At 47.0% G+C, this 52,458-nt stretch overlaps 10 protein-coding genes across 10 annotated transcripts; 5 read left to right on the top strand and 5 right to left on the bottom strand.

Moving 5' to 3' along the window:
• Window positions 1–901: 901 nt before the first annotated feature.
• On the top strand, window positions 902–3,187 carry F5J12DRAFT_154886 (uncharacterized protein). The gene is made up of 14 exons (XM_051738173.1): window positions 902–975; window positions 1,036–1,143; window positions 1,202–1,261; window positions 1,313–1,369; window positions 1,426–1,668; window positions 1,720–1,901; window positions 1,960–1,992; window positions 2,043–2,215; window positions 2,268–2,350; window positions 2,410–2,610; window positions 2,666–2,804; window positions 2,850–2,931; window positions 2,981–3,060; window positions 3,138–3,187. Exons 2-14 carry the CDS (start codon window positions 1,107–1,109, stop codon window positions 3,142–3,144), a joined length of 1,377 nt encoding a protein of 458 aa, XP_051599005.1. The 5' UTR covers window positions 902–975; window positions 1,036–1,106; the 3' UTR covers window positions 3,145–3,187.
• A 7,848-nt stretch (window positions 3,188–11,035) lies between these two features.
• On the top strand, window positions 11,036–14,943 carry F5J12DRAFT_838049 (uncharacterized protein). Its single transcript, XM_051746021.1, has 8 exons — window positions 11,036–11,962; window positions 12,023–12,544; window positions 12,603–13,299; window positions 13,365–13,678; window positions 13,737–13,832; window positions 13,886–14,221; window positions 14,283–14,355; window positions 14,425–14,943. Exons 1-8 carry the CDS (start codon window positions 11,130–11,132, stop codon window positions 14,833–14,835), a joined length of 3,282 nt encoding a protein of 1,093 aa, XP_051599004.1. The 5' UTR covers window positions 11,036–11,129; the 3' UTR covers window positions 14,836–14,943.
• Window positions 14,944–15,063: 120 nt separating this feature from the next.
• On the bottom strand, window positions 15,064–21,781 carry F5J12DRAFT_838043 (P-loop containing nucleoside triphosphate hydrolase protein). The gene is made up of 30 exons (XM_051746020.1): window positions 20,704–21,781; window positions 20,479–20,651; window positions 20,379–20,429; window positions 20,268–20,330; window positions 20,121–20,214; window positions 19,792–20,062; window positions 19,695–19,734; window positions 19,389–19,633; window positions 19,213–19,334; window positions 19,139–19,164; window positions 19,042–19,087; window positions 18,809–18,992; window positions 18,628–18,746; window positions 18,318–18,580; window positions 18,229–18,261; window positions 18,110–18,179; window positions 17,985–18,053; window positions 17,663–17,934; window positions 17,532–17,613; window positions 17,175–17,481; window positions 17,010–17,124; window positions 16,718–16,952; window positions 16,458–16,666; window positions 16,146–16,407; window positions 16,013–16,093; window positions 15,948–15,962; window positions 15,848–15,896; window positions 15,466–15,795; window positions 15,344–15,405; window positions 15,064–15,295 (listed from the first exon to the last, which is right to left on the bottom strand). Exons 1-30 carry the CDS (start codon window positions 21,349–21,351, stop codon window positions 15,164–15,166), a joined length of 4,668 nt encoding a protein of 1,555 aa, XP_051599003.1. The 5' UTR covers window positions 21,352–21,781; the 3' UTR covers window positions 15,064–15,163.
• A 611-nt stretch (window positions 21,782–22,392) lies between these two features.
• Window positions 22,393–27,267, top strand: F5J12DRAFT_893650 (heterokaryon incompatibility protein-domain-containing protein; the record flags this gene model as incomplete). The annotated part of the gene is made up of 18 exons (XM_051747677.1): window positions 22,393–22,551; window positions 22,864–22,974; window positions 23,030–23,037; window positions 23,095–24,829; window positions 24,884–25,009; window positions 25,061–25,472; window positions 25,523–25,637; window positions 25,700–25,727; window positions 25,870–25,950; window positions 26,007–26,088; window positions 26,143–26,333; window positions 26,386–26,438; window positions 26,491–26,547; window positions 26,605–26,710; window positions 26,762–26,797; window positions 26,866–26,928; window positions 26,990–27,066; window positions 27,132–27,267. The coding sequence occupies 18 exons, from the start codon at window positions 22,393–22,395 to the stop codon at window positions 27,265–27,267; spliced, it is 3,576 nt and encodes a 1,191-aa protein (XP_051599002.1).
• Window positions 27,268–27,756: 489 nt separating this feature from the next.
• Window positions 27,757–33,806, bottom strand: F5J12DRAFT_722506 (P-loop containing nucleoside triphosphate hydrolase protein; the record flags this gene model as incomplete). Its single annotated transcript, XM_051741380.1, is given in 30 exon segments — window positions 27,757–27,903; window positions 27,954–28,015; window positions 28,078–28,407; window positions 28,457–28,505; window positions 28,554–28,568; window positions 28,619–28,699; window positions 28,749–28,992; window positions 29,043–29,251; window positions 29,307–29,541; window positions 29,601–29,718; window positions 29,769–30,078; window positions 30,127–30,208; window positions 30,258–30,523; window positions 30,573–30,641; window positions 30,699–30,768; window positions 30,822–30,854; window positions 30,911–31,107; window positions 31,127–31,210; window positions 31,262–31,606; window positions 31,660–31,705; window positions 31,760–31,785; window positions 31,834–31,955; window positions 32,011–32,255; window positions 32,307–32,346; window positions 32,399–32,666; window positions 32,712–32,814; window positions 32,867–32,929; window positions 32,977–33,027; window positions 33,078–33,250; window positions 33,300–33,806. 30 exon segments carry the CDS (start codon window positions 33,804–33,806, stop codon window positions 27,757–27,759), a joined length of 4,590 nt encoding a protein of 1,529 aa, XP_051599001.1.
• Window positions 33,807–34,993: 1,187 nt separating this feature from the next.
• F5J12DRAFT_943246 (uncharacterized protein) lies at window positions 34,994–35,923 on the top strand (the record flags this gene model as incomplete). The annotated part of the gene is made up of 3 exons (XM_051749711.1): window positions 34,994–35,387; window positions 35,580–35,714; window positions 35,751–35,923. The coding sequence occupies exons 1-3, from the start codon at window positions 35,207–35,209 to the stop codon at window positions 35,921–35,923; spliced, it is 489 nt and encodes a 162-aa protein (XP_051599000.1). The 5' UTR covers window positions 34,994–35,206.
• An 8,466-nt stretch (window positions 35,924–44,389) lies between these two features.
• F5J12DRAFT_687871 (uncharacterized protein) lies at window positions 44,390–44,970 on the bottom strand (the record flags this gene model as incomplete). The annotated part of the gene is made up of 3 exons (XM_051740337.1): window positions 44,390–44,508; window positions 44,560–44,663; window positions 44,723–44,970. Coding segments are annotated over 3 exons (471 nt in total), but the record flags the coding sequence as incomplete, so codon positions are not given.
• Window positions 44,971–46,248: 1,278 nt separating this feature from the next.
• On the bottom strand, window positions 46,249–47,045 carry F5J12DRAFT_722550 (uncharacterized protein; the record flags this gene model as incomplete). The annotated part of the gene is made up of 4 exons (XM_051741382.1): window positions 46,249–46,407; window positions 46,464–46,694; window positions 46,723–46,861; window positions 46,933–47,045. Coding segments are annotated over 4 exons (642 nt in total), but the record flags the coding sequence as incomplete, so codon positions are not given.
• A 1,298-nt stretch (window positions 47,046–48,343) lies between these two features.
• F5J12DRAFT_943244 (uncharacterized protein) lies at window positions 48,344–49,306 on the bottom strand (the record flags this gene model as incomplete). Its single annotated transcript, XM_051749710.1, has 4 exons — window positions 48,344–48,413; window positions 48,468–48,746; window positions 48,801–48,914; window positions 48,973–49,306. Coding segments are annotated over 4 exons (797 nt in total), but the record flags the coding sequence as incomplete, so codon positions are not given.
• A 1,747-nt stretch (window positions 49,307–51,053) lies between these two features.
• F5J12DRAFT_783531 (uncharacterized protein) lies at window positions 51,054–52,226 on the top strand (the record flags this gene model as incomplete). Its single annotated transcript, XM_051742860.1, has 5 exons — window positions 51,054–51,255; window positions 51,386–51,425; window positions 51,479–51,599; window positions 51,776–51,836; window positions 51,913–52,226. 5 exons carry the CDS (start codon window positions 51,054–51,056, stop codon window positions 52,224–52,226), a joined length of 738 nt encoding a protein of 245 aa, XP_051598996.1.
• Window positions 52,227–52,458: the final 232 nt, after the last annotated feature.

The following is a 52,458-nucleotide window of genomic DNA, read 5'->3' as shown; positions in this document are numbered from 1 at the left end:
ATAGAAGCAGTCGTATGGAAAAGAAGACTCGCTGTAATATGTATGTGACGTAGGAGAGTCCAGTTGCGATAATGCGAGTACCCAGACACCGTAAGGTCTCATGGATACCAACGAATGAAGCGGGACAGCCGATGACGCGAACGGTCGCCACTTAGTTTCTTTCGATAAAATGCTGAGGCTCCTCTGCACATCCACCCTTTTTGTCGGTCTCTGTCTGGGAGTGTGGAGGACAGTCCTGTGAGTCGTAAAACAACACTGGGCAGGAATCAACAACTCATCAGTGCAAGCCGTTCTGCTACACGGAGTCTTGGACCACGGTTAATTGATCTGTGGTAGTCTCTTCTCTTGAAAAGCTAAGTTCCTCCGATTGGTTGTTGAGACGATGAGTAGTAGGAAAGACGCCACAGAATACCTTAGTGATTTGACGGTAGTCCTGATTCCCATGAAGTGGACTTCAAAGAGTTGCCTTTGGTAAGTACATACTACGTTTTGAAAGTTGGATATATTGCAGGTCATGAGTTATGGTGATAAAAGTTTGGGAGAACATCTCAGCGTGCAGCCCAGCTTATCGATGGGCGCTTGCAAGTCGCCGCGCAGTGTGGTCCACGCCCTTTCCACTCGTCCACTCCCATCCCCCGAAACCATACGTTTACTGCTCTCCAGAGAATCTAAGATCCTCACCTTTTCATTATTTATGGCTCCTGGGTGTTTCAGTGGATTATGGTGTCTACGGCGGTCGCGTTCTTGGGTTCTGAGCGACGACACAGTTCTACAGGTCTCCTTTCCCGTTGAAGCTACTCAACCCGGCACGCTTCAGCAACAAAGACGTTCGCGTTCTTGCGTTAGTTCGGAGTTGCCGTCTAGGTTCTCCATCCGGGGGTCTCAGCGGATTATGGTGTTCACGGGCACCTCGAGCTAGGAGTGGTTACAAAGCCACGTCACAACCTCGCACACCCACTGAAGCTACCCAGCCACGTATGTCCCCAAGAAATACAATGCATTGTGCTAACCAAAGTTACCGTCGACCTCCTCCAGGTAATGCAGATGTTCGCGTTACCGCCACGCAGATCGAAACCACTCCTCCACCTTCTCACTCTAACACTAGCATGGTTACAGATGTTCTCGCTCCTGTGCCTGCTCAGGGTGATTGCAGTCTACTTCTATATGTCTTTTCACGTATTTGCTGACGCTACTTAACCAGGTTTTTTGCCAAATAGTACTGGTGGCCTTGTCCCTGCGTGCACTAGAGACATACCCACAGGCATGTTATACAAGTTGTGACGAACAAAAGAACTCTAACTTTAATAACCAGAGACAACTTTGTTCCGGTCTGGTTATCAACTAGATCCTACTGTAGCTAGTCAGCCGGGTGTGCTGGGAAATGTATACATTCATATTCGTGCACTGACTGAAGTTATTGTCTAGATACTCCTCCAGGCAACAAACATATCTCTATTGGAGCATCGATTGAAAACACTCGCACATGTTCTCTCCCTAGTCGTAGTGAGATGTCCATCTCTGCCCCACCTGCGGAAACTGCTTGCCCAGGTTCTCCACCAAGTAGTACAGGCATTCCTGTCGTGACTGAGGCTCAAGATACGGAACTACGTTCCCCCGGAGGTGATGTGGACACTCCTGATCTCGTGTGCGTGGGCGACGTTTCTTCAGGTGCCAGGTTTTACTTGTGATGAGCGAGACAAGTCTAACAATAATAACAAGAGCTATCCTCTTCGTCGCCCACCTATTATCTGGATAATGCAAAAGCTAAGGAGCATGTTGATCGTATTCACCGTTTTCGTGTCCTAGTCATTGGTAGAGCAAATGCTGGGAAAACAACAATCTTGCAGAGAGTTTGCAACACTACGGATCAACCAGAAATTTTTGATGGAGAAGGACACAAGGTATGCGTGATCCACTCTGTACTTCCTTCAGATTAATGATACGTTGGGCTATATTCAGGTGGATCCCACTCTTGTACAGGGTTCACTAAAGGTGAGGTTGTCTTCTGGAGTATGATGTAACATACCATTGAGTGGGTCCAGCGTGGCTACCACAACATTGAGGATGAGCTGGTCTTTCGGAGTAATCCACGCTTTGTATTCCATGACTCACGTGGGTTTGAAGCTGGAAGTGAAGAGCAGTTTGATAAGATGAAGGAATTTGTGACGGATCGTGCCAAGACTGCCAAACTAGACAAGAGAATACATGCCATCTGGTAAGTGTGACATGAGTGGCTTGTGTTGGCATATCTAGTGATTGGAATTTAGGTTTTGCATCCCATTGACTGACAGTCACAGGATGGTTACAGCTGCTGAAACAAAGTTTTTTGAAGAATGTGATACAGGGCATGGTGTGTGTATATACATATTCTCTGTGTGTGACTATACAATGTTTCTTTTTTTGTCACAGTCCCTGTGATTGTACTGCAAACAAAGGCTGATAGCTTAGAGCTTGAGGCTGTTCAGCAGCTTGAGCAGGAAGGATTGAGCATAGATGATGAATCAAGGGAAGCAGCCTTGGCAGAAGAGATCCTGGATGGCCATATTGCTAAGCTCAAGCATTGGTTGGATTTCTGCAGGTTTCCACCTCATGACTATTTGACACTCACTGGTAGGGATGCCATATATTATCAGTACTCTGGCCAACCACTCAACAATCACTGCAGGAATGGATGAAGAGGGTGCAGATTGCACACCTTTACTAAGGTGCACAGCAAATGCTCTGAGGGAGGAAGGGCTACAAAAGCTCCTCATATCAACACAGCAGTCTAACCTGGGACTGTGCATTGAATATACTATAATGGAGTAAGTTGTGGATATCAACACATAAAACATGCTGACAAGTGCAAGGGGGTTGAAGGGTGCTATGAAGGAGTATGGCCAGTTGGAACCTGAAAAACTCTCAGTGCTCCTTATATCATGGTTTCCATATGTAAGAAAATACTGTTGTGTTTGAATGAGATATACTCATCAGTGGATAGTTTGTGGGTAAAATCAGGAATGTTTATTTGATACATCCTAACCATGTTCATTGGCACTGGTGGACTTGGATTCATAGCTTGTGAGTGGAATCATGGCAGTGGTGGAGGATGTGTGCTGAACTTGTTCACTGATATGTGGGTGGGCATGACTTTACAGTGGGTGAGCAGAGTCATGGAAGGTGGAGGGGGATACATGCTGACTATGGGCACTGCTACCCTGGTGGGCTTGATATTATAGGGAGTGAGTGGAGCCATGGTGGGTAGAGGTGGATGGATGCTAACCATGTTCACTTCTACCATGCTGGATTTGAATTCATAGGAGGTGAGTGGTGGCATGGCAAGTAGAGAAGTATGTTGACTATATTCCTTGCAAACTTCTTGGGGATGGGTTGATAGGATGTAAGTGTATTCATGGCAGGTGGTGGGTGGATGCATGGTAACCATGTTCATTGCTACCTTGGTTGACTTTCTTAGTATGTAAGTGGAATCATGAAAAGTGGTAGTGGATCATGCTAATCATATTCAATGTCATTCTGATGGACTTGGGTTCATAGCTTGTGAGTGGAGACATGACAAAGTGGTGGCTACAAACTGCTGATGTTCACTGCTACTGTGGTGGACTTGGGGGTCATAGAAAGTGAGCAGAATCCTGGCAGGGGCTGGTAGGGGATGGATGCTGACCATGTTGACTGACATACTATTGGGACTTGGGCTCTTAGCAAGTGAGTGGAGTCATGGGAGGTGAGGGTAGATATGTGCTGACCATATTCACTGCTGTCCTGATGGACTCATAGTTGGTAAGTGGAGGTGTGGGATGTGGTGGTGGTTGTGTGCTGACTGTATTTCTTGCCACACTGATGGGTGTAGCTGGTGAGTGGAGTCACAGCAGGTGGTGGATCATGCTGATTATTTCTACTATTGCCCTGATGAATGGATTCATAGCCAGTGAGTGGAGTCATGGAGGGAGGTGATGGAGGGATGCTGATCATCTTCACTGCCATCCTGGTGGGTGCCCTAGGGAGTGAGTAGACTCATGGCAGGTGGTAGAGGATGCATACTGACCATGTTGACTGCTACCCTGGTGAATTTGAGTTCATAGGGAGTGAGTGAGGTGATGGCAGATGATGAATGAATGCTGATAATGTTTTTCTGCTCTCCTGGCCCTGGGTTCATAGTATGTGAGTGAAGTAATTGCAGGTGATGGACATATGGTGACCATGTTTACTACCACCCTGGTTTACCTGGCTTCATAGGAGGTGGGTGGTGTCATGGCAGATGGTGATGGATGCATAGTAATGATGTATGTTTACCACCACCAATGGACCTGGGCTCATAGAATGTGAGTGTAGCAGTGATGGGTGGTGGGTGGATGCATGCTGACATGGTTGCTACTACCCTAATGGACTTGGGTGCATAGCTTGTGAGTGGAGTCATGGCACATGGTGGTGATCATACATACTGACCATGTTCACTGTCCTCCTGGTGGATGTTGGTTTATAGGATGTAAGTGTAGTCATGACAAGTGTCAGGTGGTGGGTAGTTGAATGCTGACCATGTTCATTGTACCCTGGTGGATTTTGGTGCATAGCCAGTGAGTGGACTTTATATATCTAGTGGTGGCTGATTTATACTGATCATGTTCCCTGTGCTCTGTTGGACCTGCATTCCTAGCTTGTGAGTGGAGGCATAACAGGTGGTGGATGTATGCTAACCATGTTTATTGCCACCTTGATGGACTGGGGTTAAAGAAAGTGGGTGGAGTCATGACAGATGGCAGAGAATACATGCTAACCATGTTTATTTTTACCTGGATGCATTGGGGTTCATAGGGAGTGAGTGTGGTCTTGGGATGTGGCAGTGGATGGATGCTAACCATGTTGACTGACATGCTGTTGAACTTGGGTTCATAGCAAGTGAGTAGAGTCATGGCAGGTGATGCATGCTGATCATGTTCATTTCTAATGTGATGGATCCATAGGTTGTGAGTGGAATGATGGGAGGTAGTGGTGGATGCATGCATGCTGATTACATATGTTCACTGCAACTGTTTTGGATTTGGATCCATAGCCTGTGAGTAGGGTCATGAGGTGGTGGAGGGTGCATGCTGACCATTTCCACTGCTACCCTGATGGGTCTTGGTTCATAGGATGTGAGTGTGGTCATAATGGGTGGTGGGTACATGCATACTGACCATGTGAGCTTACTGCTATCCTGGTGGGCTTGGGTGCATAGCGAGTGAGTGGTGTGATACTAGCAGTTGATGCATGTAAACCATGTTACTGTCACCTTTGTGGACTTGGATTTATAGCAAGTGAGTGGTGTCATGTTTGATGGTGGATACATGCTTACTTTGTTCTCTCCCACCTGATGGGCTTATAGGGTGTAAGTACAACAGTTATAACTAGGTGTCAAGGGATGCATGCTGACCTATGCTCATGCCACCCTGATGTGCTTGGATTTACAGCTTGTGGGTGCAATCATTGCAGGTGGTACATTCATGCTGACAATGATCATTGCCACCCTGATCTTTGGTTCATAGCAAGTAAGTGGAGTCATGGCAGATGGCATTGGATGGATGCTGACTATGTTCACTACCATTCCCATGGGCTTGTGTTCATAGGCAGTGAGTGAAGTCATGAGAATTGGAGACATGCTGTTCATTTTCACACCTACTCTTGACCTTACTTGGCATGGTATTGTGCCTTTGATATCAGGTGGTGAGTTTTGTACAATATTCATGCTGACCATGTTCTTACCTCTAACAGATGGTGAGATTTCTTAATGCATGTGTAGGAGTTGATTCTATACAACCATTTAGGATGTAGGTGGATATAGTCTCTTGAAAATTTCTGAGCATTATCTCACCCCATACATCTATCAGGATGTTAGTGACCATCATGATTGCAGATTGATAACAAGTGCTAATTTATTCTGTGCAGATGGCAAGTTCCAATCTGAATTCAGCATGTGAGAATTGCTAACAAGGCTTTCAGTTGGTTTGTAGCACTCCTGTTCCTATTAGTTTGGCTTTTAGGGTTCAGGATATACTTTTCAGGTTGTAAGTTTCCTCTCATTTCCTCCACCATACATGCAGTGGTGTTTGCATTGTACTAGCCTTCCATTACCCATCAATACCAATCCTCCAACATGCCTACATTGTCTACCTCAAAGAAATATTCAATGAAATTTGTTGTAGAACATGGGATTGGTGAGCACATCTCCTCATCATTTTAATAATATTACTCAAGATTGTAGGTTGCACATCTTGTATTTGAATATTTATACTTCCTGTTGCAGGCCAGACAAGGCAGGAGTCATTTTCAAGCAGACCTGACAGTTGCTGTCACAGAATACCAGACATCAGGTGTCCAAGCTAATGTTAACCAACACATTGAGGCAGCCTTTCAGGAGTATGGTGAAGATGTGGAGATTTTATGTCCCATTCTTGTGGATATTGCCAGGGAAAACCAGATGTGTAAGCTATGATTGTCTCTGAAACCATTAGAAATTGACTTTGTATTTTAACAAGCAAGGAAGTTCTTGAAATAGGGAAAGATAAATCATTTGATCTTTCAAGGGGTTGACCTACATGAGAAATTTCAATATTTTGATGATAATTCTGGAGACATATGCAGAATATTATATTTGGAGATGCCTCAGAATGTCTGAAAAAATATATACTCATGTCAAATCTGGGTCCCCCTCAGTCCAGAGGCGAGAACTCCAGAGGCCAGGAGCCAGCTCTGTGGCTCAGAACACAGAATGGTGTTCCAGAGGTGGGGGGTTGAAGGCCAAGGACAGAGCCTGTGAATGCAGGGCTCTTTGCTTGAGTCCACAACTTCTGGCTATCACCCAGAGGGGGATGGCCAGACTGAACAAGTGAACCAGACTTTAGAACAGTACCTCTGGGCATATTGCAGCTACCAACAAGCCAACTGGGCCAAGTTCACATATAACAGTGTGCTGAGTGCTGTTTTTCCCCATTCTTTGAAAATAGGGGTTATGACTGTCAAGACCAGTTCTCCTCAGTCTTACCAGGGGTCATAGGGTCATAGGGGGAGAGCTGATGCATAGTGATGCTTTGTGAGTCAGGATACCAAGAGCACAGGTATGGGTGCACAGCCTGATGGTCCCAAATGCTAGTGATCACAGGATTTGGTAAGTAGGCAAGTTGGAATAGCAATTCAACCCAAGCCAGAAGTTAGGCTATTTTGCAGTGTAGCAGTGTGGTGCAGTATGGTTTGGTTGGGGACAAGGGTGGTCAGGAAGACTCAAGGGTGACTCTGGGATGACAGCAATGTCAGAGGATCATCAGAGTGATTGGAGTGACCCAGGATTGGTCAAAGAAGCTCAGGAACATCCTCCCAGGTTTACTGCTACAGACCAGTGCAATGTCCCATGACAACCTTGGAGGCATATCTGGGACATTTAACTGACATGTTCCATATTGGGGACTTTGATATTGCCTTGTCTCAAAAATGTTCAAAGACCACTTACAATGAAGGACAAAGCTGTTGCAATGTTTGTGATGTATCTCAGGCTATTCTGCATGGGGAGTTATGATACATATACCATTGGAAAGGGGTGACTCCCAGCTTTCCAGAGCACTAGGTACATACCACACAGAGTCATACATGCTGAGATGTACTGTATTCATTCCAAAAGGTGCATTGCAACACTTTTGTCCCTGACTGGTGAAATAGTAAAAATTGACCTTGTGATGGGATTGAGGGCATGAGGGATGGGAAAATATGATTACATAATAGACCACATGATCTTCCAGATGATTTGTCAGCACATAAACAATGACAAACATTGGGCTTGTACCATGAACCTGTTGGAGATATATTCTCCCCTGTCTTTTCTGTTCACTTTGGTATGATGTTTTGGCTGCTTACATAAGCCCCTAGAGCGCACACATACTGCAGATATTACACTGTTCCCTCAGTAGCTTGGACACTACTGAGGGTAAGAACTTATTGTTCCTAGCATGTTTACTATACTGATATCCTGTAGACTGCCTACAGATATTTCTACATAACCCTCCCTCTTTTACCACAACTCATGAGATCATCTCTCTGGCTCACATGGTCATTTTCTCAGGGAAATCTTATCAAATACTGGTGCCAATACTGTACCATCAGTATAACATGCTCTCAGAACCATCAGTCCCTTAAAAAACCTGCTGTCAGTCATTCCCTGGACTGTTTTCCTATCCATGCCTGATGTGTTCTGGGACTAATCAGTACTTTGAAGGCTGAGAATGTTATGAATGTCAATCTGGTACTTCAAAACATGATGTACAAATCAGTCCCTCTCTACCAATGCATTTCCGGCACAGGGACACTGGTATGGAAGTTGGGGTGAGACAAAACCTCCTTGTGCTCCAAGAACCATAAGAGGGTTCACTAGATCTTGCTCTGATCTGAACTGTAGATGACTGGGGAAGGGTTATTTGGTCATATGTAACCAATGGCAATATTCATGGCCGGAATGGAAGCACAGGAGTCTGCTCCATGGCAGTTCAGTAGCATATCCTTCTGATGACACCTAGGGGTAAAGAGAATTTTGTCTTGCCCCAACTTCCATACCACTGTCCCTGTGTCAGAAATGCATTGGTTGAGAGGGGACTAGTTTGTACATCATATTCTGAAGTACCAGATTAACCTTGATGGAAGAGAGGATGAAGAGGGGACATCTTCTGCTGTATCCTGAAATAAGAAGGCAAGATGCTTGTCATACTTGTCATGAATGTGATCAGAGAGAGTGAAGAACAGCAGAGTATACTGTAGCTGTCACAATCTGGGGAGAACAATGGATGAGATTGGAATAAAGACATTGCAGGAAGCAGGGAGGATGACTCCACTCACTTGCTATGAACCCAAGTCCAACAGAGTGGCAGTGAACATAGTCAGCTTGCATCCACCATCACCTGTCATGACTCCACTCACTGTCTATGAACCCAAGTCCAGCAGAGTGGCAGTGAAAGATGGTCAGCATACATCTACCATAACTTGCTATGACTCTACTCACATACTGCAAACCCAAGTGCAACAGAGTGGCAGTGAACACAGCAGCATGCATCCACCATCATCTGTGATGACTCTCACTCACAATCTACAAAGCCAAGTCCAATAGAAATAGAGTGGCAGAGAATATGGTCAGCATGCATCCTCCACCACCTGCCATTACTCCACTCACTGTCTATGAACCCAAGTCCAACAGAGTGGCAATGAACATGATCAGCATGCATCCACCACTACCCTGCCATGACCCCACTCACTTGCTATGAACCCCAGTCCAAGAGTGGCAGTGAACATGGTCAGCATGCATCCACCACCACTTGCCAATACCTTCACTTACTTGCTATGGACCCTAGTCCAACCAAGTGGCAGTAAAGATGGTCAGTATGCATCTACCACCACCTGTCATGACTCCACTCACTAACTATGAACCCAAGTCCAACAGAGTGGCAGTGAAGATGGTCAGCATGCATCCACCACCATCTGCCATGACTCCACTCACTGGCTATGAAACCAATTCCAGTAGAGTGGCAGTGATGATGGTCAGTATGCATCTACCACCACCTGTCATGACTCCACTCACTTGCTATGAACCCATGTCCAACAGAGTGGCAGTGAAGATGGTCAACATGCATCCATCCAGCGAAACCCTCTAGTGTAGTCTCTTAGGCAATGTCAGTCTACTCCAGTAGACCACTGCCAGTAGCTCTTAAGAGCTACTCACAAAGGTTTGTGGAGGCAAGAACCTCAGCATAGCCTCTCAGAAATGTCAGTCTACTATGGTGGACTGCTGCCAGTGGCTCTTATGAGTGACTCACAAAGGTTAGCAGATGTTGCCTTACATACAGTATCTAGGGAATTCATTATGGTATTGGAGGCTTGTAGATGACACAACTATTTTTGAAATTGGCACGAGCCTCGCCCTGAGGACAGGCATCTACATGACCTATTCTCACGTACACATAAACTACATCTAAAGACCGCGGGAATGGCCAAAAACTGCTGCCAAGGGTGCCCACTCCCCTCAAGCATTCTTCAGTCAAGGACGTGGCCTCTCCCTTAGAACTTGCGGCTTCCAGTTCGAGGACCAGTACGCTCCTATGTGGCTCGGGGGTGTTAAGCGCAACACTTGGAAATGCAGTCTCACTCGCCCGCTGGCAGTCCAGGTTGTTATCAAGCGTGCCTCGAGCGCGCAGAACTTCACTCTGCGAGCGATGCACGCCAGCTGAGTCCATTCACCTCTGTTCACCGCGGTGCCGCCTAGCCATCTTTGGACTTACCCGAATCGCTTCATTTAAGAATGGCGGAAAAGAATGCTAGATACCGTGTAAAGAGTAGGGCGAACTTGGTCTGCAGGTGTATGCGGGCTGTATGGGTGTTGCTGGTAAGGCGCCGGTCGACGATACGAAGATTAGAGAAATGGAGGAGCTGAATTCCTGAGGGATAACTGCTCAACGTAGAAAACATATGGGGCATAAGTATGGGGACAGGAGCGGGAGAGCCTGTATTGATTGACAACGAATCTGGGGAAAGTAGTTCATAAATGAGGATGTGCGGAGGTGGAAATGGAAACACCCGCGTACGAGCTAGGGTGTCAACAAAAAAAATGCGACCATCTGTAGTGCTTGGGGACGTACTTGGTTAAGTAGCTTCAGGGGGGCGGAAACACTTGGGTAGTCACTCCGCGCTCCAGAAGGCAACTGTCGTGAGCCACCGCAATCCGCTGATACGCTAAGAAAGCGAATGTACCTTCAACGGGAGTAGGTGTCGTTGCTCGGAACCTGTGAAGGCGGCCGTCATGGACATCATAATCTACAAGTGAGCAAAGTATAATGAAAAAGACTCAGTTCTTGGAGCTCTGTGGAGAGCAGTAAGCTTATGATTGCGGGGGAGTGTTAATCCTACGATTTGCCCATGCATGACCGGTGAAGCTGAAGCTACATACCACACACCAAGATGAGTCGTACGTCCTCACCGTAGGTATGACCCAAGCCAGGGTGGTGTCCGGTCATCGGATGTTTTGAGGTCGAGTCATACCAATTTGCGTGTCATTCTAACTCGAATATGTAGTAAATATAAGTAAGCAAGTCGCTCACGGCGACGACGAAACAACGCTCCACCACCGCATGGAAACGTCGACTGCGAACCAACGAAGTGCTAGCAGCAGTACTGATCGCACTAATCGGAACCGCCGTACTCATAGAAGACGTGCCGTCGCGAACGAACGACCCGCGGATGACCCAACTACTTCACAAGGCACCAGTTCACCATCTGCCGCGTCCGCAAGACCACCTCGCGAACGTCCGGCGTCGGAACGTGATACGAGGCAGGAAGTAGCCCAAAATGCCGAAAATCGGGGACCGATAAGACGAAAACCATACCGGAAGAAAGCTGGCGGGAATTGTACTGACCCACAAAGCGATCAGCCGTCCACTGCCATCGATGCCAGCACCGCCGAGGCTGATTTAGAAGCCCATAGCGAGCCCTCACAGTCACGCAGTCAACCCCGATCTCATCGCAGAGCGTTCAACGCCAAGTTGACGCAACCTACGGAGACACAGGCTGCCCCAGAGACGTCATCAGGGTCAAAGCAGAGAACTCGAAAACCACAGGGCTCCCCAGCAGGCTCCGATCTCACGTCGACCCTCACGCGTGCCCTACGCACACCACCATACCCCGACTGTCTCATTTGTTTTGGTCCCGTAAGACCAGAACACCCTACCTGGTCTTGTGCGCCCCCAAAGCGATCACTCCACGTCGGTCTAGAACTCGATGATCCCGACAAGGAACGCTCGCAATGTTGTTGGACGACATTTCATCTAAAGTGCATTCGGACGTGGGCAGATAAGAGCGTAAAAAGTATCGTAGAAGCATGGCGCGCGCGCGGGGAAGAACGCCAAGGTGAATGGAGGTGCCCTGGATGTCAAACGAAACGAGAGCAAGTGCCGACGACGTATCAGTAAGTCGTGCAGAACTCTCAGCTTCAGTCGTACATGACGCGAATTGGTCCGTTTATTAGGTGTTTCTGTCATCGAACCTCTAATCCTTCTCCGCCGCGTCTATCAACACCTCACTCTTGCGCCCTCCCGTGTTCTCGCCCACGCTCCTCTGGATGCAAGCATCCATGTCCATTACCGTGTCACCCAGGCCCCTGTCCACCGTGCGCTATAACAGTCCAAAGGTCCTGCTTTTGCGGGAAGGTCGTGCGAAATGCCAGATGTTCAGCCTCTGGGTCTCCTGTGCCGTCTGAAGGATCTCAACGGGGTTCCTTTTCTTGTAATAACACTTGCACCCAACCACTATCATGCAAGAACCCCAAGCATAGATGTGAATTATCTTGTCATGCCGATCCCTGTCCACCATGCCCAGTGAAGGAGGAAATCAGGTGTTGGTGCGGGAGCGAAACAAAAGTGGTCGCTTGCGGTGAACTCAGCTCAGAGGTCGCTACAGAGTGTGTAACACTGAAGCCCACGCAACATGATGGAATTAGAGAAGTGGAGACATGGGTTGGGTGGTTTGGATGTGGTAAGGCCTGCAACCGGTGAGGATCATTACTCTGTCCCTTCATCGATTAACTAATGCCAATGTATGTTACCCAGCCCTTTCAGCTGTGGGAAACACACTTGCGCGAAACCATGTCACCCTCCGTCGCGCACGCCCCTGCTTTGTCCATTTGACCCCGTCTCGGTCACCCGATGTGGGTGCGGTCGGTACGAGGTAGCTCGCCTCTCTGGCGTCGGTGATGGAACGTCAAGCTCTGCAAGTGGTAATACGTCCCCCGTTTTCCCCGCGCGCTCATCGTGTACCTCTCCGCTCCCCGTTTGCTCCTCTGTATGCTCAAAATCTCTGCCGTGTGGCCATTCCTGTACAGCCACCTGTCATTGGGGGGTATGCCCCCCATGTACGGCAGAGGTTGGGCAACCGTGCCGATGCGGATCAACGAAACGACAAATGAAATGTAGCGATACCCTGCTGACTGGAGATAAATCAACAGAGGCGGCCCGTTTTAGTGAACCTGTACCTGAAGAAATCCTTTGCAGTCGTCCTTGTCCCGTCCAACGATCATGTGGCCGACATCAGTGTGGTCGCATCTGTTGTCCATTAGCTTCCTTGGCAATTGGGAAGGGAAAGAAAAAAGTACGGGGCGATGCCGCAGTAGATCTCGGGACCGAACCTGGCGGGCTACACGAATGTGACATCCCATGTACTCGTGTTCTTGGATGCGGGAACCACCGTTGCGAGAAGAAGGATCATAAAGGTCCTTGTGGGGTGTGCTTACGGAGCATATTTGAAGAGGTACGTCTCGGTACCATTTCCCTCTGGTTTCATCGCTGACTCTGGTGTTCCTCACTGCCAAACAGATCACCTGTCCATGCAATCGCATGGTCTTCGAACCGCCTATTCCTTGTGGCACACATCTTACTTGCACGTATCCTTGCGTTAGAGAACGCCCGTGCGGACACCCACAAGTTCCACATGCATGCCATGAATCTACTATCATTGCTGGGGCGGACGCTGCTGATGAGGGATTACCTTCCTCTTCGGAGAGTAGTATTGCCCGCTCGTGTCCTCCGTGTCCTTTCTTGACTAGGAAACTCTGCGCTTGCGAGAAGAAGATGGTAGACAATGTTCAATGTTCTCAGGAACGCGTGAGTTGTGGAAACGTCTGTAAACGGTGAGCTGGGCCGCCCAGTATTCTTTGGTCGTGTTCGTGATGACTGGATGCTTTTCAGACTTTTGGCATGTGGGTTCCACGAGTGCAAGCGCACCTGTCACGCGGACGAATGTGGTCCTTGTACAGCGGTCTGCGGCAAATCTCGCAAAGCTTGGTGAGTCATTTCTCTTGTTTGTCTTTCCGTCATTGTGTAACCGTCGTCGGCAGTCTACCGGAATACCATCCCTGCATGGAAATCTGTCATGCTCCTGCAGCATGCCCGGAGACAGGTCCATGTATCGCCGTGGTCACGCTTACCTGTCCATGTGGAAACCTGCGATCGACGGTTCCCTGCTCAAACAGGAAGCAAAGTCTTGCATGTAGCGGAGATTGTGCAATCAAGAAGCGCAATGAAAAACTAGCAGAAGCATTTGGAATCAGTAAGGAGAAACGCGAGGAAATTGCAGCGGGCCCGAAAGTCGTCTGGAGTGATGAGTTGGTGGACTATGCATGTGTTACCGCAAACGCCAAGTTCGTGCGGCTCATGGAGGATACTTTTGCAAAGTAAGCCTTGTCTTTTCCGTATGCCTGCGCGAGGTTTGAACTTGCCTTGTGTATTATGTAGTTTTGTCAAGTCCAGCCGACGCACACAGGTGCTGCAGCACATGCCTCCAGAACGACGCAAGTTCGTGCAGAGTGTACGTCAACGTTATTTTCCTGGCATTTTTATATTCCATGCTGACGCGTTGCTTCGTGTTGTGTTGTAGCTCGCCTCCGTTTATCGTGTGGACACTGCCGAGGTCGATCAGGAGCCGCACCGCAGCGTACAACTCATGCGGCGTATCGACACGCGCATCCCCGTACCACTCCTTTCACAGTCGGCAACGTCGGCTGCGCCCTCAAGTAAACCAGTTGACTTGCGCTCGTCCAAGGCTACTACTTCGGCTGTCAAGACTGCAAATATACCTCCCTTTCGTGCGGCATCTGCCTGGAAGCTGCCATCGTCATCGTTGTGGAGCGCTCCTTCGTCTGGCATTCCTTCGTCAGGGCCCCTACCTCCCCATCCGAGCAGTCCGCCTCCACTGTCGTATGTGACACTACAGCCACAGGTGCAACGAGAGCAATCGGCTACGATTGTAAGAGAAGATGTACCCGAGGATTGGGAAGATGATACCTAAGTAACAACTAGCTACACAATCAATTGCCGTGGATTGCCATAGATCATATACAAGTAGTCACGCATAGAGTTCATGCTGTCTTGGTTAAACTGGGCGCCTGTTTCACTGCCAGCTGGGCTTATTAGCATTCTCTCTGCATTAGTGCTGATTCTCCGACAGTCCCATTGTTGGGAATTGTTGGCAGAAAATGTTAGATTACAAAGTTTGAACAAAGAAACCACAAATTGGTGGAAGAACAATATCATAACCTCTCTGTACATGGCATTCCCAGATAGCACCGATATTGTCCCTGACAGAGCGATAACATAGAGCACAACTACAGAAAACCTTATCTATCTCTGATCATCTTTGCTAATAGAGCAACCTCCAGCTCTGCGTGTAACTGACTACTATGGCACATTTCATGGAAGACACCACCCTCCCTGTTGATCAAATTTAGTGGTGTATCGAACTCAACAACCTTGCGGGCAATTAGCCTTCTCATATGGTCACGTTATAAGAAGCTCACTCTTCCGTCTTTTAGGACAATTAATCGATCATAGTCAATTATTGTGCTCAGCCTGCTCGCAACTACGGTGATCGGCAACCAACCTGTTAGCCGCCAAGCGAAGGCGTGATACGAGTGCTCACCAGTTATTAACAAAACATGCTTAAACCGCTCACGGAGAATCTCTTGTATCTTTGCGTCGGTATCGGGGTCGAAGCTGTTTGTTGCTTCGTAAACGACAATGCTTGAATTTCGTCTCAGTAACGCGCGGGCCATAGCAATAAGTCGCCGTTCGCCAAGCGAAAAGTTGGCACCTCCAGGAGCAACTTGGGTATCCAAAGTAATTGTAGTTCTTGAGCTGGCACCACAGTCGGCCTGCCACGACCCGCTTGAACTATCTTGGACTTGTCTGTCGTCACTCAGTAACTGAACATGGCGAAGGGCATCGAAACAGTCTTTCTCCTCGTGCTCGCCTGGAAAAGCCAGTCAGTGCTATCATTTCCGAAAGAATAAACCACCACCGACAGAATGGATCGATGTTATCCCGTAGTGTTCCTGAGAACAGTCCAGTGTCCTATATACAATGTTTGACACCATGAACTCCTTTCAGCATAAATGTTAATACCTCGGGGATATACGTCTGGAAAGTGCCATTGAGTGCGGACCTTCTCAAGGACACTGAAAGCTCACTATCCGTGATCTCAAATCATGAACACTAATCGTCGCAATATCAATTCCGTCTATCACAATACGACCATCTGCAGGGTTGAGCTAAATTCAATAGTCAATATCCAACAAAGGGTTCCGAACTCAGATATCTCACCAATCGTAGTAAGCTGCTAATCAGTGTAGATCGCCCACTCCCGGTTCGCCCGATAATACCAATACGTTCGCGTCCCTTTAAGGTAAATGAGACGTTGTTAAGGACGAGCGGCAAGCTAGGTCCGTATCTGACGGAGAGACCCTCCACCGATAGGAACGAGGTGTTCGTGTTGGATGGCCAATAGGCAGGAGGTCTTTTAGATTCAACGATGGCTGAGTGATCTTTGGGGATATCCAAATATTCCACTACCCGCTCCACGGCACTAGCGCAGGAGAATGAAGACGCGTCGAGGGGGCGGAAGCGGGAACTTACTTCAATTCGAATTCGACGGAGGCACCGAATCGACAGACGACATACATACTCGTCGTGAAAAGCATTGTGGTAGATATACAGAGACCGGCTGTTCCTGGCCCCACGTGCTGGGACAATACCAGTAACGTAGTCACGAACACTGCAAGTGCCCCAAGAACGTCGTGATGAAAAAGCAGCCATATGTTGGTCAGCGAGGCGTTGTAGTACATCTTGGAGAGAACGATCAAACTCATAAAACAACTCAAAACCGGAACACGAACCTTGTTAGCGACGTCAAGTTTCTCATGAAATGCGTCCACGAAACGACGTTCGGCTTGAAACGCTCGTATGGTCACGATGCCGTCCAGAAGTTCCTCAAGGGCACAAACGATGGGCACCCGAAACGCTGATTCCATTCGAAGCAGTTGTCGGTGTATATTCAGATATCGTGTTGCAACAAATTGGTAGCAGAAGGCGATAATTATCGCGGGGAAGACAAACGCAGGACAGGATGCCCTAAAATCGAACTTGGTCACTCACCATAGCCTCATCGGTGACGCAGATGCAACGCACATGACAGTTATGACAGCCACAATGGCGTTGAGGAAGGCATTGCCGACCATATTCAGGCAATCAGGGTTAGCATCGATCGCATGCATGTCCTTGCTAAAGCTACTGAGAATCTGACCTGCATATGGTAACTGAGAGAAACGTATGCAAAAGGGCTGGATGTCTTACTTCTCGGGGGCAAAGGCAGATCAGCCCGGACCACGCGTTCTAGCAGACGATCAAAGAGCGAAACCGACACTTTCGAAGTAGTGATATACAGTGTCACGGATGCCGCAACCCTGCATAAAACCATAATGAAACCTATTGCTGCATAAACCATGACATAAAAGAGTGGGTGGCCGCTTCCATCGGGAATGAATGCCAAGATCCGCTGATACGTGTTGCTAACAGGATCAAGGAAGGAGGTTTTCTTGCTCAAACCATACCACACTAGATCACCTGTCAGGCCATTACTACCATAAGCACGGCCCCATTCCTGTGCTCTCAAATAAGGATCGAGTGCCTGGGTATGAGAACAGTACGAACTCGTATCCAGAACTTTTCGACCACTCCCACACTTTGTGAAAGCACTATCAGCAAAACAAAAGCACCCCACATCCAGGAAGATCTGTGTAAAGTTTTAGTGTTTATGCCCAAAATAGCAACGAACTGCGCACGCTGTTTGAAAATATGTCTTGTAAGTAGAGAACGCGATCTGTCTACTGAAGGCGGACTCATGCGGGGTCTGCGTCTCGTCCCGTTGGCGACTCATCCCTTGGTATACTTCAGCGTCCTGATCTTCCTGGAGCAACCGATGTCGCACGAAAGGTAAACGACCAGAGGCCTGGAGATCCCTCACGTAGCCCTGGGTAGAGATTCGACCATCAAGTATATGTACTATATAACTTGCCGTGGACAGAAAGAGTGTGATGTGATGGGTTACAAGGATCTGGAACGAACTTTCAGGCGACCGAAAGTTAAACGTATCGTGATACCCACCACGGTGCGGCCCTCCAGGAGTGGGCTACAAAATAACCTGTCGTACAAATAGCGCGATGTCTGAGCGTCCTGCAGCACGCACACGTGGGAAAGCAATATTATGAAGGACAACCTTTGGCACGTACAACAGCACTGAAAGGATCATCTAACAAAACATATTTGGTCTGGGCATAGACAGCCCGAGCCAGGGCAATCCTGCATGGTGATTCAGTAATATTACCATCAAAGTGCGTAGACAACAGACCGAGCCTCCTGTCCGGCTGATAAATTCGATCCTCTACGGGTAACACGCCAGTAAGTGCATTGTAGGGCGGGACGCGGGAGTCCACCCACCTATCGCCGACCAACGTTTGGTCACCATTTTCCAAGCTATCAAGATCAGGACCCAGCGCACATCGCGTCAGTACATCTTCATATCTTTGCCCGTCATACGGATATCCAAACAAGATGTTCTCCCTGATCGTTCCATATTGGATCCACGGAATCTGAGCAGCATACGAAATTGCGCCTGAATGACGAGATCTGTCCATTTGAGATATACCCTTGGGTGTTATGGGTTTTCCTTCAATCGCCGTCATTTCTCCCAACAATGCCAGCTGAAGAAGCATTCAAAAGCTATTCATGTGCGCCAGTGAATATCTACCATTAATACTGTCTTGCCACACCCCGTCGGTCCCGTAACAAGAGATAATTTGCCCTCAGGAAAGCGCACATTGATATCTTGTAATTCAAAATTATTGGTCTGTTTCAGCATGGATTTCCCTGTCCGGCCGAAAAACCAACTTCAGTTCCTTCACCTGACGGCGGTCTGTGCAATCACTTGCCATCCAGTTGTGAAGGTACGTCCGATTCTAGATGTGAAGTAGTGTTCCACGTGAAGTGACCAACTTCAATGGCAAGACCATCATCAGGCGTGTCAGTTGCAACACAGTGCTTGTTGGGTGAGTAGACACAATTGAATCTTTCCTCGTTGAGGAACGCTTCGATACGTTCGAGGGATACATAGCACTGTCACGTATGAGCTAGTTCCGATAAAGGGAGCTAGATGGTGACTCACTTCAAAGACGGGCAGGGTGAAATCGGGGAAGAGAATCAGAGATTGTCTAAGAATAAAGATGAAGTGGTTCCCGTGCAGAACTAAAACGACCACAAACCGAAGCATGTCCATGAGAACAATCGTCTGGGCAGAACGATCAGCCTACGTTTGAACACGTGTAGTGGATCCTACCGTAAAAGCAACAGAAGGAGTTAACTGTTCGCCTTGTTTGATATAAACGAAGAAGAAGACGGAGGATACCAGCAGAGGAGCAACTATCCCCGCTATAGCGGATAGGACGGAGTTCATGCGAGCTGATGGTGCATCCAGTTGGCACAGTACATAATAGTAGCATGGCAACCACCCACATCGTTTCATCCAATCCATCTCCTCGCCGCGTGCATACTTGACCTGTTCAATCCAATGGTCCTCCCACGAAAAGAACTTGATGAATCTGTTAACATTTACAAGTTCATGGACGACGGACATGCGCCGGTCACGGGACGCTGAAAGACCTCTTTGGAGACGAGTGTGCGCTCGGGTGATGTAGATGTGAAGTATCCAGACAACAAACATCACCAGAAAGCCCGCGAATGCGGCGGAACCTAAAAGGCTATGAGGCAGTGAGGCAACGGGTTGACTGAAAGGCATTCGAAAACAAGAGAAAAACATACCCATGCATTGTGACGCAAGTCAGAGTAATCTCCAAAGCACCTTTCAAGTATTTTTTATCATGGAATCCGCCGCATGTCGAAATGATAGCCGACATACCTCCATAGAGAATATAAGCGCTTGAAACTGCTGCGGAAACCTTGTTGACATCTACCGCCATCAAGTTGACAATCTTCCCACAGTCTGTGTCTGGTTTGGGAGGATTGGAATTAGATGAGCTGGCTTCAGGTCCAGCTTCAAACCCCAGCTCCTTCGTCATACCAGAACAACTCCTTTTGAGCACCTTGTCACAGATCGTATTCATGAGCTGTACGTTAATGCGGGCTGAGGCACGTGTGTCGAAATAGAGATGCTGGGTTTCGGCTTGGCCCTAAAAAATGTGTCATCAAACGAGCGAAGAGCATGACAGTGACCATATTTCAACGTACCTTCAACAACGCACAAACGAACGCGATCAATGCCAAAACATACACCTCTGAGCGACCTTCTAGTGTAGGGTTCTCGACCAATTTTAAAATTCGGCTAAGGACACGGACTGTAAGGCGGGATAACCGACCATGAAGTGTAGCACGCACTAGAGGAAACATGGCGCGGCATAACTCAATATTACGGTGAGTGTGGTGAGGGCGATATCGAGACTGCAGAGATCAGAGGGATTTCGACTTTTGGACGGGAGAACAACTAACAGGAAGTCACTGGAATTGGCCACCACCAATCGGCGGAAAAGCGTTGGCTGTCTTCGCGTTAATCAGACACGTAGAAGTTTTCACTCTGAGACCTACCTACTTGATAGTGCTGAATTTAGTGAAGATGGGTCTGGACTGCATACTAGGGGTTAGACTCCAAACGTCCTCGGGTTTCATCTCGAAAGTGTTTCCACGTTCGACAAGAGGATACACCCAGCTGTAAGTTGCCCACTCGAAGATACTGGCATAATCCTCCGGCGAGCGCTTGACATACTGTCAACATCCCATGTCAAGCTGTGCAATACTGAATGAGTACTTCACTCACAAGTTCTTGCAGCGCGGCGGAAGATGGAAATTTTAGCGGCATCCTGGAGGTTATCGCGAAACCGGTACCGACCATTGCGAGGTTAAAACTCATCCAGATCCCCTCCAGAGCCGCAGAGCGAGTGGTCTGAAGATGAGATACGAGGACTACAGTACGAACGACGCCAATGATGAGATGAGTAGCGTAAAGGATGAAGAGGTGGACATATGCGGATGGTTTTCGGCAGAGTACAGGCCTCAAAGCAATGCAGAGCCACGTAATGCCAGTCAACGCGGAAAAAACTGCGATTCCAGAATTGTCCTCGTCGCCGACAGAGTGGTATATTCCAAGGGTTATCCAAGCTAAAGCTTGAAGCAAGGTAACGAAAATAAGAAACGGGAGACGCCACTGGAGAATCAATCGCGTGGGGCGAGTATCATCATCAGTGTCATCATTTTCAGGGGTCGCGTGTGCTTCAGCCTCTTCCGGTCGGAACCGCGCCAGAATGGTATCATGAAAGGATCTGGTTAGGAGTAACGAAGGAACGAGCGAGACCAAACTGAAGATAATAATGAGGAATGCAGGTACGAACGCGGTCCAGAATGACTGCACGCATGCGTCGTATATGTCAAAGAGATTCCCCTCGGTGCAACCAGTAGGAAGCTTCATCGTCGTCGTGTGCAAGGCATGCAGGAGAAATGTGTTTGTAGACTGGGAGTGGCAATAGCTAAATACACGGCGTCCGAGGAAAATCGTTGACCCCTCATGGGCATTGTGTGGTTCCTTCGCGATAAGACACCGCGTGTTGATCCATGTGTCCTCGTCGGCGATAGACTAGTCTGACGGATTGATTCCACCACTATGTCCCCTGGGATATATATATCCATATTGATTCGTCCCATTCAAATGGCACGGTTCGAACACGAGTAAGTAGAGGTGACACGCGACGCCGGTCGCCATCAAAGGCGATGTTCTTCGGGTTGCCTCGTTCTGCGCAAGGCTTATCCGTCCCACCCCTGCCACAGGGTTCAGGGACTTCATCCCACGGGTTAATAACAAGGGTTAACCAATGACAGACCTGATCGCGAGTCGATTTGGCTCTGACAAAGTTAGGTGGGGCTTGAAAGTTTTCGACCGAATACATATACTCGGGAAGTGCCGCCTGCGTCGGCGCTAACCTTGCTTGCGCCTCCGTCTTCCTGCCTCTTTCAACGACACAAACACACGGCGACGGGAGATAAGTTTCATGTCCATCATCTCTTGTGCACAGTCAGTGTCCTGGTGGATGAGTGTAGTCTACGGCGCACTCCCTACCAATAGCGTCCGTTGTCCATTGCGTAAACTCAGCGTTCTAGTGGTAATGTACGAACAAACTGATTACCTAACTATTACATAAGATGCTGTCCCTCATACATACCCTGTTCAAGTAGTCACGCCAACCCCACTGATCGATCACCAAACATACTTGATATAATAGATATTATCCTTCTTACTCTTTGTCACAACAGACTGGTCAGTGAACAGCAAGGAAGGGAAGGAGCAGGGTCAAAAATATGAAGCTTGAGACGACTATGAAGCCCCCGGTGCGTACCTGCGATGTATTTCGTATTCAAGAAAGGCTGTGTAAGAAGACTTGGTCCACGAAGCAGGTGGCAGCCCTTGCTCACTACAAGGAGGAGATAGTAAGTCTCTCTTAGCGCTCCAGCAAACATGCGCCTAGTTGGCCGTGAGGCAAGATCAAGTGAGGTTTTCATCATTCCGGAGAGTGAGGATTTAGATGCGTTGTCCCTCTCCCATGCACATGTGCCTGCCGTATGGCGGAGCTTGACTAGGGACAACGTGCAACGAACGTCGACTAAAAACTTCTTCGTATGTTTGATCGCAAATGACCATTACCTACCAATCGAGGCGTTGACGGGACTCGTGGTAATCTGCAGGTTCCTACACAGCCGAGCTCCCCCTGGTGGATGTTGCCAACCAGGCAATGACTATCCGCAGGTGCGATAATAGACCTGGTTTCGTCCTAAGGTTCAGGTTTGCCAATGGAAATGGAGACTACTTTGGTCAAGGCGTTGCTGATATCTTTCGCAACCCTCCGATCAAATAACAGAGGCTGCCAACGCCTTGCGGTTTGCAACACGATGTAATGCTCTGTGAACACGCTTTAACATGCTCCAGTAGCCGCATGGATCCCAGCTTCCTGTTAATATTAAATTGGCATCTCTGTACCTCTACCCACATCTATCGTCTCCAGAACTGTGCTACTTCTTCTTTGAGTCCTTCGCCACTGAAGTTAATCCCCCAACCGGCCGGAGAATTTCCCGCGACGTGGTGCCATTCCTGCTAGGGGAAGATGTACGTCTTGTCTGGTCGCGGCTGAATCTGGGTTTGTACTGATATGAATACTCGTAGGATACGGCTGCTTAATGTACAAGCTGTTTTTTCTATCGAGAGTGGGAAAGACACGATCCACCCCAACGTTTTGGAAGAGTTTGTCGATGAAGGCATCGAATACGCCATACTATCGCATCGCTGGGGAGAGGAGGTCAACTATGATGAGATGGTCAAACTGAATACCATGACGAAGGAGGAGAGGAACAAAGTCAGGGAGCACCAAGGCTACCGCAAGATTGTCAAGAGCTGCGAGCACGCCGCGAAGGATGGTTTCAGGTGGCTATGGGTCGATACGTGCTGTATCGATAGGCGCAGCAGTTCAGAGCTCTCCGAGGCCATCCGTTCCATGTACCGATGGTACGAAAACTCGAAGAAGTGTTACGCGTACCTCCACGACGTCGAAAGGCGGACCTTTCCTACGAAACAAGACAATGAGACGTACAACAATTCTACTGGATGGCCCGAGTGGTTCTCGCGCGGTTGGACACTCCAGGAGCTGATAGCCCCGACAGATGTTCAGTTCTTCAATAAGGAATGGGCACCTCTGGGCAGCAAGCAAAAGCACGCGTCTACTCTGCACAAAATTACACGGATCCCGGAGAGTGTGTTGAAGGGTGCCCTATCTCCGAGTCAGGTTTGCGTGGCCCAAATAATGTCTTGGGCTGCAGATCGGAAAACGACTCGGGTTGAAGATCGGGCATATTCCTTGTTGGGATTATTTGGCGTGAATATGCCCATGTTGTACGGAGAGGGCAACAAAGCATTTCAGCGCTTACAGTTACAAATCATCCGGGTGTCCAACGACCAAAGCATCTTTGCTTGGGACCCCCGTGGTAGAATCCGGCGGTCCGGACTGGTTCTGGCAGATGATCCAAGCTACTTTCAGGATTGTCATGAGGTCAGGATGGTAGGACCGGATGATTTCATCAAATCCCTCAAACAACAACTTCAGTTCGACAAGCGTGACATCCCTGGGGAATGGCGCCCTGCTAGCGCCCAACAACTTCACAAATATACCGTCACCAATGGAGGTATCGAAATATGCATGCCACTTACTCCATATAACGACTTCCCAACCATCTATAGAGCAACATTGGCATGCATGCAACGTGACGGCACTCTGCTCACCATCGACTTGGAGTCCCGCGGGTCCAACTATTATAGAGCTTTCGGTGCGACCAATATTTCTCAGAAAATTCCAGAATTTAGCGATCTCTATCTCGCCTGTCATCGGGACCCGAAATGTTGCATTATCACGCTTGACGAGAGGACAATGCCTCACTACGGTTTTACTCGCTGCGGCGCTTTCCCCCCTGTCATCAATGGGGACTGCGTTGCATTATCGTCGCTAACAAGTGATCTAATTGTCATGGTGTATTCCAGCGCCAAGGTCAAAGCTCGCTTTGCGGTTGGGCTTGGGTACTACTTTCGTGAACAATGGGTACATGTCGTGTGTGACGATGAAGGGGACAGTGACTTACGGCCGGAGGATTATGCCAAGAAAGTCCATACACAGTTGTGGAACGCGCGTGCAAAGCTTGCTAGACACATGCCTCATGAACAACATCGACTACTCTGGTCCCCCTTTAGAACAGAAGTCGACTGCTATATCAAGCATGCCCACCTACCGCGGTCGATTTATGCTGCAAAGATCATTTATGGCGAATGGAAAGAAGGCTACACCACAGTCACCATTGACGTTGACCAATGCACTGGGTGCTGTTATGGGCCCCTCAAGTGGAAGACTACTGCGGTCAGTTTCTCAAGCTCTTTGCATGGTTGGGGAACTGACTGACTGCCGCAACAGAACGCTACGGACGGCCTTTCCATGTCCGGTCTCCTGAAAGTTGATAGTGCCAACAACCATGGGCACTGGTTACTCGTTGATGGGATTGATGTACAGTTTCTGGAATGTGCTACCCAGAAGATCGCGGTAAGTATCAATATGTCCTTGTTGGAGTCCCGTTTAACCTGATGAAAGCAGCTTGGTGACTATGGCGATTGGGACTACAACAGTGAAGGCTTTACACATAAAGGCAATATTTTCGAAGATCTCGAGTTACTGCCAGATACGCTCGATATTGACACAGCGAATTCCGTCCATCGCCAATTCAAGCGGATGGTTTCCAGTTTTGATGGGAGAGATGAAATAGGCGACCTCGTAGAAACATTCACTAGTCTGTCCACTAGACCCGCGTTGGTTTTGCGCCGACCAATCGGCTTGTCGCTTCCAAACAGCCGACAACTCGTGCTACTCCTGAAAGCCTTGTCTACTCGCCTTGCGGACAAATACCTAGTGACGACAGTCGTACAATGCTCAGCATACAGAACAACTAATCCCGGCAGTGAGTGGACTGGGAAGAATGAGACAGGCGAAAGCGGGCCCTCAGAAAGTCGTGAGTTTCTGTGCTCTATGATAGCTCGTTGTTCAGAACCTGCGCGTTAGAATCTGGATCTACGGAATCAACTAGCATTCCCGCCTTGTATAGCATTGCCCAGCCCCAAGTGTGGCGTCGAGACACAGCCGATACAGGGAGGAAAGAATTGTTTAGAGAAATTCGGTGAATTCGTAGCGTGAAATAGTCTTCCTGTTGGAGTGGCTGATGATACTCCCATAATCTAGCAAACAGTTCTACGTCCTACTGAACTCGGTATGTTTGGCCGTAAACTACTCGATAATGGAGCTGGTTCACCATCATCCGTAGCATCCATGTGCAGCAATTGAAAGTGCAAGCGGCTCAATGGCGAGCTTTTTTCCCTCAGTGGGCGAACTTTTCATAAATGTGCCGACAGGTAGGACAGTTGGGCGGCGATGCTAAGAACGCACTCGAGCTTTTCTCGAATATGTTTGGTGTTAAGTATTTGCGAAATTATGTGAGTCCGCTTGGCTTCTTGGGTGTCTCACATATTTATGCTGCGCTAAACACTAGGTTGGTGATATCACCCTCCAGGAGTTTGTATCACTCTTAGGACTTCAGTCAAGCTGTGAACCTCCTTCAGCAAGGGCGAAAGGTGAGATCTACACGCTAGGTTTTTCCAGGTGCCAACCACTCAACTTGTTATAAGACACACCTTCCACAAGATCCCGCAATCTAGCTGATGACAAGGAACTCAACACAGCGCAGGACCTACGTGTTGGGGCTGTAGTAGAGCAAATGCTAAAGGTTACCCAGACTGACAAGCCAACTCTTGAGTGCCCCAATAGAGAAAAAATGAAGCAGGAGGCAGTATCTATATCAAAAACTCTTGGTTTTAGGGTTTGAGTTCGCAATGCGAGTCAATCTGATTTTGCTAACTCTTGCAAAACAGGTGCTTAAGGAGTATTACCGCATTGTCGATGCGTGCTTGCACTCTGGTGTATCGTGGGCACCTTCATCCTGATTTGTCCGTCACTTTGCAACTGTTGTGTATTAGGGCACATGACAAGGCAGTTAAGGCAGACAGGGTAAAATGCAGTATTGACTACGCCTGGTAAGTACTATATTTACCGTGGGTGGAGTAGTCTATTAATGCTGTTTTGCACTACAGTTGTGTTAGTCCAGAGTTGCAACAGATAAAAAGCTTGCAGGCGAAACTCAGTGCGTCGAACAATGAGGACGAAAAACGAGCGCTAGAAGAAGATATCACGGGGAAGGTGAGAACAATCCCAAGTCAACTCTTCTGAGCTGGCATTTCTATGTTTTAGATCCTATGGCTGTGCTGGGAGGGTATTCGTCTGGAAGTTGGCCATGTGCCAGAGAAGGCAAGCTACCTAAGCTATCCTTGTAAATGGTACTTGATATTGATCAGGTGGTCGATTGCATTGTAAGAAACGAAAAGCTGTCCTACCAAGTGGCGGAGGCACGAGGGCAGGTATGTGACGCTGCAATTGTTACGAAGGAAGTGTGCTGTACTTTTGCACTGCTGTTTCCAGGCTCTGCATGAAATCAGAGCGATATTCCAAGAAGCTCTCGCTGAACCTGTAAATGACGATCAGGCTCATTTGCGGCGGTGGGTACAGTTGTGATGTAACGTGATGGCGACTGTAATGCTGAATGCTTGTGTTACCAAATCAGGATCATGGCCGATGCCGAAGCACGCACTTCGAAATACGACTTACTGCATTCTGCACTAGCTGTGCCAACTTTGGGTCACAAGAAACTAGAGCTGCGAGTGCACTGGAAGAACATGGCCAACAACCAGGTTATGTAGGCATGTGGTAGAAGCCCTTTGGTCTTGTTAAGGGCACGCTATCCACATTCTTACTATTAAGGTTCTCTGTAATTAAATTGTAAGGCAAGCCCTTCCATACTCACCCAGCTGAGCCTTACATACTGTCCCATTTTGGTCTTGTATTGTCCTTGCATTCTTTTTCTTCGGCCAGTTTCCCTCGTCATTTCCATGTTTCATCGCTCTTGTCCATATATGCTGCTTCCCACCTATGCACATATACTCTCGCATTCACCTTCTCCCTGACAAGAATGCCTCGTGCATCAAATAGTCAAGTTATGTGAGTTAATCACAGCGGAAACACCCTTACGAGAATAACTTCACAATGCTTGGCTTTAAACACCTGAATTATAAATATTATGATCAATCAGTCATTTAGGAGGAAAACAGTATCGAGTTGTTCGAGACTTCAATATTCAGCCTGAGAGGGCAAGCCGAGGGCAGTAATGGTAGGAAGTAAGCTAGCAAAGATTATGACTGCTCCTTTTGCCGGTCCTTCTTCACCTTTCCCAGTATGGCAGCCCGTATGTCAGCGTATGACTCGCTATCGAGACACATATTCTTAAAGACGCCGCCGTCTTTCTTGATCAATTTGAGTGGCGTGTCAAACTCGGCAACCTTACAAGCCATCGGTCAGCCAATGATAGGTTGTGGATGAAGTAGTTCACCTGTCCGTCTTTCAGGACGATTACACGGTCGTAGTCAACTATTGTGCTCAGCCTATGTGCAACTGCGGCCGCAGGCATTTGCGGTTTGTCGTCAGCCGAAAAAAAGTGCGGAAAGAGCACTTACCATTGATAACCAAAGAAGTTTTAAACTCCTTGCGGAGAGTTTCTTGTATTGCTGCGTCGGTCTCGAAGTCGACGCTACTTGTCGCTTCATCAAGAATAACGATAGAATCCCGTCTCAACAAGGCACGAGCCATAGCAATAAGTTGCCGTTCCCCGAGCGAAAAGTTGGCACCTCCAGGGACGACTTGGGTATCCAACGTGATTGGAGCCCTCGAGTTCGTGTCATTCTCACCGCACCTCGACTCGTTCGAACTGCGCCAGGCGTGGTCGTTATCGCGTAGTAACCTAACGCTGCGAAGGGCATTGAGACAGTCATCGTCCTCATGCTTATCTGTATGTGAATCAGTGCTATATCTTGGAAAAAGTGTTTCACAACGGACGGAGTGGGTCTACATTCTCTCGTAGTGTTCCGGAGAACAACGTGGCATCCTAAATGCGATCAAACACAATATATTCTTAGAAGATGAGTACTAGTACCTCAGGGATATAGGTCTGGAAGGTGTCACTGAGCATGGACCTTATCGACGACAGGGAAAGCTCACTATGTGTAATCTCAGAGTACGAGCATCAATTGTTGAAAAATCAATCCCGCCTATCACAACACGACCGCCCGATAGGTTGATCTAAGTCGACAGTCAACATCCAACGAGGGCAAAATCGAGGGGCTCTTACGAATCGTAATATGCTGTTGACCAGCGTGGACCTTCCGCTTCCCGTTCGCCCGACAATAGCAATGCGTTCGGGTACATTCAAGGTGAATGAGACGTTCTTTAAGACAGGCTCTGGGCGTGAAGGGTATTTGGCGCAGAGCTTCTCCACGGACAGGTTGGATAGGTGATCGGGAAATCCGCCATGTTGACTGATAGCTTGGGGGTCTTCAATGGTACTCAAGCATTCCGCCACTCGCACTACGGCACTATTGCAGGAGAATGAAAGATACATCAGAGAGTAGAGACAGGAACTTACTTCAACTCAAGCCCGAGGGACGCCCCGAATCGGCAGACGAGATACATGCTCATCGAGAAAAGCATTGCACTGGTCATACAGAGGCCGGCTGTTCCTGCATCGACATGCTCAGATAACGCGAGTAACGTAGTTGCTAACACTGCGCATGCCCCAAGGACATCACAGTTAAAGAGTAGCCATCTATTCGTTATCCAGGAGTTGTAGTGCATCTTGAAGGGGTGGTACAATCAGCCGGCTGTGATAACCCGGAGCCGGATAACGAACCTTATTGGCGACATCCACCTTCCGATGAAAATCTTCCATGAAGCGATGTGCAGACCTAAGTGCCTGTATCGTCACGATACCATCCAGAAGCTCTCCAAAGGCAGAAAAGATAAGAGACCGGGAAGTTGACTCCATTCGAAGCAATTTTCGGTTGACAGTTAAATATTGTGTCCCGACGAAATGGTAGCAGAAGGCAAAAAATGCTGCTGGAATGACGAACGCAGGAAAGAATGCCCTAAAAGTGAATGTAGTTAATCACGTTGAATTTTAGCCGTTATCACGAATCCCACGCACAGGACAGTAAAAACAGCTGCAATGAAGTTGACAGAAGCACCAGCAACGGTAGCCACATCATTAGAGAGGGTAACGTCAATCGCTTGCATATCTTTGCTAAAGCGGTCTAGAATTTGACCTACAAATCATAACTGCGAGAGGTGTATGCGGAGGGGCGGGACTCCTTACCTCTAGGTGTTGTGTCATGCCAAGGCAGGGAAGCGTGGACGATATCTTCCAGCAGGCGAGAAAACAGTGAACATGATGCTTTTCGAGTTGCGGTGTACAACACTATGGTTGACACAACACTAGAAACAGCCATGATGAAAGCAATTAGTGCATAAAGCGCGACATAGAGGAGTGGGCGATCGCTCGCGTCGGGAAGAAGCGCTAGGGTCTGTTGATAGGTGTTGCTGACTGAATCAAGGAAAGCATTCCTGCTCAATTCGTACCACACCAGAGAGCCTGCCTGGTTATTACCGTAGGCTTTCTCCCATTCCTGTGTTTTCGAATCAGTATCGAGGTCTGGGTGAAGAAAAATGAGAACCCGTATCCAAAGCTTCTCAGCCACGCCCATACATTGTGACATCACGACCAAACAAACAAAAGCAATCCACATCCAGCGGGGTCTACTCTACGTTGAGTGTTTCTCCGCCAGAGCAGCAGTTAATTACGTACGACGTTTGGCCATAGGTCTTATAGGGGGAGAACGCAACACCTCCTGGACTCTCGTCCGGTATCTGCTGCCTGGAACCATCACCAGTTACCAGTTGGTGTATTTGGACGTCCTGAGACTCTCCTGTCAAATTCTGCAATATCGGAGGCAGACGTCCTTCTTCCCGTAGATCCTTTACAGGACCTTTGGTGATGATCTGGCCGTTTTGCATGCAAACTATATAGTTTGCCTTCGGGAGAACAAGCCCAACGTAATGGGTAACGAGGACCTACTCAAAAAAATTAAGGGGTGTGAACTCGCCATCCTCGTGTACTTACTACGGTACGGCCCGCTAAAAGTGGTCCACAAAACAGCCGCTCGTACAAGTAGCGCAATGTTTGGGTATCCTGTAGAGGGCTTAAATGGTAAAGTAGAGTTGAGAAAGGACAACATTTGATACGTACAATCGCGCTGAAGGGATCGTCCAGCAAAACGTACTGGGTTTGAGCATAGACTGCCCGCGCCAGGGCAATCCTGCATGAGAATCCAGTCAAGACATAAGCCGCCAAACCAAGTAACCAGCATACCGAGCCTTCTGTCCTCCTGATAGATTCACACCCCTTTAGATAATATGCGAGTCAGTGTGGTGCAACCTCAAGTGCATAAGTCAACCTACCTATCACCAACTTGTGTTTGGTCGCCCTCCGGCAACTGGTTAAGATCGGAACGCAATGCGCAGCGCTCCACCACATTATCGTACCTCCCTTCGTCATATTGGGATCCAAACAGGATGTTCTCCTTGACTGTTCCGCTGTGCAGCCACGGAATCTGCGCAGCATACGAAATCGCCGCTAAATAGGAGGTTCGCAATGGCTATCAGAAGGCACACCACCTCTGCTGTCGAAAGTGCGTTGAACATACCCCCGGGCTTCACGAGTGTTCCTTTGACCATGGCCAATTGCCCCAACAATGCCAACTGAGTACCTGGATATTCAAAAGCTATTCATGCACTCTAATCAATGCCTACCAGCAGTGCAGTCTTGCCACACCCCGTGGGTCCCGTGACGAGTGATAACTCGCCCTTTGGGAAACACACGTTAATATCTCTTAATTCGAAGCGATTCCCATCCGTCAACGCATTTTTCCCTGGACAAACCGAAGGAGTAGCTTCGTTTCGTCCGGTTGGTAAAGTCAGTTGCACGGTATTTTGTTCTTGCGATAGGTGTATGTTTTCATTTGAAACCTTCTTCCACTTGAAGCGACCTTTCTTGACAGCAATGGTATCATCGGTCTCTTCTGGGCACCCGCTGGGCAGATCAGACAATTCCTCCTCGTTGAGGAATGCTTCGATACGCTCGAGAGATAGCCGGGCCTGTAAGCACCCGTAAGTTGATTCAAACAGAAACGGTCAAAATCAGGGTACACCTCAAGAACTTGCACGAGAAAATTGGGGAAGACATTCAGGGGTTGTCTATAGGGTGAAAGTCAGAAGCCTAATCGAATCGCTGAACTAGTGATTGCACACCGGAGCATGCTCATCAAAGCAATAGTCTACGCAAAACAGTCAGCCCGTGTTGAAACACACATATCTAATCTTACCGTAAACGCAACTGAAGGTGTTAATTGATAACCCCGGTCGACATAAACAAAGAAAGAGACGACGGATACTAGCACAGGAGCTGCTGTCCATACTATGGTCGACAGCACAGATTTCATCCGGACTGGCCATGCAATGTAGGTTAGCTCATACAGCCTGGCACCACGACAGACACCAACATCGCTCTAACCAATCCATCTCTGCGCTTCGGGCACGTTGGACTCGTTTAATCCAATCATCTTCCAACGAGAAGAACTTAATGAACCGGACGGCATTGATCAGCTCATAGAGCGCAGACATACGCCGATCACGGGACGCCGAAAGTTCTCCTCGGGAACGAGCCTGCCGTTGTGCGATGCAAATATGAAGTGCCCAAGCACACAACATAACCACAAGACCTGCATATGCTGCAGAACCCAAAAGCCTAGGATGCAAGTAAATTAATTGACAGACTGTCAAATTTAAAAGAACACACATGTACAACCCAATGCACGCAAGGATGGTTTCCAAAGGACCTTTCGATGACCTGTTACGGCGCCTGTCATTTCGAGAGGAGGTTCGACATACCTCCGTAAAGAAGATAAGCGCTCGCAATGATGGCGGAAACCTTGTTAGCATCTATCGCCGCCAAACTGACGATCTTCCCACCACCTGCGCCTCGTTTGGGATGATTGGAGTTGGGGGAGGCCACAGCAGGACCGGTCTCGGACGCTGGCTCTTGCATCGTAACACCGGATTGCTTGAGTGCCTTGTCGTAGATCGCATTCGTGAGCTGCGTGCTAACACGGACTGAGGCACGCCTGCCGAAAAAAAGATGTTGGGCATCAGCTTCGCCCTGCGATGGTGAGTTACAGTTGGATGAGAGGAGAGGGACGACAACCCGACGTGCCTTCAACACAGCACAAACAAATGCAACTAACGCCAGTGCATAGGCCTTCGAACGGCTTTCTCGGGTAGGGTTCTCAATCAGATTTAAAATTTGGCTGAGGATATGCATTCAAAACGGAGTAATCGACCGTGAACTGTAGTACTCACTACAGGAAATAGGGCGCGGCATAACTCAGCAGCACGGTGACTATAGTGAGGAGGATGTCAAGACTGCAGAAATCAGTAAACTTCAACTTGTGTACCAGGGAACAACGAACCACAGGTCACTGAAGTTGGGGGCCCACAATCGTCGGCAAAGTGTTTCCGCTCTGCGAGTTACTCAGAGACATGTATATTGTTCGTGCTGAACTAAGCCTACCTGGTAGTGCTGAATTCTTTGAAGATCGATTCGGACTGCATAGCTGGGGTTAGATCCCAAACATCTTCGGGTTTCATTTCCCTAGTGTTTCCAATTTTGATGAGGGGGTATACCCAGCTATAAGTGGCCCACTCAAAGATACTGGCGTAATCCTCGGGTGAACGCCGGACATACTGTTGACAACTAAAGTCAGCTTGCTGACGGTGGTTGGATATTACTCACGATTTCTCGCCGAAGGTCGTCAGGTGGATTTGTCAGTGGCATGGTACATATGACCCCCAGACCTGCAGTGATCGCCATGAGATTGAGGGACATGCCGATCCATTCCAGAATCGTAAGAGGAGCGGCTCCGAAATGGTAAATGGAAATTCCGATACGGATGACACCGAAGCCCAGGAGAATAGTATAGAGGACGAAAAGGTCGATATATGCGGTGCGTCTTGGACTAAGTACAGGCTTCAGAAGATTGTATAGCCACATCGTGCCAATCACGATGGAAAAGCTCGTGGTTCGGAAGTCGTCCTTGTCTGTGACCAAGTGATATATGCCGAGGGCTATCCAAGCAAAGACTTGGAGAAGAGCGATAAAAATGAGAAGTAGGAGACGCCAACGGCGAAAGAACCATCTGGGCTGAATAACGCCTTCTTGATTGTGATGAGACCGAGCCAAGTTCGAAAGCAGTCCAGGTATGATTGCGCTCCAGAAGGACTGCACATTAGTATCGGACATATCTGAAGATCTGAAGGATGGGCCCCACCACAAGCGGGAAACAAGATGAGGTTGGCTGTTGAGGGTCACCGTAGATTATATGTACACATATGGGAGCCAGCGCCTGTCGAGCGTTAAATATTGAATCATCAATCGGATCCGAATTCCACCTTCTGATGTCGTATGCCGTATACTTGGGCCCAGCTGGTGGTCGATCTTTCGTGAGCCCATCAGAGTAATACTTGTGCTTGATGATGAGTGATGGCCGAATAACACCTTGCCCTAATCTGTGACCCGAGGTTTGGGCCGGCCAGTAATGGATGACTTCCTATAGGATAATATATACTGGAGTTTAATAAGTGCGAATAGAGGGTCGCTCAAAGCTGGCGCCTACGCCCACAGCGCGATTTCCACAAATTAGGTGAGGGCGTAGGCGTCGGCGCCAACGGCGGCCTTAATCCTTCCCTTTAAGGCAGGCTTGCTGCGGAGCTGCACTTTGCTGCATTTCATTAATTTACAGCGATCGGAAATAGCCCACTCGTTCGATACCGAGCGTGACGCGTGATACACGGATTGCCCCAGAGACGTCCTCAGAGACTGGCCATCGTGGAGAGCTCGGAAATCACCGGGTTCCCTAGCAGGCTCCGATCTCACGTCGACCCTCACGCGCGCCCTACGCATGTCACCATACCCCGACTGTCTCATTAGTTTCGGTCGTAAGACCAGAACACCCCACCTGATCTTGTGTCTCCACAACCATCACCACATCGGTCTAGAACTCGACGATTCCGACAAGGTACACACTCGCAATGTTGCTGAACGACATTTCATCTCAAGTGCATTCGAACATTCGAACATGGGCAGATAAGAGCGTGAAAGGTATATCGTAGAAGCATGGCGCACGCGCGGGGAAGAATGCCCAGGTGAATGGAGGTGTCCTAGATGTCAAACGAAACAAGAACAAAAGTGCCGACGACGTGAACTCTCAGATCTCAGCTTCCGTCGCACGTGATACGAATTGGTCCGTTTATTAGGTGTTTCTGTCATCGAACCTCTAATCTGTAACGACCCGCGCTCCCGCGGATACGACAACGGAACCAAGTACAATATATCAGCCTTAATACTTCCTCTTTAGTACAGTCCTTTGTGTACGTAGGTATATAAAGACTCATGTAGTAGGTAGGAGGGCGCAGTTTTTTATCGAGAGACCCTTGGCCAGTTCTGATGAATGATGCTTGAGACCTTTTGATGGAAACACTCTTACTAGTGTGACCAAGTCCTGTGACCATCACATATTTTGAACTACCTCTTCCCTCTCTCTTTGCTCTACTCCCTCTAGTCAAAACCCTTCGTGATGATGTCAAACTCCATCTTGGTCTGATCAACTGAGTGTGTAGTCACCTAGTTGCAACTTGCTGAACATGTTTTCCTTTACTCCAGCTAGTGTCAAAAGTGAGATAAAGCATTGGTGCTTGACCATGGAACCCATGGCAAATGGCCCCTGGTTATTTGGTGAGACTGAGCAGAATGGGGAGAGCATCACTGATGAGATGCAAATCTGTCAGGTGACCTCTCCCACAGTTCCTGAGTCTCCAGACTGTGGTACAGATGGATATGCATTATTTTCAGTTTGCATTGTCCAAGAACTGATGGGCACTGGAAACAATGACAGTGTCCAGTGCCATCACCTTGACACAGTAGTTGAGATGGATGCTGAGTTGCAAATGAATGAGGATCTTGATTTGGTACAGACACCAGCTCCTGCTAATAAATTTAAACTATGAAGGCCTGTAGTATGGAATGAGAGCTATCAACCAGAGAAACCCAAAGAGCGGGTAAGGCTGGACATACTGCACATGAAGGAATATACACCAGCACCAGTGAGACAGCTGGACTGGTCCATGTTTGAGGAAGATGACTCTTACCTTGGTGAGATCCCATAGGAATGGACTTGACCCATAGCAGCACAGCCACAAGTTGATAGCAGCTCAATGATGGGTGAACCACATGTTGTGTCATCCAAAAAAGGGAAGGGCCATGCAATCAAAGATGGTGGAGCTGTCAAAGCATATGAGAATGACTTACCCTTCATCCTCCCACATGACAGTGGTGATGATGACCCAATGACAATCATTTGAGAGCAGCAAGCTATTATTAATTCTCTAAGAAAGGAGAATATTTGCAACAAAGCAAGAATAGGATTGTCTGGGCTCAGACCAGAACAGAAAGAGAATATTGCATCAGGAAAATAACACTTTACTATTTTTGACTTTTTGTGACTAATGTGGCTTTTTGGGAAGGAATCTACTATCATTACCCATGTCCTGCAGGCATGGCTGCACTTTTCTTTTCCTGCTGATTTTGGTCTTGTTCAAACCACATAATTCATAGCTTTCAGTAGATACCACATACATTCAAATTGATGGAGGTTCCAAGGAGATATTGTGATTTTTCTCTCAGACAGTGTGCATCACACCAATGGCTCAATATCTCTGAATTTTCAGACATTTTCTAGTTTCTTGGCTCAGATATATCATCACTTAGTTGTCTCAATAGATTCTGTTCTCTTTTCATTCTTCAAAATGCTGTATATGGTCAAAAAAAAAGTACAGATAGTAGGTTCCTTCCCAACAAGTCACAAATAATCACAATAGTCACAAAAAAGTCACAAAAAGTCACAAAAAGGTCAAAAATAGTAAAGTGTTAATTTCCTGATGTGAAGCTGTGAACTTGCTCAACTTCATGAATGATAAGACACATAAAGGCCTGACATTACCAAATGAGAAGAAAGAGTATGCTGATGTATCTGGCCATAGAACCACCCCATTAGCCTGTGCAATGAGTGTGTTTCCCCACCAGAGCATGCTTCTGAGAGCAATGCATGGGGACCCTGATGATGATGACCCAGACTCATCAGATTTCAGATCTGGTGGCAGGGAGGGTAGCAGGAACCCCTTCCCAGGTAGTGGAGGCCCACCTCGCAGACCAATTGTGCCCAGGGATTCATCTGACTCTTCATCTTTGACTGATGACTCCTCGAACTCAGATGGTTTGTCCTCATTTTGGTCTGACTTCCTAGGAGAGGAACCATCTAGCACAATCACAGCTGATTCAGATCAAACAAAGGCATGGAAGCACGAGAAGAAGCGATGCTACTGGGCTAAGTTGAACAAACTGAGGTATCAGCAGGCATTCCTCAAGGAAGACCCACTGTTCACATACAAAGGCAAAGTTCAGGTTGGACTATTCAAGAAATGGTGTTGGGAGCTTTGTGATTGGGTACAACTCACATGCTTGAACCACAAAAAGAGTATCCATATTGCTGGAAAATACTTGAGTGGGCATGCTTACCAGTTCTACAAAAGGGACATCCTAGGTTTGAGAAAACAATATTCCCTCACTGAATTTTTCAAGGCACTCTTTGACTACATATTCCCAGCAGATTTCTGGATGCAGCAACATGATAAATTTGATGCATGCCATCAGGATCACCATTCAGTATTGGACTTCTTGCACTGACTCCAAGAAATAGCAGACACTGTTGGAGACATAGGCAAGTGTGAGGTTGTGTTAGCATTCTGGAGGTGCTGCCAACCTTATCTATGAGTGGAACTCACCAAGAATGGGTATGATGCCACCATGATCTCCTTAGTGACTCTTGAGTCTAAGTGTGTCAGGTATGAGAAGGTGAAACGTGTTATTGATGAGGAGTGGCATCAGCACCAAGCTGGAAACCATGAGCCCAGAAATAGAAAACTCCCTTGCCAATTCAACACACACCACAGATCGGATCAGTGCTGCTGCTGTTAAAACTTCATCAACTATGAGTGATAACAATATGGGCAGAGCCCAGGATAAGAAACCTGACAAGGAAAGGAAACTGCATCTCTGTGCTGAAGGGAAATGTTTCTCTTGTGAAGCAACTAACCACATTGAGTGGAACTGTCTGAAGTGCTGGCAGACCCACACTAAGCCTTATAGCAATAGGAAAATAATAGTAAACTCTGTGGGACTTTCAGCAGCAGAAGTATGACTGGCTGCACTATAGGAAGGGACTGACTTGGGCCTGTTTGCCACATCTATAGTGTGTTCTGAGACACCTGAGCTCTGACAAGCTAAAAGGGACTTGGTAAAAGCACAAGCCATTGCAACCCTATATGATGCAGTTCCCCTCATGCTAGACCAGACAGACATCCCCAGCAACTCACCCTTCCAGCCAGGCCATTTCAAAATATCAGAGCATGGAGGACCAGAAATGTACCTCCTTATTGACTGGTACACTAACAAAGACTGCCTACTGTATTATTCAGACCTCATAGATCCTGATTTCAACATCATGCAATGGCTTCACCTGAAGAAGTCTGAGCGATATGATGAGCTCCTCTTCGAGCAGTGGAACCCATGCATTTTGAGCTTCATGGACTCTGAAGCTAGGGCATCTACACTGTGTAATGGCAACAGCTACTGCTTGGATAACTGTACTGGAACAGTGAATACATTAGCATGTGCTGCAACCAATCTCCCTGGCATGAAACAGAAACATAAGTCTAGTGACACAGTGACTGAGCAGAATTCTGCAGGGGTCAAGGGTGGACTGTGGGTTTTGCCAAAACCCATTATTGTGGTAGTGAAGATCAATGACCAGCCATGCTGGGCCCTGTTAGACTCAGGCTTGCTCTCAGACTTCATATCTACTACATTGGTGGACCAATTACAGTTACCACTTGATATTCTTGACCAGCCACTCAACCTACAACTGGCAGTCTCTGGGTCCCATAGTAAAGTAAAGGCTATGACCTCACCCAGCATCTGTTATCAGAATATCAATGAGAAGTGCATTCTAGACGTGGTGAACCTGGATTCATATGACCTAATAATGGGAATGCCTTTCCTATTCCAGCATCAAATCTTACTCAGCTTTAATCCATCCCTAGTAACTGTCTGGAGTGATGTCTCACTACCTATCCATGGTGTGCAGACAATCACCCTTGAGTCCTGTGCTACTGAACTTCAAAATGACATGATTGAGAAATATTGGGATGAGCTGTGTGAATATGCAAAGGAAAGATGCAAGGAAGCCATTGAGACACCTTTGCCACCCCTCTGGGCAATAAATCACATAATACCACTGATTGATGAACATAAAGTCTACTCTTGGTGGCCATCTTGCTGCCCTGAGGCAATGAAACCCCTCTGGCATGTGAAGTGTGATGATTACCTACAGACTGGGCATTGGGAATTTCATAGTGGTACTAATTCTGTCCCTATGATAATGCTAAAGAAACCTACAAAGGATGGAACCTTATGATTGCAGACAGTACTGGACATTTGTGAATGCAATGCCAACATGAGAAAATTAGCATCCTCATTGCCAGACATTGAGGCAATCCTGCACAACATGGTCTCACACCCATATCATTCACTATTAGATGGAAAGGATGCATACAAACAAATCTGGGTTGCTCCAGAAGATGTGCACAAGACCTTATTTACCACCCCTGATGGCACAATGATAAGCCAGGTCATGCAGATTGGAGATTGCAATGCTGGTGCTACATACCAATCCTTAATGAACCACATTTTTGCACCATACATAGGGAACCTTATGGATGTCTACCTTGATGATATTGTAGTCTACTCCCACTTGCCTGAAAAACATGTCTGCCATGTAAAAATGGTTATTGACACTCTACATGATGTAGGGAGCCATATACTCCATGAGGCTGGAACAGGAATCTGTCACTTAATTCCACAGGCCTCTATGACAAACCCATTTCAGAATTTTTCCTGCTCATGTCCTTGTGTTTCCTCCTGACCCCTGTCACCTTTGGAGTTTCTACTGACCTTCAGCATGTCATTCAGTCATCAAAATGCTGATCTGGAAATTCTGCATTCATGCAGAGTCACCTGGAATTCAGCAGCCATGCCACTGCTCAGCCACATCACCAGTCATCTGTGCCACTTACCTCTAAAAAACTCCAGTTTCCCCTGTCACCCTAAATTCCACAAGCTGGACTTCATGCCAGTATGCTATGCTCTGCCCTCCTGTGCCACTCAGCTCCACCTCCAACTTGTATGCATACTCTTGTTCTGTTGGAAGATACCCCTTACCATTGTCCTGTTCTTACTCTTGTCTACTACCCACTGGACTATTTCACATGCATCTGTATTTTGCTGACATCTGATGTCCTTTCCTTTATTTTCTGGTCTTTTAGTTTCTCCACCCCACCTTACTCCAACTCATACCTACTTCCCTTGTACTATATAATTCCACCATGATGTCAGAAATATACCACCAATCTTTTGGAGTCACTATCTGAGTCATTCATGTGTCTAAGTGTTCAAAGTGTCTGCTGCATACTCTGTGTCTACTGTGTCTTCTGTGTTTCTGTGTCTCACCTCCATGTCTCATGAGTCTTGGAATTACTTCTTCATGCCAAGGTCATCACTCAGAATTTCATATACAAGTCTACTCATTCCCAATTTGCCTACATCTCTGCAGAATTAAATTCCGTGCCCCATATTTGACTCCTTGATTGACCTTACCACTGTATTCTACATCTCCTTCCTACTCAGCACCCCTTGGGTCGAGCCTAGGGATTACCCTACAGCTTTCCCCCTAATTGCATGCTACCCAGAGGTAGTGTCCCACAGTGAGCACAAATTTTACTTGAGCAAACATAAATTACAATTTTTCAAAGATGAACTATGTATCCTTGGAAGGACAATGACATGACACAAACCAAGGGCAGTGATGACAGCTGTCATATGAACAACCCACTGCCAGTGTCAGAATTACTGCTTGACAATCCAGTGACATTGACAGACTTAGTCTCACTCAGTGAACCAAGTCTTGATGTACATGAGTGCATCTGTGACCAGTATGGCAAAGACAAATTCTTCTCTGAGATACTGTGGAACCCTAAGAATTACAAGAACTTCAAAGTGAGCAATGGGCTAGTATACTTGCAAGACAATGACTGCAGAACACTCTGCATTCCAGACATCCAGATCAGTGACAGATGCCTATGAGAGATGTTAATATCACATGCACATTCAATACTTGCTCACCTTGGACCCACTAAAACAATTGCATACCTGAGAGACAATGTTTGGTGGAAGAATATTAATGCTGACATTGATGCCTACTGCAAATCCTGTGTAACCTGCCAAATGTCAAAGCCTAACAACCATGCTAACTACAGCTTACTTGAAACATTAGACATACCTAATTGCCCATGGGAGACAATTGGGATTGACTTTGTAGGACTGCTCCCAGACTTTAAGATTCTCAATGGATCATTTGATATGATATTAGTTGTCATAGACCACTTAACATCAATGATCCACCTAATACCAACCAAACAAACCTACTGTGCTAAAGACATCGCAGAAATCATGTTCGATCATGTGTACAAACACCATGGAATGCCATGGAACATAAGGGCCACTCAAAGTTAAATGTGGAAAAAACACATGAGCAAACTCAAGTGTGTTTGAGTTGTGAGTTTGTGGGCCAATATTAAAGCTCCGACTGGATATTCAAACTCCGCAGAAAAAGCACGTGACCCGGAAATGGTAGATGTGTAGATAATGCTATTAACACTCCGATTTAAAATTCAAACACCACTGAAAAGCGTGCATGCTTATCAATAGAGAGATCTAGCAAGTGATAACTACCTACCAACACCATGTCTAGGGTTACTGAGCACCAGGAACCCCTAGCCATCCTTCAACAAGCCATGGAACATTTTGGTCTGCTACAGTACTTAGATATACTACATGTAGCACTGCAGGAGGCGGAGGCTACTGACTCTGATAACTCAAGTGAAGGCCTACCCCAATCTGACAACACCATGACAACCCAATCTTCTGATGTTCCCTCTTCCCCATCTTCTGGTTCTGCAACTTCTGACTCCTCATCCTCATCCTCTGGCTTGATGGAGCAGTTGTTATTCAGTACTGCTGCTTCCTCTGGCTTCCAGGATGCTATTGCTGCACTCCAGAATGAAGTTGAAAAAACATGTGTTCTCAACAATTGACCAAGACCAAGCCACTCTCCCCAGCTCCACCTCCTCAATGAGTGGAAAATTGACCACCCTCACCTCTTTCAATGCAAACTCAGAGTCCCCCCAGCTGTTTTTTTGTTATAGTGGACAAGATTGAGACCCACCCTATCTTCCACAACAACTCCAATAACCCCCAGCTCCCTGTCCCCATACAATTGGCAATTTTCCTTAATGCTGCCACCTCCTGGGATATGGCAGAGTGGGCTGGTGTATCTGTTGGGACTGTCCACAATTGCTACAAGAGGGTGATGGTTGCCATTCTGCACCATCATGATGAGGTGATTCACTTTAACCCTGAGGAACCACAGGACAGGAGGGAAAAGGACAGGGCAAAGAGATATGTGGAGGAGAGAACGTGTCCTCAGTGGAAGGGGGGATTTTTATGTGTGGATGGGACACCCTTCAATCTATTTCAGAAGCCTGGGTTGCATAGGGAGGGATTTTTTGAGAGGAAATCCAATTATTCACTTTCCGACCAGGTGAGCACTCACAATTTGGTGATTACATGTATTCACTCACCTGCATTTAAGATCATCATCTTCCCCCACAATCTTTGCATTGTGGATTATGTCATTGGTATTCCAGGTAGCCTCCATGACACCAGTGCCTTCCAACACACTCAATGTGCCCAGTCACCTGAAAGGTTTTTTGGTGAGAATGAATGGCTCTGGGCTGACTCTGCATATGGATGCCAGAAGTGGTGTATTGTTCCATTCAAAAGACCTGCTTCAGGTCAGTTGACTAGGGTGCAGAAGACATTCAATTATCATCTGTCTAAAGTATGTAACAGCTCTTTTTACATATTTAGTCCATACTCATCCATCATGGCAAGATACATGTTCGATCTGAACATCTTTATGGCTCCCTTAAAGGGTGCCTTCCAATCCCTACAAGAGCTTTGAATGCAAATACAGACTCCAGAAGACTTGGAGTATTGTAATGCATGGGTGTGAAGTTGTCTAGTTCTCCATAACATGATCATAGAAATTGAGGAGGACCTTGGTTTGGCATCATCAGCTGAAGAGTTTGCTGGGGCATTTCCTCCCTCTGATGAGGATGAGGAAGGTGAAGATGCAGGTGGTCAGGGAAACTACATTGGATCAGAGGGGCAAATATTTAGGGATGCACTTCTTATCAAGTTACTTCAGCACTTAGAGGTGTAACACATTCTTGAGCATGTAAATATATTTTGTTTTTACTTTACTTTGTTCTGGTGCTCTGGGACTTTGTTCTGGGCAAGTATGACACAGACAGGTTCACAAAATTCATTCATATTTAGTATATACCATGGTCTACATTGTATATACTAGGGGGGGGGAGGCAATTGTATATGGGGGAGAAGGCAACTGTATATAGGGGGGGGGGGGGAATGCTAGGATGCTAGATGATTATGAGAAAACAACCATGTACTGTATTCAGAAGGTGAGGTGAATATTCTGACTATCAGATGAAGTACCTTGGTCCTCACCACCTGCAATGGCTTTCTGCAATGCGAGATTCTGAACATGCAGCTGCTCCAGCTGAACCACAAGCTTCATCTTCTCAACCTCCTGAGCCACCATCACTTGCTTGTGCACATGCAGCTCACATTGCATTTGCAACTGGTGCTCATGATCCTCTGCATGAGCAGACTTCCTCTCCCTCACCTTCCAGTAGTCAAAGTCCATTCAGGAGCACTTGTGCTCCAACTGATCTTGCTGCACCTGTTGAAATTGCTGAATAAACAACATTGACATTGAAGCAAGGCTTGCTGAGAGCCAGTCAGCAGGGGCCTCACACCCACACTTATGGGACAGCTTGGATGATGACAGCTTGCAGTCACTATTGTCAGATGGCACAGTGGAGGATGAAGACATACAAAGCCCCAAAAAAAGATTTGATGATGACATGTCTGAGTCAGATGATTCATCCATGTTCAGAGTGGAAGCTGACCTGGGTTTCAGAAGAAGGGAGTTGTGCTTGAGAGATGGGTGCATTGGCTGAATTTTTGGGCAGTGGGACATGAAGGGGGCAGGGTCATCGTTCAGACTGATGGGATCCCCCTTGTCAGTGATGAGAGGGGGGGGAGATGGAATGCCAAGCAATGGACATTTAATTCCAAACAGCTGGGGCGATGGGAGAGCAAATGATGAAAGATCCCCCCTGTCAGAGATGAAAGGGGGGACAGATGGAACACTGAGTTGGTTTTCAAATAGGGGGGGGCGAAGGGATAGTGAGTGATGGCCATTCAGATCCAAATGGGGGGGTGGCATGTGATGATGAATCAGAAAGGATTGGGGGAGGAGATGGGACAGCAGGCAACAACTGTTGATCAAATGAGGGGAATGATGATGAATGCGAAATGGCAGAGGAAGGTGATGGGATGGGAGGCTTGCCAACATAGTCTACAGTCATTGCCAGAGAATCATCTGCAAAGATTAAGTTAGAAGTCTCCCCTATTTCACCCTCTTCCAATTCCAATGGTACTGGAGAGCCAGGTACAGGAAGGCCATCTGAAATGGTGTGAGGGTTTGACTGCAATTTGAAGAGTCTGACTGCATGAGCAGCAAAATTTTGGCCACTATCAGCACCACTCCACATGCTGTTGTATGCAGGGTTCATGCACCACCAGCCATGCAGGTCTCCCCACCATGGGAATTCCTTCTGAATACCATCTGGAAGCAATCAGTACACTGATAGCAGGTGACAAAGGTGTGGCAATGTACCTATAATATTTTTTGTGCTTGTGTTGCTCACAGGATCATCACAAGTCTGTCCAGCACCTGTCTGCCCAAGCAATGCAATATATTTCCAATACTTCTGCTTCAAGCTGCAAACTCTGCAACTGAAAACAGAAAAAAAGGGGGGGGAGGGAGGGGAGAAATGTACACATCAAGATGACTTTGAATTGGACCAGCAAATATACCTGGATTGTCCTGAGCAAGGGCATGGATCTCAACAGACTCATCACCCACTAAAAAAATTACCTTTGTAATCTCCACATATATGTCATTCTTCCTGTGGCACAACTGCTGCTTACTTCTACCTTCCTCCCAAGCATCCTGTGTAGAATTCAAAAAGAGCTTCTTGCAAGCTGCTTCATGAGTTTTACACCATTTGATAAGGCAATCAGTACGTGCAGTGTGCACCTTTTCCCACTGAATTCAAATGTTTGGCTGCTTCACAACTGATCTGGCAGAATGTGATGATGGGAGACCAGGAGAGCCTGGCCCAGTTGCTGGGGCCATCACTATGTCAAGTGAGCAGTGAGAAGTGAGTGGTTCAAAGCTTACAAAACTCAGCCAAAGTTCAATCAGAGTTTCAACCTCCAGGTTCTCAGCCAGAAACTCACCAAAAAACACATGAGAAACATGTGAACCTCCTCAGACTATCATGTGACTTTCAAACCCTCCACAAACCCATGTAATGACATTGTATACTAAGACGAGACTGTAATGCTTGCATTTATGGCATTGTGCATTACAGAGGATTACAAACCCATATCCTGGTGTCAAGCTCTGTCTTTTTGCTATCTCATGATAATTGTTGGCATCATGTTTGCATCAGGACAAAAGTGCCAAATAAGTGCTTCATTCCAATTTCTTTGACTGCCAACATCTTTAAGTTGGATGTTGGGCATCGCATTTACTAGTGTCTGGTTTGTGAATGCATCTCGACATGATCACAAGTTCTGAATGTTGCCATCATGAAAATTGTGTGTCCAATCCATAAATTCTCAAGGGCTGGAACCTCAATAATGGTAGTAGGCATAAAATCCAGTGATACCAGTGTCTCATACAATTGTCAGGTGTACCATTAGTCTTTTGAACTGTCCTTGTTCTCAGAAATAGCCACTGTGATCATTCCATGCAGACATTTTGATTGTTGCACTCTTTCTACCAAGATGACACTTCTCAGTGACAAACATCCAGAATGAAGGTGATATTGCAAGTAGGTGACCATTATTGAAGCATCAAGGGGATTGTTTCATTTCTGAAAGCATGTTCAAGTCTCATATAGAAACACTGATAGAGCCAGATATCTCAACAAGGGATAGATTCAAATCATGACCATAATCTTGCATGAAGTAGAGTGTCATGGTAATATGCACTGTTTGGATTAGGACTTGACTACTGGATAAGAAATACACTATAGAACATTAATGGTACATGGTCCATTTGGTGGATCACTGGCAGTCATTATCATGCATGACATGACATGATGTCTGGCCAGGTGGTTGAGGAGGACTCCTCTGAATCAGGCTACTGCTTGTCGTCGCTGCCTTCTCAAAGTCAATGCAACTGACTTCTTCTCCACTGCCTGAGGGCAATATGTTGTAACATTGACATGACTGAACACAGAGCTGTGAATGTTATGAATTAGTTCAAGAATGTAATCAGTATCAGCAGTGAAACCTACTGGTTCCACCACAAAAGCAGCTCATCAATCTTGGCTTTCTCAACCACATTATGCACATCCTCAAAGAAGGACACAATGTTATGGTAGAAAAGCTCATAATTGAAATCCTTGTCAATGATGTGCCAGGATGAGGCACTCGACAGAGCATACTGCAGCTGTGCAGCACAGATTAGCAAGCATGTCAGAATTGGTTGGCCAGAGTTGGGCACACCTGTACTGCAGCATAGGCAATTGCATGGGGGCTGACAGACTTCATTCTGAGGAGAGCAGTGATGTGGGCACATGTACACTTCTCACTTGGACCCCTTTGGCGCTTTCTCATGGGTTCAGTGGTGTGTTGGCTTTCTTCATCAATGTTGTGAATGGCACTCTTGGAAGCAGCTGAGCTTGGGGATGTGAAAATATGTAGAAAGTCTATAGTGAAGAGGGTGAGCAGTGTAAGCTTTTCCCCAAGAAAAAGGGATATAAACCTGCAAGAGGAGGGAATTTTTGAAGAGTCCTTTCACAGGATTCTTGGGGTTATATTCTTCATTCTTGTAGAGGAAGTGAGGCCAAGAGTCAGCAGTTAAATGAAAGTTGGGGTGAAAACCATGAATGTTTGCTCTATGCCTGTGAACACCTTGCAAAATCAGCCTGAACTGGATACATGTTACTATACTAGGAAGTGCAACTTGATGCACTGGGCAATGGACCAGTTGTAATCAACAGGGCAAATGAGCCAAGCTGTAGTATCATGATAGAAACCTCTTCCACTTTTGTCATAGGGTTCGAGAGCTGGCTCTGGAGTTGGATGGGACTACCTCATAAGCCATCCAATGACTGCAGTCTTCAATCCAGCAGTGTCATCACCACAGGCACCATCAGCACCCTTATTGAGCTAGGTAAGGCCCATCAGACAGTTGGAATGCGATACTCAGGTCCTGCTTACATATCTGATAATCGATTTGATCTTGTAGTCATCCATTTCCACTGTAAGGTCCTGGTGTAATGATGGGATCCATCACATGAGCTCTTGGTAGTTATGGTACAATTGCTCCTGCCTAGTGAGACTAGTTAGCTGATTTTGATTATTGGATCTAATAAATCATTACTCTTCCAAGTGTTTGGTGGTAACCCCAGGCCCATCTGACTCAATGCATGAGTAGTGGTCCGCTTCATTGATCAAGTCTTCGACATGATCATTCAGGGTCACCAGGCATCAAATGGCATGCCCTGTGCTGAGATACTTGTTATGGTTTCTGGATGGAAAATAGACCAGTAGCATTGTACTCTGCATCCTGTCATGACAATGAAGTGAACTCACCAACTGGGATTTTCTGACCTTTTACTCTGTAATTCATGATTCTCCTCCTCTAGGGCACTGATCCGACATTTGTATGTGCTGAGTGCCACTAAGTCAGTGGCATTATTGTCACAGCCAGTGGAAGTCATATTCTGATGAATTGCCAAAGTAAGACACTCTGCATGCTTCCTAAATATGCAGGGGGTGCAGTGCAGTGTTGAATGTCACCCAAGTTGGCATTATGTGATGTTTGCCAGCACTGCATATCTGCTGACAATCAGATCTGGAGTAATGAACTGATCCTTCTCCAACAGCTCCTCACATTTGCATTTCAGGTGGGGTGTGCAGCTACACTAAGTCCTTTGTGGAGCTGGATGCAAACCACAATTCAGAAAAAAAAAGTATGGTCATCCCTCTCTGGACAACATGGCTAAGTTCTGAGAGACTTTGTCTCCACTGAGCACCACTGGAATGAAGTCATCACCAGCCTCCAGTGAGGCCTTGACTCCAATCCCTGGGTAATGCAGTCATTGCTCCTCACCTTTCCAACTTCTGTTACTATTGCACTATTGTTATTTGGAGATGATTTGGAGGGTGAGGCCTGTGAGGCTTGGCATGCACACAGGTTGTAATACTACTATTATAGGGAATAGGTCTCTGGCACATGAACTTCAAATGTGGGGGAATGTGGGGTACAGACCAGCTGGCTTGCACACATAGTTTCAACTTGGACAGACCACAAAAACATTCAATCATGTGGCTACAAGATGTAATGTACACTGCGAGATCATATTGGCACAGTAGCCTGTTCAGTCCATGACAATGTTGCTGTTAAGCAACATGTGTTTCAGCTCATCAGCACCAACAAGATCTGGATCTCTAGAGTATAGCAGCTCAAAAGTAGATAACAACAAAATATAGCATTTGCCATACCTGATATTCTCATACTGTATCACAAAGTGATCTTTGCCTTGAAGAGATGGAAGTACACCTTGGACACAGTAGTGAATACCTGGCTCTTCATTCAGGTAGAATTCTTTGCCAATAACTGGAGGAAGAGAAGGAAACTTGAGCATGGCATCCACCTCATCAATGTTGGTGTGGAAGTGATGCAATCCTGACTTCAGTTGTTGAAAGATTGGTGGAGGGGACAATGGTAACAAAGGGCAGTATTTCACCCCCTGCACTATGTGCCTTGGCTGGCACTCAGCCCTAGTAAAGCATTAGCATTATATATCAAGAATCAAGGTGAGATTAAAAACCAACCAATGTTGGTTTATCAATCTCCACACTTTACATGCTTCAGAAGCAGGTAGCCCAATGCTAATATTATTTTGAAGTAACAAGAGTGTGTTTGCTGCACAAGCAATCTGTAAGTGCCTGTTTCATATTATATGTGTGAGTAGTGTTGTCAAGCAAAACTTTGAGTGACCCTTACTCATCTACTGTCACAGGAAGACAGTTAATGATACTCTCCATCCTAACTTGCAACACCATCTGATCCTGACTATCAAGTGCTGGCAAGCCTGCCTCATAGGGTGAGGCCTGTCCTTGAGCCAGAATATGCCAGTGGACATTCATGGGCTGCTTGAGTGTGTGAACTGCTGACAAATTCTCTGTGAGTAAGGTCATGTATGTGATGGTTTGCATTGCTATCTCCTCCATGTCAATGCCACTGTGTGGAAGAGTTTCACTTGTTGGACAAATTTGAGGTGCACTGGCCCTACAGGTGATGTAAGGTCTCTGGTGTTTCATTGGGAATCGAGGCATTGTGACTCATGAGTATGTTTGTGGTGGCTGAGATCAGTGTTGAGAAATCAGACTGACTTTATAGTACATACATGTCACACCCTGGCTTGCCGAGGTGGCACATCCACATGGACCATGTTGTGACCAGCATTTTACAGTAAATGTCATGGTCATGGGTGCCAGGTAGGATGTCACGTCCATCAGCTGCCATTGATACATGTAGGTTGTAATGCACTGCTCATTCAGTCAACTCAAGCCTGTAGCTGAGCAACTCTGGATGCCTGTATTCAACAACTCTACATCTGATGCCAAGGAATCAATTTGTAATGTTGCTGCTGTGTGTCTAGGGAAACTCACAACAACAGACCCTGGTTGGTACCTCTGTCAACTTCAGGTGCATATCCCTGGGGCTGAGAATCCCATGATATGAGTGACAGTGATTTCAGCAATCAGGTATATTTGGATAGTGCACCATCATATGACAAGGTGCTTGCACCACTGGTGCTGGTCCATTTGTGCCAATCAAATTAGCCTATACTGTGAAGCTGTGAATAAAGAGAAAACTATTTGGAGTTGGAGATGCATTCCTCGTCATGTGGCAGCACAACAGGTGGCCTCAACCAGGACTTCATTTCACCACAGCTGACTGTGGAGCAAGTGAGTCAATCAGCTCTAATTTGCCTTTGCCCTGGAATCTACAGTAGGTGCACTCTCTGCCATGTGAGGTTTTGCACAGTTTTGACCACATCTGAGATTACTGTCCTCTGCAATTGTTGCATATCTGCTGCCTACTGAATTACCACACTGAAGTAGGACACTGATTGCCCCTCAGAATATCAGGCAATATTCTGGGCAGCTTTTGAATTCCCTTTGTCCTTCAAACCCATCCCACCTTCTGGAATTTTAATCAGGCATGACCAGATGACCCTGATAGTCAGACAATAGGCCATAGTCATAATGAATCCTAACAATACATCTGGGAATTTGTCATGAGGTGTTGACAAAAATCACCTGGAGAGAGTTATATTGCACACTAGTACCATAATGGTCTCCAGTGCCCAACTCCAATGTTGGAGTCTGAACAGATGAGTCTGACTGGTTGGAACATGTGTGTCACTGGATGCAGTATGGACCCTGTCTGGGTGACACTTGATGCTGAATCAAAAGGTTCTGACTTTTAGCATGGCGCATCTGCAAAAAATGGAGTCCCACCACACTTCGTCTGTCCTTGTCAACCTTGAGACTGAAACTTACTATCTGGAGATCATATATCCATCTCTACAGGACTTTCTAGCAAGGCTGGATGATGCTGAGCCACACCAACATTGGTCAGAGCAGTTTTTGGTGCCACTAATGAGAATGGGCATCAACTCTCTGGATGGCATTGATCTTGCAATGCCTGAATCTCTGCATCTATTCTTCAGCCTACCTCCTATTACAATCATGGATTTCTTCACTCATGTGCTGGAAACCATTTAAATCATCCATCAGGCTCATCCATCAGTCATTGCAAACCATCACTGACTCTGAGTCAGGTAAGGCACCTCCCAGTATGTATACAAGTGGACTGAGGGACCTCAGCTATTGTCAGCTGAAGCATGGTCTGCTACTATGATCTAGGTGCAAGAGAAAAATTCTATACACATTGTCTGTATCCAACAGCTGGTTGCCAGACTCTCACCCTGATTTCTAGTAGTGTAGGGTGTGGGCCAGAGTGCCAGGTCATTTTTTCTAAATTAATATGGATGGTACTATTACAATATTACAATTATGATTCCTGGACTCCATGCAATTGTACCGCCAATGAAGAACCTGCAGCAGGGACAGTGGTCTCCAGGAGGTTGTGGCATCATCTTCATGCATGGACACTGTGGAACTGGATCAGGTGCAACCAAGTCTTCAAGGCAGCAAAGACTACCTCTGTCAGAAAACAGTGCTACAGTATCCTGCAAAGGGGGTGCTGCAGACAAAAGTTAAATCAGCCAAGTCTCAGATCTCCCCTTGTAGTACCATGCCAATTGTCATGCCATGTGGGACTCTGTGGGCCAACTTCTGATTGATGGCTCCAAAGAAATAGTAGACACATGAATGTTTGTACGAAGTGGCCAATGTGAGGCACTGCCTCTGGCAAGTTGGCAGCCAGTGAGCTCGAATGCCTTCTTGACTTGACACCTCACTCCACTGGATGTTCACAGGGTCGCATCTAGCAGGATCGTAGTGCCAGTGCCTGCTTTTGTGGGGATCCAAGGATGGATGGGACACTGCAAAGCTGCCACTTCGAGTCTCAATGAAGCCACAGGTGGCATACAGAGCGAGGTGAGGTCTTGATAACTCAGGGCATGGCAAAGGCCTAGAGAGTGGGAGGCATACTAGCCTGAGACTCCTGCAATTCAAAAGGGCACTTGAGGGTACTTATTAGGACTGCAATATGAAACTGGAGGGAATGACCAGGATCGCAATACCTTCATAAAAACCTTTCTTTGCATGTGTAGGTGGTGCTGAAATTGAATGGATGGAAGCAGAATCTTGAGAATGCAACTGGTGAAGGCAGCTGTGAGGTTCAAGTGGTCTTGTTGATTTTGCCATGCAGCTGTGTTGCCCATACTGCTGATGGATAGGCTCTGTACAGCGTTTGCCATCTTTGTGGAGGCTCTGCAAGTGTGGTTCACTTTAGCAATGATGAAGGACAGATCAAGACAGACCCATTCCAATTTCCAAAATCCCCAATGCAGAATTTGTTGGGGAAACCATAGATGCACACACTGGCAGACAGAGGGTACAATGCATCACATGGCTCTGGCATGGGCAAGGTCTTGTAGACGAGCAAGTGTGAATGTCTTTGGTCTGGAAGGCTTGGATGTTGGGCAACAGTTGCCCATTCAATCATGTGGCAAAGAGAGGTGGGGAAGCACTCCCATTGTTGGCCCAGGAGCTCATGAATAGGCACACAGTTCTAGATGATGGTTCACAAGTCATCTGCCCATGGGTCAGTGCTGAGTAAGTGTCCAGGAGGCAGTAAGAAGGACATGGAGGGAAATGGCACACAACAGGGCATATAGACTGATTCTGCACCAGATTTTAAGTCGCAACAGCCATCAGGCTACAATTGTTTAAGGAAATAGGAGACACAAGATGACTTCTGAAGTGAAAAAACTAACATGATGTAGATGACAAC

This window comes from Pisolithus orientalis, assembly GCF_024613125.1.
Source record: "Pisolithus orientalis strain OTSU chromosome Unknown F5J12scaffold_18, whole genome shotgun sequence".
In the NCBI taxonomy this organism is placed as follows: domain Eukaryota; kingdom Fungi; phylum Basidiomycota; class Agaricomycetes; order Boletales; family Pisolithaceae; genus Pisolithus; species Pisolithus orientalis.
This window is presented reverse-complemented; position numbering and strand designations above follow the sequence as displayed.

Coding starts and splice junctions, on each gene's coding strand:
- F5J12DRAFT_154886 (XM_051738173.1), top strand. CDS start 1,107: ATGGTTACAGATGTTCTCGCTCCTGTGCCTGCTCAGG. Junction 1,262..1,312: donor CACTAGAGACATACCCACAG/GCATGTTATACA, acceptor TTTAATAACCAG/AGACAACTTTGTTCCGGTCT. Junction 1,669..1,719: donor CGTGGGCGACGTTTCTTCAG/GTGCCAGGTTTT, acceptor AATAATAACAAG/AGCTATCCTCTTCGTCGCCC.
- F5J12DRAFT_838049 (XM_051746021.1), top strand. CDS start 11,130: ATGGAAACGTCGACTGCGAACCAACGAAGTGCTAGCAGCAGTACTGAT. Junction 13,300..13,364: donor TACGGAGCATATTTGAAGAG/GTACGTCTCGGT, acceptor ACTGCCAAACAG/ATCACCTGTCCATGCAATCG. Junction 13,833..13,885: donor GGCAAATCTCGCAAAGCTTG/GTGAGTCATTTC, acceptor CGTCGTCGGCAG/TCTACCGGAATACCATCCCT.
- F5J12DRAFT_838043 (XM_051746020.1), bottom strand. CDS start 21,351: ATGAAGCTTCCTACTGGTTGCACCGAGGGGAATCTCTTTGACATATAC. Junction 18,180..18,228: donor TCAGCCGGACAGGAGGCTCG/GTCTGTTGTCTA, acceptor ATCACCATGCAG/GATTGCCCTGGCTCGGGCTG. Junction 16,094..16,145: donor TTAGCAGCTTACTACGATTG/GTGAGATATCTG, acceptor TATTGAATTTAG/CTCAACCCTGCAGATGGTCG.